General features: G+C 41.6%; 3 protein-coding genes, 1 long non-coding RNA gene and 10 other non-coding genes across 14 annotated transcripts; 7 read left to right on the top strand and 7 right to left on the bottom strand.

Moving 5' to 3' along the window:
• The first annotated feature begins 1,432 nt into the window (after nucleotides 1-1,432).
• Nucleotides 1,433-1,515, top strand: TRNAL-AAG (transfer RNA leucine (anticodon AAG)). The gene has a single exon. It is a non-coding gene; the product is annotated as a tRNA-Leu (tRNA).
• Nucleotides 1,516-28,849: 27,334 nt separating this feature from the next.
• On the bottom strand, nucleotides 28,850-32,303 carry LOC130456956 (uncharacterized). Its single transcript, XM_056814749.1, is given in 6 exon segments — nucleotides 28,850-30,110; nucleotides 30,113-30,194; nucleotides 30,196-30,331; nucleotides 30,333-31,135; nucleotides 31,205-31,688; nucleotides 31,960-32,303. Coding segments are annotated over 6 exon segments (1,968 nt in total). The 3' UTR covers nucleotides 28,850-29,991.
• On the top strand, nucleotides 31,702-31,772 carry TRNAG-GCC (transfer RNA glycine (anticodon GCC)). The gene has a single exon. It is a non-coding gene; the product is annotated as a tRNA-Gly (tRNA).
• On the bottom strand, nucleotides 32,147-32,218 carry TRNAE-CUC (transfer RNA glutamic acid (anticodon CUC)). Its single transcript has one exon. It is a non-coding gene; the product is annotated as a tRNA-Glu (tRNA).
• A 447-nt stretch (nucleotides 32,304-32,750) lies between the features above and the next one.
• Nucleotides 32,751-32,822, bottom strand: TRNAD-GUC (transfer RNA aspartic acid (anticodon GUC)). Its single transcript has one exon. It is a non-coding gene; the product is annotated as a tRNA-Asp (tRNA).
• Nucleotides 32,823-35,620: 2,798 nt separating this feature from the next.
• Nucleotides 35,621-35,691, bottom strand: TRNAG-GCC (transfer RNA glycine (anticodon GCC)). Its single transcript has one exon. It is a non-coding gene; the product is annotated as a tRNA-Gly (tRNA).
• Nucleotides 35,692-36,178: 487 nt separating this feature from the next.
• On the top strand, nucleotides 36,179-36,250 carry TRNAD-GUC (transfer RNA aspartic acid (anticodon GUC)). Its single transcript has one exon. It is a non-coding gene; the product is annotated as a tRNA-Asp (tRNA).
• A 438-nt stretch (nucleotides 36,251-36,688) lies between these two features.
• LOC100032797 (uncharacterized) lies at nucleotides 36,689-40,147 on the top strand. Its single transcript, XM_056814748.1, is given in 4 exon segments — nucleotides 36,689-37,032; nucleotides 37,304-37,787; nucleotides 37,857-38,659; nucleotides 38,661-40,147. Coding segments are annotated over 4 exon segments (1,971 nt in total). The 3' UTR covers nucleotides 39,001-40,147.
• Nucleotides 36,774-36,845, top strand: TRNAE-CUC (transfer RNA glutamic acid (anticodon CUC)). Its single transcript has one exon. It is a non-coding gene; the product is annotated as a tRNA-Glu (tRNA).
• TRNAG-GCC (transfer RNA glycine (anticodon GCC)) lies at nucleotides 37,220-37,290 on the bottom strand. Its single transcript has one exon. It is a non-coding gene; the product is annotated as a tRNA-Gly (tRNA).
• Nucleotides 40,148-46,541: 6,394 nt separating the features above from the next.
• Nucleotides 46,542-46,613, top strand: TRNAE-UUC (transfer RNA glutamic acid (anticodon UUC)). The gene has a single exon. It is a non-coding gene; the product is annotated as a tRNA-Glu (tRNA).
• Nucleotides 46,614-47,512: 899 nt separating this feature from the next.
• On the top strand, nucleotides 47,513-47,584 carry TRNAE-UUC (transfer RNA glutamic acid (anticodon UUC)). Its single transcript has one exon. It is a non-coding gene; the product is annotated as a tRNA-Glu (tRNA).
• Nucleotides 47,585-47,705: 121 nt separating this feature from the next.
• Nucleotides 47,706-49,048, bottom strand: LOC103096293 (uncharacterized). Its single transcript, XR_463215.3, has 2 exons — nucleotides 48,756-49,048; nucleotides 47,706-48,061 (listed from the first exon to the last, which is right to left on the bottom strand). It is a non-coding gene; the product is annotated as an uncharacterized LOC103096293 (long non-coding RNA).
• Nucleotides 49,049-60,537: 11,489 nt separating this feature from the next.
• LOC100032791 (vasculin-like) lies at nucleotides 60,538-66,978 on the bottom strand. Its single transcript, XM_056814747.1, is given in 3 exon segments — nucleotides 60,538-60,991; nucleotides 60,993-61,531; nucleotides 66,844-66,978. Coding segments are annotated over 3 exon segments (1,071 nt in total). The 3' UTR covers nucleotides 60,538-60,594.
• Nucleotides 66,979-71,042: the final 4,064 nt, after the last annotated feature.

Below are 71,042 nucleotides of genomic sequence, written 5' to 3'. Positions count from 1 at the left end.
GGACAATGCTCTTCAGAGATCCCAGGGATGCTTGGGGAAATGGACACCCATAGTCTAATCCACCAGTCAACCAAAAAGTATTTATTAAATACTACAATGTTCCAGTCTCTGTGCTAGGCACTGGGGGCACAAAAATAGTCAAAAGATGGTCCCTGCCCTCAAGGAGCTTACAATCTAATGGGAGACCATACTCAAATGCACAAAATAATTTATATACTGCATAAAAAGAAAATAATTAAAAGAGGAAAGATGCTGGAATTAATTGTTGGGTAGGCTTCCTGTAGAAGGTGAGACTTTAGATGGGACTTGAAGTCAGGGAGATCAGTGGTCAGAGAGGAGGAGGAAAGCTTTCTAGGCATGGGGGACAAACAGAGAAAATATCCAGAGTTAGAAGATGAAGTGTCTTTTTTGTAGAGCCACCAAGAGGCCAGTGTCACTGGTTTGAAGAGTATTATGTTGGAAAGTAAAGGTGTAAGAAAACTGGAAAGATAGGCTTTAAATACCAGACCATTTTGTATTTGACATAATGGGACCCACACTTCAGGAAAATGACTTTAATTGTCTGAATGGAGGATGAATGGAAGTGATAAAGACTAGGTAGGCAGACCCACAGCAGGCTATTGCAGTAATCAAGGCAGTAGGTGATCGGTCTGCACCAGAGCAGTAGCCGAATCAGAGGAGAGAAAGTAGCATGTTAGAGGAGTTGCAAAAGTAACATCTATGGTTTGGATATGGGAGGTGAGACACAGAAAGGAATCTAGGATAATTCTTGGGTTTGGAGCCTGAGAGACTGGGAGGATAGAGTTGCCCTCTACAGTTAGTTATAAAGACTGGAGTGGGGAAGGGTTTGGGGAAAGGTAATGAATTCCATTTTGGACATATTGAGTTTAAGATGTCTTCTGGACATTCACGCAGACACCTCCTCTGAAGGCAGGAGAGGTTATATGGAAGGACCACCTTTTGGGCTTGAGTTTCCTCTTTGCTGGCCCCCACGGGAGGTTGCAAGACTGAACTGAAGGGACTGGTCCTGTGGATGGATAAGTCGACTAGAGTATGTTGTCCTTTGGGGAGGCAACTTAAAACGAAGAGACGAGTGAAAGGGGTATGGTCTCAGCGAGGGGAAGAAGCTACTGTAGTCTTTTTTTGGATGTTTTTTAAATATTTACTTTCCTCTTGGGATCAATCCTAAGTATCTGTTCAAAGCAGAAGATCAGAAAGTGCTAGGCAATTGGGGTTAAGTAACTCGCCCGGGGTGACACATCTAGGAAGTGTCTGAAGCCATAGTTGAATTCAAGACCTATTATCTCGTGATCTGGTTCAATGGATACATTGATCTACAGAACTGCCCCCTCCCATGGTCTTCTAAAAATTAGAGGGCATGTTGGTTTGAGGTGAGGGTGATGTGAACAGGGTGAGAGAGCTGACTACAGTAGTCAGGATGGCCGAGCGGTCTAAGGCGCTGCGTTAAGGTCGCAGTCTCCCCTGGAGGCGTGGGTTCGAATCCCACTTCTGACAAGGCTCTTTTCCTTCCTGCTCACTTGGGAGCACTGATCCCTTTCAGTAAAAAGTAAAAATACACAAAGCTAAAAGCAAGTTACTCACGCCACAGACTCCTTGCTAGCACCCTGGGGTCCTCCCAGATTTCAGGCCTCCAGCGTATTCCTTACTTTGAATACTCCTCAGGCTCTCCTGGACTAAATCTGTTACCAGTTTATTATTCTCATTTCTTATTCAGCCTTTTAACTGAGAATACAGACTCACACTTTCTTATAAGGCATAGTCTTAGCATCCTTTCCAGTCATCACCCTACCACGCACAGGAGCCTTAGTTCTTTTTTAGTTCTCCAACAGAGGAGTTTGGGGAGTGCGACAAATCCAGAGCTTTTTTAGCTATATAGGCTGGAGGACTAAGGGGAAAAGATGGAGAGGCCAGAGTCAACAGGCAATCAAAAGAATAACCACAGTACCTAGGCAGAAGTCAAGAAGGATGAAGAATTTCTCCAAGTAGAGAAAAGAAGGTTAGAATAACTTCAATGATACTTATTGGAGTCAAGTAGGGAATCAGTCAAGGAAGAATAAATGTTTTGCTATGTCACATTGATGGCAACAATAAGATTAAATAACATGAATTTGTGGTGGACCCAGTTAGCAAGGTGTTATTATTTCTTTCCGCAACCCCCTTCCTTTACAGACAAGGAAAGGGAAGGCTAAAGAAATACATAGCCCAAGGTCACCCAGTTTTTAAGTAGCAGAGTTGGAATTCAAACATTCATCCTTTATAATTATTTTTTAAATTATTTTTCCAATTACATATGGGAACAATTTTTAACAATTATTTCCTGACATTTTGCAATTCAGATTCTGTCACTATCTTTCTTCCCCCTTCCCAGGTGGTAAAATAGTTGGATATAGGCCATACCAGTGTTTTCATGCAATGCATATTTCCATATTCCCCATGTAGTGACTGAAGACAGATATCACATATATATAATTAAAAAAAAACTCATGAAGGAAATAAAGTGAAGAATGGCCTGCTTTGATCTGCAATCGGCTTTGAAGAGTTCCTACTTTGGCTTTGGATTGAGGGTTTTTTGTTTGCTTTTTATCATGAGTTCCTTGGGGTTATTGTGGAACCTTGTTTCGCTGATAATATTTTAGTCTTTCACAGTTAATCATCATATTATAGTTCTCTTACTCTAGGCACTGTTTTCATGGTTCAGTATCTGAATTCAGACTCTATCAATTCTTTGGAAGTAGATGGATTTTTTAAAGGATTTTTTTTCTCTCAAAGAAAATTCTGAAAAGAAAGTCAACTAATTGTAGGAAGAAATCCCAAAAGTTGCTGAAAAAATAATTTTTTAAAAATTAGAATTGGGCAAGAGGAAACTAAAGATTCCATAAGACATCAAGAAATAATAAAATAGGAGTAGTTAGATGGCTCAGTAGATAGAGAGCTAGGCCTGGAAATTGGAGGTCTTGAGTTCAAATATGATCTCAGACACTTTTTAGTTGTGTGACCCTAGGGAAGTCATTTAACCACAATTGCCTAGCCTTGCCACTCTTCTGCCTTGGAACCAATATGTAGTATTGATTCTAAGACAGAATATCAGTTTTTAAAATGAAATAATAAAACAAAGTCAAAAGAAGGGGAAAATAGAAAAGAACATAAAATATCTCATTAGAAAAACAACTGATCTAGAAAATAGATTGAGGAGAGATGATATAAGAATTATTGGACTACCTGAAAGGCATAATAAAAAGAAGTCTAGACTCTAGACTTCAAGAATTTATTCCACATAAGAAAAACAACTGCTTGATCACATGGATCGTTGGAGATAAGATTGGGGATATAGACTCTAAATGATTACCCTAGTGCAAACATCAATAATATGGAAATGGGTTTTGATCAAGGACACATGTTAAACCCAGTGGAATTGAGTGTTGGCTATGGGAGGGGTTAGGGGAGGGGAGGGAAAGAACACGATTCTTGTAACCAAGGAAAAATGTTTTAAATTGGCTAATTAAATAAATTTTTAAAAAAGAATTTATTAAGAAAAATTGTCCTGGAACATTGTACACAGAGACTGATACACTGTGGCACAATCAAACATAATGGACTTTTCTACTAGCATCAATACAATGATCCAGGACAATTCTGAGGGACTCATGAAAAAGAATGCTATTCACATCCAGTGGAATTGCTTGTCAGCTAAGTGAGGGGGGATGGAGGAGAGGAGAGAAAGAACATAAATCATGTAACCATGGGACAATATTCCAAATTAATTAAAAATGGGGGAGGGGGGAATTGTCCTGAAGTTTTAGAACTAGAGAGTAAAATAGAAATGGAAAAAATTCCACTGACCATTGCCTGAAATATCTCAAAATAAAAGCTCACAGAAACAATATAGTTAAGTTTCAAAGCTCCCAGGTCAAGGAGAAAATATTATAAATAACTAGAAACAATTTTAATATCATAGAGCTACAATCAGGATAACATAAGATTTAGCAGTTTCTACATTAAAAGACTGTGGAACATGATATTATGATGAGCACAGGAACCAGGTTTGCAGCCAAGAATAATCTACCCAACAAAGTTGAATGTAATCACACAAGGGAAAAAAAAATATATATATATATATATATATTTATTTATTTAATGGATTAAAAAACTTTCAGGTATTCTTGAGGAAGAGACTAGTATTGAACAGAAAATTTAATTTACAAATAAGAGAATCAGGAAAAACAAGAAGGTAAACATGAAAGACTAATCATAAAATATTTAATAAGATTAAACTGTTTACTTCTTATATGAGAAAATTATATTTATAACTCTTTAGAATATTATTGTTTCTGTGGTAGTTAGAAAAAGTATACATAGAAGGTTTGGAGTTGAGCTGATTATGATGGGATGCTTGTAAAAGAGAGAATCTGCAGTGCATGCAAAGGACATCATCTGTCAATCAAAAATAACAATCCATTGGAATGTCCCCAGGAAAAGCAGTTGGAGCCAAGCCAGCAACTGAACTGAGAGACTTACTTCTGAGCTAGGCTGAGAGGCTTCTGACTGGACCCCTCTTAGCTTCTGACCTAAGCTGAGAGACCCTTGTGACTTCTGGAGCTGGGGGAGAGGCTTTTGAACTAACTTTTGGCTAGTGTGGCTGATGGTGGTGGCTGAACCTGAAGAACTAATTGTATATCTAAGATTTGAGTTTGAAAAAAAAGAAAGAAGAAAATATTTGTCCTCATCTCTCTCTGACTGTCCTTGATTGCTATACTCCCAATACCCTCCTAACTCCTTGTATAGATTAGGGAAACCCCCATCCCTCTTACCTTATCTGCTATCCTTATCCTGTCTTCCTCAATAAGCCCCTTCCTTAAGAAAAGAAAGAAAAGAGTATCTTCTCTAAACCTCATAGTTCACCTTGAGCTACTTAGAAGGTGGCTGACTAAGAGGGGGAAGGGGAAGGGAGGCAGGAGGGAGAGGGTGGAAACCAGGAGGTATTGAGGGAGAAGGGTAGGAAAATCTTGATCAATTAGCCATCTAGTATTGATCAATAAGGCACCTTCAGGTAGTATCTCTTCTATTACAAATATCTCAGGAAGTATCTCCTTTATTACAACTAGTATCTCTCTATTACAATAGTATCCCTCAGAAGTATTTCTCTTGTCTCACGGTATATCTCTATCTCTAGTATCCTTTTAATAACATGCTCAAAAATAAAACTAGATAGGGAGAGATAAAATGGAGCAAATTATCTTATCTGGAGGAAGCATGGATGGAAGAAATGTTACAATGGAGAAGATTCTTATTCTCATCAGAGCTGAGTTAAAGAGGAAATAACATATACATTGGGTATAAACAATCTTTTTAAAATACAGAGGAATAGGAGGGCAGAGGGATAGGGAAAGGGATGGACTCTTAGAAAGGTGTTCAGATTAGGGAAGCAGTGGTCAAAAGCAAATTAGACTTCTGAAAAATGGGTGGGGAGAAGTAGGGAGGGGGAAGAGAGAAAGAGATAGAGAAGAAGGGGAAGGAAGGAGGCAGGGAGGGAAAGATAAATAGTGAGGAAAATAGAATGAAGTAAAATACACAAATAGGCATCAAAACTCTGAAAGTGAATGGAATGAACTCACTCATAAAATGGAAACAAGTAGAAAATGGATAAAAAATAACATGACAATATGTTGTTTACACAAAACACATTTCAAAGTGAGAGATACACATAGAGAAAAAATAAAGAGGGCTGGATTAGAATTTCTTAGCTGTAGCTAATGAAAAAAAAAAAGCAGAAGGTAATTGCTAGGTCTATTTCCCAAGTAGATAAGAGAAAAAGGGAAAGAAGGTACATGTTCCAAAATATTTAATGCAGCTCTCTTTGTGGTGGCAAAGAACTGTGAATTGAGGGAATACCACCAAACTGGGAATGGCTAAACAAATTGTGGCATATGATTGTGATGGAATACTACTGCACTGTAAGAAAAAAATGAGCAGATTCATTTTCTAAAAACTTGGAAAGAACTACATGAAATAATGACAAGTGAAACAAGTAGAGCCAAGATAACATTATATACAGTTATAGATTTAATATTGAAGAATAACATGTGAATGTTCACCTCCAGAGAATGAACTGAGAAGTAGAAACTTAAAAGATGTAATAATCTCTATATACAAATATGTTTGCCAGATGATGTCTTATATGATATGGGGAGGGGAGGGATGACTTGAGATACCTGGAAATGAATTCTATTAAAAAAAATTGAAAGCAGGGGTAGCAATCAATCTTAGACAAAACTAAAGTTGGAATAGATTTAGTTAAAAGAGATAATTAGGGAAACTATTATGTTAAGAGGTACCATAGATAATGAAACACTAAAATATAAATGCACCAAATGGTTTAACATCCAAACTTATAAAGGAAAAAATGAATTGCAGATGGAAATAGCAAAACTATAATAGTAAAGGACTTTGACTTCCCCCTTTCAGAACTAGATAAGTCCAACCCAAAAATTAATTTAAAAAATAATTCAAGGAGTTGAACAGAATCTTAAATAAACCAGATATGAAAGGCATCTGGAAATAATTGAATGGGAGTAGAAAGGAATATACCTTTTCTCAGCAGTACATGTCACAGTTACAAAAAATGACCATATGTTAGAACATAAAAACTTTATAGTCAAATACAAAGAAGTAGAAATATTAAATGCATCCTTTTCTGATCACAATGATATAAAATTACATTTAATAAAGGATCATGGAAACACAGATTAAAATTAAATGGAGACTAAATAACATAATCTTAAAGAATGAGTGGGTCAAAAAACAAATAGAAATGATAAATAATTTTACTAAAGAGAATGATGATGAGACAACATACAAAACAAATGGGATGCAGTAAAGGCAATAATCAGAACAATATGTATATCTCTAAATGCTTGTAAGAATAAAATAGAGAAAGAGCAAATCAATGACTTGGGTATTCAATTTTTAAAAAATAGAAAAATGAACAAATAAAAAATTTACAATTAAACATGAAGCTGAAAATCCTGAAAAATAAAGGTAAGATTAATAAATTTTAATGGGAGAAAACTACCAAATTAATAAACACATGAGTTAATTTTCTGAAGAAAAAAAACAACCTCTAGTTAATATGATTTTTGAAAATAGAGAAGAAAACCAAATCACTAATATGAAAATGAAAAGGGCAAATACAACGCTAATGAAGATGAAATTAAAGTAATTGTTAGGAGTTATTTTGCCAAATTATATGCCAATAAATTTAACAATTTAAGTGAAATAGAAAAATACAAACTGTCCAGATTAACAGAAGGGAAAATGGAATACCTAAATAAACCTGTTTTAATAAAATTAATTGATCAGATCATAAATGAGCTTTCTAAGAAAAAAGCATCAGAACCAGAAGGATTTACAAGTGAATTCTACCAAACATTTAAAAATAAGTTAATTTCAATATTAAATGAATTATTTGGAATAATAGAAAAAGAAAGTGCCTACCAAACACCTTTTTATGAAACAGATATGATGCTGATACTTAAACCAGGAAGAGCAAAAACAGAGAAAGAAAATTAGAGACCAATTTCACTAATGAACATTGATGCAAAAATTCTAAATAAATTACTAGATAGGAAATGACAATAATATATCACAAAGATTATACATTGTGACCAAATGAGATTTATACCAGGAATGCAGGACTGATTCAGTATAAGGAAATGTATTAACATAATTGAGTATATCAATAACAAAAGCAACAAAAATCATATGAGTATATCAATAGGTACAGAAAAAGCTTTTGACAAAATATATTCCTCATTTCTATTAAAAAAATACTTGAAAGCATAGGTATAAATTGATTTTTCTTAAAATGATAAAAAGCATCTACCTAAAACCAATAACAAACATTATGTTTAATGGGGATAAACTAGAAGACTTCTGAATAAGATAAAGAGTGAAACAAGGATGCTCATTATCACTGTGAGTCAATAGTGTAATATTCGGTATTCAGTGTTGTACCAACTACCAATTGGTACCAAAATTCCAATATTGTACTATTGCTACATAGCTATAAGAAAAAAAAATAATGGATTTAATCAGAATGGGCAATGAGCAAATAAAATCATCTCTTTTTGCTAAAGATATGATAGTATACTTGGAAAACCCTAGAGATTAAATTAAAAAGTCAGTTGGGGTGGCTCAATGGATTGATAGCCAGCCCTAAAGAAGGGAAGTCCTGGGTTCAAATGTGACCTCAGACATTTCCTAGCTGTGTCACCCAAGGCAAGTCACTTAACTCCCATTTCCTAGTCTTTACTGTTCTTCTGCCTTGGAACCAACACATAGTATTGATTCTAAAACAAAAGATAAGGGTTTAAAAAAAGTTACTTGAAGCAATTAATAATTTTAGCAAAATAACAGAATATAAAATAAACTCACACAAGTCATCAACATTCCAAAAAATCACCAAGAAATCCCTGCAAAAATAGATAATAAGAAAAATTTCATTTCAAATTACTGTATAGGGGTCAGTTGGGTGGCTCAGTGGATTGAGAGCCAGGCCTAGAGATGAGAGGTCCTAGGTTCAAATCTGACCTCAGACACTTCCCAGCTGTGTGACCCTGGGCAAGTCACTTAACCCCCATTGCCTAGCCCTTACCACTCTTCTGCCTTGGAGCCAATATTGACTCCAAGAGAGAAGGGAAGTTTTTTAAATAAATAAAACAAAACAAAACAAAATAAAATAACCATATAAATGTAATCCATATATATAACTATAATATAAAATACCTGAGAGTATACCTGCTGAGTCAGACCCAGAAAGTATATGAACATACTTTACAAAACATTTTTTATACAAATTGAGTCAGATATAAATAATTGAAGAAATATAAATTGTTCATGGGTAGGCCAAGTCAATATAATAAAAATGTCAAATCTACCTAAGCTAATCTACTTATTCAGTGCCTTCCCAATTAAACCATGGAAATTTTATTTTATTGAGATAGAAAAAAACAACAAAATTCATTTTGAAGAACAAAAATGTAAAAAAAAATCAAAGGAATTAATGAAAAGAATAAAGGAAGATTTTTTTAGCAATATCAGACCTTAAACTGTATCATAAGGCAATAATTATAAAAACTATCTGGTATTGTTTGAGAAACAGAATGGTGAATCAGTAGAATAGACTAGGTATACAATACATATTAGTAAATTCTTATAGTACCTTATGTTTGATAAACATAAAGAGGTAAGCTTTGGTGATAAGAATTTGCTAATTTGGTAAAAATTGTTGGGAAGACTCAAGAGCAGTCTGGCAGAAACTGGCCAATACCATATCCCATTTACCAAGAAAAGGTCAAAAGGGATATATATGACTTAGACATAAAGGAAAATATAAGTAAATTAGAAGAACATGGAACATACTACCTTTTGGATTTGTGGATAGAAGATTTATGAATAAACAAGAGATTGACAGCATTGTGGGATATAAAATGAATCATTTTTATTACACTAAATTGTAAAAGGTTCCATACAAATAAATTGAATGTAGTCAAGATTAGAAGGAAATAAGAAAATCAGAGAAAAAATTTTTCATAGGGTTTCTTGGATAAAGGATTCATATCTCAAATATATAGAGAACTAAGTCAAATTCACAAGAACATGAACTATTTGAACAAGAACAATTCCCTAATTGATAAATGATCAGAGGATATGACCAGCAATTTTTAGAAGAAATCAAAGCTATATAAAATCATATGAAAAATTCTCTAAATTATTATTGACAAGATAAATAGAAATGAAAACAACTTTGAAGTATTATTTTACACCTATCAGATTGGCTAAAATTATAGACGGGCAAAATGACTAATGTTGGAGGGGATGTGTGGAAATAGGGGCACTAATTACACTGTTGGTAGAATTGTGAACTAATCCAGCCATTTTGGAGAATAAGCTGGAATTGTGCCCAAAGAGTTATAAAACTGTGTGAACCCTTTGATTTTAGCAATACCATTACTGGGTCTGTTTCCTAAAGTAATTGGGGGAAAAGGAAAAGAATTTATATGTTCTAAAATATTTATAGCACCTCTTTTTGTGTTGACAAAGAACTGGAAACGGAGGGCATGTCCATCAACTGGGGAATGGCTGAATATGCTGTGGTATATGATTTTGATGGAATGCTACTGAGCTGTAAGAAATGACAAATAGGTTGATTTTAGAGGAAAAAAACATGGAAAGACTTTCATTTAATAAAGAGTGAAACAAACAATCAAAAGAATGCTGAATTCAGTAAGAGCAATATTGTTTGAAGAGTAAACTATAAATGAATAAGCTGTTCTGAATAATATTAATATTCAAATCATCTACAAAAGACTTATGAAAGAAGATGCCATCCACACCCAAAGAACTGCTATATAGTGTAATGATTAAAAGAGTGTTTGCCTTAAATTGTAACAATTAAAATAGTGGTTGCTTAAATTGTGACCACAGAAATATGGTTTCAAGATAGTGTCTTGATTTTATATTAAATTAAAGTGGTCGCCAGGGAAAAATTCCCAAATGTGAAATGTACCCAAGTCAGCTGGGCTTTATAGAGATTTTAATTAATACAAATGAGGAATTAAAGAAAGAGAGAGAGAAAAAAGGAAACAATGAGAAAAAGGCTAGACCAGCCTAGGCCAGCCTAGGCTGAAGTCCTAAGAGAGAAATCAGTCAGTCTTTTATCCACTCACCACAAGATTTGTCCCAAGCAAGATTCTTAGAGAGACCCAGCTACTCCAACTAGTCCAAGCTCCAATTCAGCTTTGACAAAATGAATTTTCAGCCAGCCACCCAGTTCTTTCAGAGAGAGTTCCTTTTTAAAGTGAATTTTTTCCTATGTCACCTCCCCTAAATTCTTACATCTACCAATCACAGTAGATGTTTTCCAAAGGACAGACCATTCTTAATTCACACCTTCTTTAGTTCTCAACTTCTCTGGGTAAACTAAAACTTCTGAGTGAGTTCTATGGTTTTACATATATATTATTATCAAATATTGACCTTCTCTAGTGTAGGACTGGGCAGAAAGGAAACAGCTCACAGCTCAAAATATAAGAAAAAATAAAATTAAAATATTTTTAAAATAATGTTCACATGATCATGAGCAGCTTGCTTTGCCAGCTTCCTTCTCTTCTGCTTGTCTGATTGAGATACTTGGAAATTGTAGGGCAGATTGAGATTGTACTTTTCCCAGATCTAGAGACATCTGAAGACTAATCAGGAATTGTGGTTTCCAATGAAGATCATCAGAGAACCAACAGTCGACAATCTTATGTATACAAAGAGGTTGTGGGTATTGTATCAAGGGCCATAAATGGGAGAGAGGATACTTTAAAATACATGTAAAAATTATTGAATTGAAAACTACCATTGATATAAAGAAAAATAGCAAGAGATGGATTAAGGGGGAAAGCAGGGAATAGAATGCTTTGAGGAATCCAGCAATTTCAGAAATTAGTGTAATCCAAGCCTCAAATCCCATCTATATGGGACTTTCTCTTTGGTAAAGATTGACTAATCAGTGCTTTTCAGTTTCATGAAGGATGGAGTTGGGGAAAGCTTGAGAACAAGAGAGACTAGACTTCTGACAGATAACATCTTCAAGAGAGATGTAAATCAACCTGAAAAGATAAGGTCTTTAGGTATGTAGAGGAGCTAGTAATCTTGATCATGATCCTATTCCTAGCTTACTACACTAGATACTTCAAGCAATTTCTCATTGGGTGAGATCTCAGACTCTTTTTTGGGTTGAGCTAAGTTATCTAATTCCAAATGGGATCCTTCATTAACACTATTGCATAGTATATAATTTTCATATGTGTATTTTTCTCTGGTTTCTGTTTGCTATGTTAAGGTAAAAAAAAAACTCATTTGCTATTTGTAATGTGTTCATTGTGAAACTGGTATTTTGTGAGAAGTTGTGGGGTTTTCCTTAATGGACTTCCCTGACCAGCAGGGTCCCACAAGGGAAGGGGCTCACCTTTGTGATGGGACCCGAGGAGAGGTAGGAACCGAGAACCAGGGTGGAAATGAAAGACACGGACAAGTCAGTGTTGGATAGGGCAGGCAACCCCTATGATACTCCCTTTGATAGGAAAGTATGAGTACAAAGGAACAGGAGGTGGAGGAGGAGATTAAGGTAGGGAATGCAGGCAGAGATGGTTACAGCCTGGGGGAAGGAGAAGGTTAAGAGGAGAGAGAGACATAGTCATTGAGGAGCCCAGTGGAGCTCCATGGAAGGGGAGAAAGGCCAAGAGGAAGTTCATGGGATTGCCTCTGAATTTATTCCTGTCCTGCTTGGGCGGTACTCCCAAGGACTAGTAACCACATCACAAAGTATAGACAATTAAGATTGGGTGGCAAGGTAGAGGGAACACCTTTGGGCGTGTAGATTGCAAACCGAGCTTTCCCGGGGAATTGAGTCCGAGCATGTTAATGAGTTTGTCTTAGCCAAGGGCCGCATGGCCAGTTCAAGGTTACATTCACAAGCCTCATTGGTATAACCTTATGCTTGGAGACACAGTAATCATACAGTCATTTATATTTCATAGATGTGAATATGCTTGGGATGCTACATATCCCCCCCCCCCTTTTTTTTATAAAATGAAAGGTGATAGATATAGAAATGTGACTAAAATTAAAAATATAAAAATCATGTAGCATCATCAATTGATGCTTGAGGTGATTAAAAATAGATATTCAAAATATATTGCCAAAGCCTTGGCTGAAAAAAGTAATTGTGATTATCAACAATAATAACATCTTCCCACGTGCTTGTTATTCAATCAGCTGGCATGGTAGATGGACGGTCTGCTTCTCTTCCTGGTCCCGTGCCACATGGCATGACGTGCTTGGTGGGTGACCAGGTGTTTTCATTCTCTGTAAACATACAAACAAAACCTCGACCCAAAATTATCATCCTGTTGGGTCCCTGACAGTCTTAATCTCCTGGCAATATTCAGCCCAATCCATATACAACATACAATGCAACGTTTGTCATTTCATGAGAATTGTGATTTAATAATATTAGCTTATATTCCTTCTGGGGTGTAGGAGAGATAGATGGTTAGTAATACCATTTCCACCCCGTTTTTCTTTTTAAAAGCTTCAATGCTTTTCCAAAAACTTATTGAATAAGATTGATTCTAATGGAGAGCTAATTCGTTCTTACAAATTTAAAATGAACCCTATAAGATAAATATTATACATACATTTTGAATGATAGCAACAATTTGTGTTACAATTGGACAGTATTCACTGTATTGTTTCAGCATTTCAATAGTATGATTTTCAGTTGATCAAATTTGGGTAACATGGAACAATTCCACTAAAATAATTGCAGGTTACATATTGTAAAAATACCCTTTGAAGTTTTCAGGTACATGATGAACTTAGATCTTACAACAAATACCCATATACTGGCATAATAGAATGCTAGTGAGTAACAATGTTATTTTTCTCTAGGTAGATTTGTCTTTCATACAAGTACATTTGTGTGGATATTGCATTAGACCTGCCTATAGGGCAGTGATGGTTTTTCCCAGTTCATTGGCTGCTTTTCCTGTTGTCTGGCCATGTTGTGGATGGTGCCAGGCACATCTGCATTGACTTTCTGGGCCGACTGTCTTTCAGCTGGATCATTTCAGTTTTCTTCCATGGACTTCTGGTATCTGAGAAAATAAACAGAAATCTCGACCCCAAAAGAAAGCCTTATTGGGTCTTGTTAAATTAGAAAGTGGCTGAAAATATCTCCTTCTTGTGTTTGGAGTTTGGGGCTTATCAATTCCTTTGAGCCCTTTTGAAACTGCTTGCATTTAGGCCATGGATTATCCCATTCAGCCCATGTATTGCTGTTACAAGCACTGTTACTCCACAATTGTTTTGGAATAGTTAGATATGCCCAATTATTTAAAAGATCTGTAAAAACTTTGCATACTTTATCATTTTGAGCTTAATCCTAAAAATCAGGAGAGTGATTATCTCCCATCACATGTTAGCTTTAAAATTTTTATACCACAGGAGCATGTTGTAATGCCTCCCTTAGTCCACAATGTTTAGTTCGGACACCTGTTTGAAGTGCATGAGTGACATGATAATATCTCACAAGATTTTGCACTAGTAGGCAATTTCACTTGTGTGCATAAAATATGGAGGAATACTGGACTTGGCACTCTGATGTGTCAGAGAGTGCAAGTGATCTGTATCTGCCCAAAGCAGTGTCCTCAAGGCCATTTGCCTTTGAAAATGATTTCACCTTGGCTTTGCAATGAGGTGTACGTAGATGTTTAATATTCACATTTTGAACCAATACTCATAAAAGCCTTATACCATAAATCACATTTGATTTTACCAGCTTGTGCTGTGATCTTAAGCAGTAGCCTATCTGCATGTAACTTTTGCTTTTGTATAAACTTATACTGTGCATTTAACAATATCTGCTGTACCCTAAATAGATGCAGTAAATGTAAGCATAGCAATTGCCATGATATTTTTATTTTTAAATTGTCAAATTTAAATTTATGACTGAGAAGATTTTGATAATATGAATGGAATTATCAATTTTACCTAAGAGTTTTACAAGATTCTGTTGCCAAAATGGACCACTTAGTGCAAGTAATATTTGAGCTTGTACACTAGTAATTGGTTTTAGACTGCAGTAATGATTAGGATTGATATATGCAATTTGAATAAGTGGTAGTGTTGCCCATTCTAAACCACACATAGGTCACTGTTACTGGTTAACAAATTAATTAATAACCTTAATAATTTATTACTGATTAACAATTTGAATCCTTCTAGCACTGTATTTACTCTGATGTCTTGCAATGCTGAGAATGTCTCATATTTAGAATTGATGCTATATTATTTTGATATTGAGTAATTCTAATTAATTTTCTTTTTGTATAAAGTAGCAGTAATGTGCTTTACATGCAATTTTTTAACTTTATACAGGTTTTCAAATAATGGCTGCTAATTTTTATCCTTGTTGACCTTATGTCCCGTTGAAAATTTTTAATGATTTCTACATCTTTAAAATTTGAATATATATGAAAGTTTTCTAAAGCATATGCCAATTGATGCTAGTCAATTAAAAATTTGCACTGATTATTAATTTTTCTTTTGATAATATTCAATACTTGCCATAAAAACTTATAACCTGAGGTGTAGATGCATTGCCTTCTATATGGCAGGATCAATTTATGAAACTGCTGAATTAAGTTTCCTTTCCAGATCCAAATAATTTTGGTAGTGAGTCACATGGTTGCAAGAGTCCATGAGGATTTACCTCTGAAAACCTTGATAAATTTGTGTTTATACCTTGGTTTTTGGCCTACAGTTATACAATAATTCATTTTAAAAATATTATTACAGATAAAATATCTCCTGTAGCATATGACAAAAGTCTTTCTCTGACTTTTTAACTTTAAAACTTTGCCTTATAAGAAATACAATTAGACCTTCTTATGTAATTTTGCCATGTCCAATCCAAATTAAGACAATTTAATTTTTAAATTTTGCTTCATAATAATACCATCTCTTGGCAAAGATCTGTTTGAAAGACATAGCAGGTTTATACCTTTACATTTAAATCATAGTCCTCCTGCATTCTCTGGTGCTGCTTCAAAAGGCCTGTTCCTTTTAGAAATGCTAAACTGGTGGAGAGGTTTGCTGATAAGAAAGTCTTTTTGCTCCGTTTGTCCTCATGAGAGCAAAATGTCTGTTTGCTTCCTAGTTAGGACAAACACGTGCTCTGCTTTTTTTTTTTTTTAACTGGTCTTCCTTTAGGTGCTTAAGGAATAGTTTTCATGCTTTGATACGATCTTATAGTCCTTATGGGAGGGATCGTCTCCTCACAGCACTTTAACCTTACGCTAGTAGCCCAAAGTGATGAAAGGTTTGCTCTAAGTTTAAGCGTTGCTCATTAAGCTTTCACCATTTACCTGTGCCAGGTAACTTCTGGTAGACAACAGTGTTATGGCACAGAGTTATGATTTTTGGCTTTTTTCTTGCCTCACTTTTGCAATAAGCAATGTTTAAGTAAAGAAATTTCTTGCCATGAACTTATATTTAATTGATAAGAATGGTTTGGTTCTAGGACTTGTCTGTTTTGGTCTTATCTAGCCCCGTATGCTTTAGATAGAAGCTTGATACTCTGCTTTGGATTTCTAGAAGAGTCGGGATTTCAATGGCCAGAGGCTGAATTAAACTTCCGTCTGTACTTTTGGAATCATTTCTAAGTTTTGTAGGAGAAACATTTCTACCTGCTTATTTCTATACATTTTAAATGGTCATAATACTACATTAAGCATGGGTGGAGGCAGAGGTTGACATTGAATATTTCTGTCTGTTTCTGCAGCAACAGACAGGGGAGAGATAGCAAGGATAGATCAGTCAGTTGAAGAAAGTGAGTTAAGTATATAGTTAGTATCTTTAGTGAAAGGAAGGGCAAAAGACTGAAAGAAAAGTCAATCCTCCTTGTTTAATGTAGCACTTTAATCAGAATCCATGTGCTCTTAGCAGGTAATATTTGTCTTAATTTCCAATCATCTGGTGTAAAGTTTGTTGCTAAAGAGTTTTGATCAGCTCTGTAATGCTGCGAGCTTCCCATATTTTTGCATGCTATGGCACAATCTAGAAATCCTGCTTCTCCTTTGCAGGGGGCTATCTGTAGCCTCCTTATTGCCCTTTTGGCTTGCAGAGTTCTGCGGGGGAGGGGGCGGGCTGCACAAGACAAGAAGCCTTAAAGGATGAAGGTGACTGGAGAAAGCTGAAAGCTTCCAAGTTAGGGACTTCCTCTTGCATTTGGAAAGATTCTTCTACCTTATGATCGGGATGCTGAAATGGCTTTGCGTTTAACGCCATTTGCCTAATTTCCCGTTTTAAAAGGTAGAGGAGTGAGCAGTGAGCCAAACGCATTGAACTATGGCTTCTGCGCTTTTTAGAATGGAATCCTCCATAGTGAAAAGATTAGGAGAAAGTGTTAGACTTGCCCATGGCACTCTCTCGGCCATCTGCCCTAAGAGATTGGTTAGAGCAGAGGCTTTTTCCTCCACAGGTGGAGGGACCTTCGGCGTTCTGAGAATTCGAGTTAGACTGAGGCTTGGCTTTCTAGCACCTGTGATGCCTAAAGTCTGCACAGGTTGTGCCCTCAAGGCCATCCTTGTAGTGTCCCAAGTGTTCCAACTGACTTGCGATATTTTCTGTCTTTCTTTCTGACACGGCCTCGTATTTTCTTTTACCAATCAGATCTCATAGCTGCACTTTGGGAACTCCCCTTGCTGGGAATTCAGGCTTTGCTTCAGTGCCCACTTAAGCAGTGCTTCAGAGATCTCAATACCTTTCTGTTCAATCAGAGACATTAACTGTCTGAGGTGACTAGTATATGATGAGGCTTATAGACCCGGTTCTAGATAATTTCTAAAATGAGAAATTGAAATAAAAGACGTTTCTCACCTTCAGAGGCCACCTGCAAGGTCACGCCTTTGTGATTCCTCGATGATTGCTCCTCAAGTTGCACGTGCTTGAATGCCTGTGACAAAGGAATTTCGCTCCCAAATCCGGGGTGCCACGTATGGGGTTTTCCTTAATGGACTTCCCTGACCAGCAGGGTCCCACAAGGGAAGGGGCTCACCTTTGTGATGGGACCCGAGGAGAGGTAGGAACCGAGAACCAGGGTGGAAATGAAAGACAAGGACAAGTTAGTGTTGGATGGGGCAGGCAACCCCTATGATACTCCCTTTGATAGGAGAGTCTGAGTACAAAGGAACTGGGGCGGAGGAGGAGATTAAGGTAGGAAATGCAGGCAGAGATGGTTACAGCCTCGGGGAAGGAGAAGGTCAAGAGGAGAGAGAGAGATAGTCATTGAGGAGCCCAGTGGAGCTCCATGGAAGGGGAGAGAAAAGCCAAGAGGAAGTTCATGGGATTGCCTCTGAATTTTATTCCTGTCCTGCCTCCCAAGCACGCAGTACCCACATCACAAAGTGTAGACAATTAAGATTGGGTGGCAAGGTAGAGGGAACACCTTTGGGCGTGTAGATTGCAAACCGAAGCTTTCCCTGGGAATTGAGTCCGAGCATGTTAATGAGTTTGTCTTAGCCAAGGGCCGTGGCCAGTTCAAGGTTACATTCACAAGCCTCATTGGTATAACCTTATGCTTGGAGACACAGTAGCCATACAGTCATTTATATTTCATAGATGTGAATATTCTTGGGATGCTACAGAAGTTATGTCAAGCCTTGAATATATAGCTTGGGATACTTCTTCCTCATTAAGGAATAACAACCAGGGGGAAATGATACAAATATTTTAAGCATTACTTTATTATGTTGATTTTTCCTTTTCCCCCCCTTTTTGTTTTTAAACATACTATTTGTTATATAGAATTGTTCACTGAAAGGGGAAGGACAGATTCTGGGGGAAACTATGATGATGACAAACACAAAAATATCAATAGAAACTTATTTTGATATTTTAAAAAATGATACAAACATTTCATGAAACAGTACAAAATATAACTAACATCGTATACATATAACAACAGTGATTGGAGGGCTTAGACAATCTCCAAATAGGGCCAATCTTCATCCAATCAATGGCCTTCTGGCTTTCTAAAGCTCCTTCCCACATTAGAAATCTATAATGGGCTTAAGAGCCAGGATATATTTTTAAAATTAAAAATTGTTTTTTTCCATTACAGGTAAGAACAATTTTTAACATTTGTTCTTTAAAACCCCAAGTTCAAAGTTCTTTCCTTTCCTTCTCTCCCCCCTCACTGAGAAGGCAAGCAATTTTATATGGGTTCTACATATGTAGTCATGCAAAACATCTTTCCATATTAATCATATTGAGAGAAAATAGCTCTTCATGAAAAAATAAAGTAAAAGGTAGTATACTTCAATCAGCATTCAGATGCCATAATTTCTTTCTCTGGAGGTAGATAGCATTTTTTCCTCATAAGTCCTTTGGAGTAGTCTTGGATTTTTGTATTGCTGAGAATAGCTGAGTCATTCACAATTGATGATATTACAATATTGATCTTACTGTATACAGCATTCTCCTGTTTTTGCTCACTTCACTTTGTATCAATTCATGTGTCCTTTTAGGTTTTTCTCTAAGCCTCTTTCTCATCATTTCTTATACCACAATGCTATTCCATCAAGTCATATACCACAGCTTCTCTCTCCATTTTCCAATTGATAGGCATCCCCTCAATTTCAAATTCTTTGCCACTACAAAAAGAGGTGCTATAAATCTTTTTTTGTACATATACAAAACCTTTCCCTCTTTTTTAAAAGTCTCTTTGGGATCAGACCTAGTAATGGTATTGCTGTGGGGGGAGGGTATATACAGTTTTATAGCCTTTTGAGAATAGTTCCAAATTGCCCTTATTAAATTTATATGGTTGGATTGAATAGTAAATTGGTGGTCACCAGGGATTTAATTTCTGAACCCCAAAATAAATTACTAAAGTAAAATGGAATTTATGGTAGTTTATTTTTGCAATAGAGGGAATACATTGAGGGATAAAAGGAAAGAGAGAGAGAGAAACCCCAGCTTCTTCTGAACCAGGTAGAAATGCTAAGGTCCCAATAAGGGGAAGGAGTCTCAAGATGATGAGCCTTCTCGGAGGTTCATACCTCCAGAAAGGACAAGGAATTAAGTCAGCCTTTACCCTCACCACAGTGACCATCTAAAAGGAAAGCAGTCTGAGGTCTCCTGCACAAGCTCCTACAGGGGTCCAGTTCCACAGCCAACTGTCTTCACTCTGAGCCTGAGTGACTGTTCCTCTAGCCCAACTTCCAGTGACTGACTAATTTATTGAATTGCTCCTGTGTGTCTCTGTTTCCTCTATTTAAAGACCTTTTTCTCTTCTGTCACTTCCCCTAAATTTTAGGTCTATCAATCACAGCAGACACTCCTTTCCAGAACTGCCCACTCAAAAAAAAAAAACAACTTTTTTGGTTAGTTAACACCTTTTTGTAGTTAAAATGTGTAGATCTACTTTAACATACTGAGTTAATACTTTGGGGACTACAATCTAAAAATAGACAGGTGATTACAATTCAATCTTCCCAATAAAGGAAGAGCTAAGTGCCTTCATTGTTACAATCAGGAGATAGCTAATTCCAATCTTCACATCTAGAATGGTTGGATCAGTTCACAACTCCACTAATAACCATAGAGGCCAGGACACATTTCTGACCTCACTTCTATAGAGAGACTCCTGCAAGGAAGAAGGGAAGGGGTTGCTAGAGCCTCATTCTCAGTTCTCTTCTGATAAATCTGATTATTTATTAAGAATTATTATTGATTATTAAGTTGAACTGATTGTTGATTGATTTATTAATTATTTATTGATTAATATAATTCTACAATTAGAAATAGCCCCACATATTAGCAAAGTGAATAGCTGAGTAAGTGATTTGATTTAAGTAATTAGTTTACCATTAAGAAATATTTAGAATTAATAATGGGCTAATAAATTTAATCTAGTCATCTGAGCACATATATAATGATTTAATAATAATATATAATCACTTTAATATACAATTATATAAGAAATTAATTATGTGAATCCTGTAGGTATAAGAATGTATATCAGAGTGTTTATCTTCCTCTGTAGCCAGCTACAAGAAGACAACCACAATCCAAAGAGACCTAAACACAGCAGCAAAAGATTACAGTAATCTTATATTTGACAAAATCATAGATCCAGATTTTTAGGATAAGAAATCACTGTTTGATAAAAATTGCTTAGATGACTGGAAACTAATTTGGCAGAACTAGTTGTATAGACCAATATCTTACACCATTCACTAAGACATGATAAAAAATAAGATCATAGATACATGATCTAGACATGAGATTAGATACTATAAATTAAATAAATTAGAAGTACAGAGAACACTTATCAGATTTATGAATAGGAGAGGAATTTGTGAATCAACAAGAGATGGAGAGAATTGTGAAATGTAAAAATGGACAATTTAAAATTCTTTTCTTTATTTTATTTTAATAACAAGTTTCCGTATAAGTTTTCTAAAGTTATATAATTCATATTGTCTCCCTCCCTTTTCCCCTCCCTGCTGCTAGTCCAGGTTATACATGTATTATCTAGTAAAACACATTTTTATATTATTTATTTTTATAAGTGAATAATTTTATAAAACCAAAACTCCAAGTCATATACCCAAATAGTCAAGTGATAAATTATATGCTATAATCTGCATTTATACTCCAACAGTTCTTTCTCTAGAGGTGAATAGCATTCTTTTTTATAAGTCTCTCAAAACTGTCCTGGATCACTATATTGCTGTTAGTAGCAAAGTCTATCACATTTCATCATTCCACAATATTTCATTTACTCTGAGTGTCTGCTGGTTATGCTAATTTCACTCTGCATTAGATTGTGTAGATTTTTCCAGTTCTTTTTGAAAAAACCATCCTGCTCATCATTCCTTATAGCACAATAGTATTCCATCACCATCATATACCACATTTCATTCAGTCCATTCCCCAATTGAGGGACATCCCTTTAGTTTCCAAAAAAGTTTTCAAAAAGCGAAGCTATAAATATTTTTGTACAAACAGATCATTTCCAATTTTTTTAAATCTCTTTGGGATACAGATCTAGTAGTGGTATTGATGGATCAAAAGTATTCTTTTATAGCTTTTGGAACATAATTTCAAATTGCCCTTCAGAATGGTTAAATCAATTCACAACTCCACCCACAATGCATTAGTTTCACAATTTTGCCAAATTCCCTCCAACATTTATAATTTTTCTTTACTGTCATGTTGGCCAAAGGTGTAAGGTGGTACCTCAGAATTGTTTTAATTTTAATTTCTCTAATCAAGAGAGATTGGAACACTTTTTCATATGATTATTGATAGCTTTGATTTCTTCATTTGAAAACTGTAGTTGAGGCAGAGCCGTAATGGCTGAAGCCCTCCTCTTCTTCCTGCTTGGGCTGCATAGTCAAGGTCGTAGGTTGAACTGTGTACGACCTGCCCAGCTGCATTTTCAAGGTTAGAATAGTAAGCAGAGGGAGGTTTGATAATGACTGTGAGAAACTGTGAGAAACTTGTTTTTCTGCCCGTTTTTGGAATCCTCTTGGTTCCTCCTGGTGCCTGGCAGGGAACGTCATGAATTCCTATGAAGTTGCCCAATTATTGGTTCCTGCTGTTGCTGGGCTGTAACGTCATATCTTCCTGTGGTTTTAACCTATATATGCTTTGTCTGAATCCAATAAACTTTGTCGCTATGCATTTCATATAGCGTCCATTCGTTACTCTTCATTTTCGTTACCCCAAGTAAGGGCACACAGGGCTGGCCGACAATGGAGATGAGCCTTACAAAATGGTGTCCAGAACTGGGACATATGCCGTTGTAACCCCGATTCCTTTGCTGGTCAGAGGATGACGAAGAGTTAACGGCTTCTGCCCCGAGACTGCAGCTCAGATGGGCAGAAGAATCGAACAGAGAGAGTGCAGTATTTGTGGGCCTCCTCTGTTCCCCAACTTTGTCTCTCTCTCTTTCTTTTGCTTTTTAGTTTATCTTTTAGCAGTAATGGGTAATTCAATTCCTGTCTTTTTAAAAGACAAAGATTGGCAAGCTCAACACCGTATACATGCTGCCTTAATGGTACATGGAGCTAAAGTACAGAAAAAGGTGCTAAAGAAATTCGTGTTTTTGCAGTCATTTATAATGTAATCTTAGTTCAAGGCTACATGAACAGTTCCAAGATCTCCTAGGAACCGGTTAACTCCCCTGTTAACACTTTGGGGAGGATAGGTTGTGTCTCTCGAGAAGAGCTTTAAATCTGGTGTTCTGCTTACTATAAACCTTCATTATCCCTCTTTGATAATGTTCCAATCTTTCTTTCTTGCGACTTCTCGGACAGCTTTAAGCTGTCCCCCAATAGTTCTAAACTGTCCCCTATTAGGGACCCCCTTCCCCCGGTTCTTTTATTGGAACCCTCCCTTTGGTTCTCTTTGGAGAACCCCCAATGCAGTGTGCTGGTCATGCAAAGTTTTGATGCTATGGAAATCCCCTCAGTGGTGAGTATACGAGATACTCTAAGGGTGAGAGGGAAATTATAATTTTTCTTTAGAATGGATCCTAAAACACTGATTTTTTTTCAAAGCATGCTTGTCACAATGTTGTGTGTTTCTGTTTATCGTTGTCTTTGTCAAAGTCTTGTATATGTATATGTATATGTATAAGTCTTCTATGTATTTTTAAATTGGACACTCACAAAAAGAAAGAAAATAAAATGGGATAGTTGCAAGATTGAACTTGCCTGTCAAAAATCCTCAGCAGAGGACAAAAGCAAATACCTGTTCAATGATTTTTACCTCTTTCTTCCTTTGGATGGGCCCCCAATGGAGCGAAAAAGAGAAAAATTCAGAGCAGAAAAAGGGAGATTTTTACTCCACAATTAGAGGCTATTTTTCATTTAAGATTAATGGTTTGATGTATGCAATTTGGGAGGATTGTTAATGATTTTGATATGATACAAATATAATTTCATGTATTATAGTAACTATTTGTCATGTTAATAATGTCATGTTAATAATGTTAACCAGATTTTATTGAGCACAACAAAACTCATGGTTAGAAGTTTATTTTGTTAAATCTTGCTATGCATAATGGTTTCAGTGAATTTGACAATTGTCTAAATGTGGTTGATAGCCAGACTGACACAGAGAGGGAATATTTTATTCTATAAGGACAAAAATTGCACTGGTTACTTTATAAATGTAAAAGTCATTCAGAAAAAGTTGTTATGTTGTTGAGAAGAACTTATTCTAGAAATTAAATTTGGGATTTTTTCAAATCAGATTTATTTTAATGCATGTGCTGTCAGGAGTAGTAACAAGAAATCATATGACACACAAGAAGTTTAAGTGATCAATCTGTTTATGGAATTTAATAATATTAGTACTAAGAATTTGGTATTTTGCAAGAGAAAATTTCTAAACGTTGTTGTCTTTGACTAAGGTTATATGAATTGCTTTTAAAAATGTGTACAAAGTATAGAAAGGAATTTAAGGGTATATGATATGCAAACTACAGCCTTGAAATAAAAAAGGGCTTGTCATAAGGATTAAATACAATTCAGGATAGTATCTGTCCTCTATTTACAATAATGGTAAAGAGGAGAAGCCAGAAGAAATAAGAGTAAGGGATAGAGATACTAGTTGATACTGTGAATTCTAGTGTAAAATATATACAACAAATTATAAATTGGAATTTAATCAGGTATATAGCAATATTTTGAGCTAATAGAAAACTAAACTGTAGGTTTTATTCTACTTTAGACAGAAATTTGAGAGGAGTGCACGTAAAATGCTTTGTACTTCAGTTTGGTTAAACACTGAAACATCGCTAAAGGACTTAATAAAAGTTATTTGGGAGTTGTGGAATTCAAACTAAAATCCACTGAGAGTAAATTATTATGAAAGAGGTTTGATAAATTCAATATTTTAAATTATAGTAAGCTCACTTGTTAAAGAAGGATGGGACAAGGCTGTTAAGTAATAAATCTAAACTGAGCCAAGCAGCCTTATGATAAATTGCTCAGAAGCTATTAACCCCTTCCTTGCACACAGGAAGGAGAAAGAAGTGCTTATAATCCACACTGATACTTAGGAACTGAAATGGGGACTTCAAAGAGTTAACAACCACTGTGTGATATAAAGTAAGATGAGTATATTTTAATTGTAGAAATGGAGGTTTTAAGACGCTCAAACAAACAAACTTTGTCAGCCCTGTCTGACCAAGTAGCTTGTTTGAAGCTGTGGAATTTTAATGCAAATATTCCATGTCCAGAATGATAAGATTATTCAGCCAACAATATGTAGCTTCAGCCCTTCATTCTGTAAGACTACACTTTCCTGCTCTGTACATCGTCCATTATATGGATTATATTTGTAGCATCCCAAGCACTTATTGAGGCTGAAGATGAATCCCAAATAAGCAAGTGCTATAGTCAGTTGGAAATTACCTTGCAAAAATACCAGTTAGTCATTGCTCAAGAAAAGATTAAAAAAACAAGTTCCGTACTCTATTCAGGGGCTCAGTTATATGCAACATCTGTTATGCCTCAAAAATATAATTAAGAAAGGACTGCCTTAACACCTTAAATGATAATCAGAAATTGTTAGGTAATATCAACTGGGTTAAGCAATATTCATTTCTTACTACAACTGAATTACAACCGTTATTCAAAATACTGGAAGGGAGTTCTGATTTGAATTTCCCTGGAACTTTGACACCTGAGGCCTCTCTTGCTTTAGAGATAGTAGAAGACAAATTGAATCAGGCTCCACTCAACCACTAACAGCCTCAATTAGCCGTGGAAGTGACTATTTTTGCAACTTTAATGTTACCAACAGGTGCCTTAACTGAGAAACAAAGAGTCATTGAATGGTTAAATCTAAAAAGCAAAATGGGAAGGGCTTTACAAAGTTATAATTGTCTTGTGGTTCAATTAATATGGAAAGGCATAGAACATGTGATCTCAGGTTTAGGATAGTATCCTCATGATATCCGGGTACCCATTGCTAAAGATATAATACAGAAATATTTACAAAGTCATGACGAATGGTCTTTACTATTAGTGTACCCCATTGCTATTACCACCTACACTCCACAAGGCTTATTTTCTTTTTTGTCACAACATCCTATTGTTTTTCCTCATATTCTAAGAGATCATCCGGTATCAGGACCTAATGTTTTTGTTGATGCAAATGCTAATTACAAGGCAGGAGTATACAAGAAAAGTAGCTCACCTATCATTTTTACCCTCCCTAAAACAGATATTGGACCTGCTTATACTTCCAAACAATTTTTTCTTTTTTGCCAACAAGGACAAACTATTGTGGAGCACAGTAATCAGATCTTAAAAAACGTTTCTTTTAAAACAAAAAGGGGGAGACAGCAACCCACATCGATGATTGGCAATAGCTGTATATACTATAAATAATTTGATCTTTACTTCTAATAATATATCCAGAGCTGAAAATTTTTTCTCTGCATTTTCTTATGAACGAAATTCAGGTACCACTCCTGTGCTCCCTGACCCAGAACAAAAATGTGGCATGTGGAAAGATGATAATCAAACTTGGCAAGGACCACCCAGTGGTCCTGCAAGTCCGAGGTTCTGTTTGTGTCTCCACAGGTAAAGACAGAGTATGGCTCCCTCCCCGCTGAGTTCAAGAAATTGACCATAAAGAGAAGAACGAGGAGAGGGTGCAAGAAGCCTCGCAAGGAGACTTGACAACGTCTCCATAAGATACTGACTCTTCTGCTTCTATTCCAGAATTTAAGTGCAGCTACTGGAATAGAGATGGGTGCAGGCCTTTCCCTTCCTACCCTACTTCCCCTTACTCAAGACAGGAGAGGAGAGGGAGAAAGCATTCCCAATGGCCTGCTGGGTGGAGGGGTGGATGAAATGAGGGATATCCTCAGGTACATGGAGAGGGGTAGGGAACAGCTCCACCCTGAATCCCTCTGGCTTTCTAGTAACGAATTCTGGTGGATAACTGCAGCCATACCCAAAGAGAAGGCTCTGTATACCCTTTTGGGCACATGAGTCATAGGTTCATCATTACTGCCTTAGGACCATTGCTATATCTGTAAAAGAATCCATATGTTCCAAAAGATTTATAGCAGCTCTCTGTGCTGGCAAAGAACTAGAGACTGAGAGGTTTGACAAAATAAATTGTGGTTTATGATTGTGATGGAATACTACTTCACTATAAGAAGTGATGAACAGACTGAATTTTTTAAAACCTGGAAAGAACTACACAAGACAATAAATAGTGAAATGAGTAGAGAACAATATACATAACCACAGAATTAATGCTAGAAGAATAAACAATGAAAGTTGCCTCCAGAAAGTGAACAGAAAGGTGAAATGTTTGGCTGACTTGATATCTTTTGGGTTAAGGGAAGGGTGAAGAGAGGCTGGAAAAATAGTGCATAATATTTATCACATAGGTAGAAAAATGAACTAAATATTTATTTTTTATCTTTTTTGTTTACTAGCTCCTTTTTCTTTCTATATGGAAACCCTTGTTTGGTTTTTGTAAAATTTAGAATAATAAAAAAACTATACAAACTAGAGTGACAAAATTTTTTTGAGTTTTCCTCAGTTTCTTGCAGTTTGATCCTGTTAATCATTCAATATATTCTTCTTTTTGCCTGTAAAAATCATGTGGATACAGATGCTCAGGCTCTCAAATCAAACTGGGAATATGTGCAGACCCATTGACTTTTTACACCTTGCAAACATATTAAAGCCAATGACTTCAAAAGATCCATTGCCAGTCTTTCTTGTTTCCCTTCCTAAACCCATTCCTTAAGTTCCTAGGAAGGTAAAAAGAATGTCTGACCAATAAACCATGACTTCATATGCTAAGAAAAAAGGTTACATTGTCCCTCTCTTAGGCCAGCCAGGAGAGCAGAGTTAGAGAGTAGCAGCAATGATGGCTGATGAGATATGATGGAAACTCAAGAAAGAAAGGTGTTTCCCAATACCAATCAATGACCTAACACTTCCTGTACCCAACCTAGGCATGAGTTGTCCCTAGATCCACTCCAGTCCTCTTGTTGAGATGGTGGTGGTATAATGTGCCCGGCATTTGTACTTCCTACTTGATAGATGGTTTTGTTGCATATCCTTGTATATGTATTACCACCAAAAGGTCACACTTGGGTGCTTTGATCATCTGTTGGGGGATGGGATAAGATAGACTCTTGCTAAATTCATTCTCTGCTACTAGGATGACTATTCCGACAGGGCCAGAGAACAGATACTGCCTTTTGGTAAGTTGCCTCTGTGAACATAGACCCATTCTAGTTGGAATTCCTGGGAAAGAGGAGTCACAGTTTCTTATCCCTGGAGACTGCACACCTCTCTCCTTGGGGAAACCGCCAGAGAGTCCATCCAGAGAAGACTTTTAGGAGAACACAAAAGCCTTTCCCCAGGCTGATCCCTCGGGCCTGCCTCACTTGCCTTCACCTCTTAAAGGCCCTAGCTCAAATGCCACCCCCCCACAAGCAGCCTTCCCTGATCCCCTCAGTCTCTCCCTGCACCAGAGAATTATGTATTTTGAAGCATCCTGGTAGACATTTACTAGTGTACCTGCTGTCTTCCCTCACCCCCACCCCCACCCCCCAGCAACACGTTCTCTTTAGGGTAGGGGCCATTCCATTTTCCCCTTTGTACCCAGAAGACCCAGCACAGTGCCTGGCACATTCAATGAAGGGTTGCTGATGAAGTGATTCATCAGCAACCCTGGATGGCCCAGGACCACAGGGACCACAGGTCCAGGGCCCCTGGCTAACCAAGGTCAGCAGGCAGCTTTTTGTGACTTCTCAATGAGATCAAAGACAGTCATTCAATCTCAGGTTGGTCCACTTGCTTTTCCAAAGCAGGGAATGTGCAAGCAAGCACTCTTTGTTCCAGTTTCTGCTTTTGCTCATTGCTTTCTGTCTGGCTTTGCCCAGCATCCCCTACCCCTAACTCTGCCAATCCCCAAGCCCCTCAGTTTGCCAGGGGACTCACTCATGGGACAGTAGGACAGCTGACAGATCCTTTACTCTGTTTTCTACAGGCAGCTAAGCTCTTTGTCCAAAGGAGGTGTTTTAGCAAACCTCCTCTTGGTCTCTAGTCTAGAAAAAGAACTTTGCAGATGAGGGGACACCCCAAGGGCTCCGTCCCCCAGGTCCCAATCCCCCCTTTGACGGATGTGATGGCAAGCAGAGACAAACTTGGGAGTTGCAGTTAAATTTTGCACCATTTATTCCAAGACCCTCTTTCTTTTACAGAAACAATATCAATATAAATATTTCACAGAAGAAGTCCTAGAAAACACAGCTAACATAAGAGATCTATGAAACCAGTGGCAGGAAAGCCTGTCCAGACACTGTGTGGCTTGTCTGGGCTGGAAAGGGAAGATGGAGGGAGGAAAGTCAGAGGAGGAAGACTCATTTCCAGGATCCACTGAGGACAGGGATGCCTATGAAAGCACTTGGGGCAAAGGCCTGAGACCCTGGAGGAGGAGCAACATTCAGAGAAGAGACCTCCAGCCAGGAGGGTCCCCCGTGGGAGTATGGTGGGTCCAGGGCTGGGGTCTGCCTGCCTGGCCTGGGTCCCACAGCTGCTCCCTGCAGCAGGTGCCCAGGGTTCCTGGCAGAGCTGGGCCAGGATGGGGTGACACAGGTGCTCCCACGTCTGCTGTTCATACTCCTTTTCAGCCAGCTGGCTGCCCTCCTGGCTGGACTTCTGGGCTTCCCGCACCAGCCTCTCCACCTCCTCCAGGCCGAGCAGCCGGCCCTTGTCATTGGCCATAGCGATCCTGTCGGCCCTTGTCCGTGCTCTTGACGGTGGCTGGCGCATTCAAGATGTCACCAGCATCACTTCAAAGGTCTTCTCCACCTGGGGGAATCGTAGCCCTGGGTGTGTGTGTGTGTGTGTGTGTGTGTGTGTGTGTGTGTGTGTGTGTGTGTGTGTGTGTGCTTGCCGGCGGTGGCCGGGGGTGGGGGAAGTGGGGGTGGGGGTGGGGGTGGAGGGGATGGGAGTCTGCCAGCTCAAAGCCACCCAGCAAGCTGCTGTCGAGGATGTCTGCGTCTGCTTGCCGGGATGGTGGAGTCACGCTCAGTCAGGGTCGTCAACAGAGCGCCTGCTGTCTCCAGGCACAGGGACGGGGGGGGGGGGTGGGGGGGGTGTTGGAGCGGGGGCGGGGGGGAGGACCACATCGTGCAATGATTCAATACGATCGCCTGCACCCGCTGCATCGTAGACCACGGCTTCGTCGGGATTGAGGCTCTTGTTGAGCTCCTCGACCTGGAAGTAATCCCGCAGCAGCTTCTGCACCCGGGGGATGAGGATGGACCCTTCCCTACCCCCATCCCCACCCCCACTACTACCACCAGCAGCACGACCCTGTGGATCTGGCCCTTGTGCATCTGGGCGTCCCACAGGCCTTCTCCACCCGCTCCAGGGTGCCCGGGTAAAGGTCAGAGCACAGCTCCTCAAAGCGGCCCGGGTGATGGCCCTGAACAGGCGCACCCCCTCGTCCAGGCAGCCGATCTCCAGGTTGGCCCGCGCGCTGGACTACAGCGTGCCTTCGGCTCGCTCGCTCCACAGCGCTCCTCATCTCCCGCAGGGGCCTCTGGTTCTGACTCGGGTCCTTCCGGGGTTGGCGCCTGAACTCTCCCACGAGGTGGTTCATTAGCGGGTTGTCAAAGTCCTCTCCGTCCAGGCGTGTCCCTGGTTGTGGCCTGTACCTCAAAGATGCCGTCGTGGACGGTGAGAACGGACAGGTCGCAGATGCCGCGGTCCAGGTCGAAGAGGAGCAAATGCGCTCCCCGCCTGTCCCTGTCCGACCTGTCCAGCCCGTGGGCCACGGCCTCAGTCACGGGCTCGTTGATGATCCTCAGCACCTGGAGCCCCGCCATGGTCCCCGCATCCTTAGTGCCCTGGCGCCTCGGGTCGCTGAAGTAGGCTGGCACCGTGATGGCGGTGCTGCTCACTCGCTGCCCCAGGTAGGCCGCTGCGGTCTCCTTCATCTTGTTCCGCACCAAGGGAGAGATCTCCTCCAGGCGGATGGCCTCGCTCTCTCGCCTTTGTTGTACCAACGGCTCGGGAACAGACCTCCGGCCGCCCCACCCCCGCCTCGCTGCACTCGGACAAGCTGCCTCTTTGGGGTTCCGGGCTACTTCTGGCAGCCTACGGCCTGCGGACACCGAAAAAGCAGGCAGCCGGGCTCCAGAGGCAGATGCGGGGGTGCTGGCCTCACACAGGGCAGGCGGGTTCCTCCCACTCTGGTCGGCTAGGCACAGGAACTGACAGACGGACGGACCGGCGCTGCTGCCCGTACTCCCGTAACTGCCAGTGCTGTTAAAGCTCGTGCTGCTGGTGCTGGTGGCATTGGCTAGTACTTCTGGCGCTGCTGGCCCTGTGGGAGCACTCCGTGTGGGAACCTGGGTCCCGGGAGGGTCTCGGCTCCTGCTGCTCTTCGGTGTCTTTTCTCTGCTGCGATGGCGGTGCCGGGTTCTGCTTCCCGGCTAGCCTCTTTATCTGGAGGCCCGGGACCCGTTCGGGCACTCCTCCTGGGTCCGCGAACGTTCGGGCACCTTTTCTGGGAGCACGGAAGAAAGGGTCTGGAGGAGCCCGCCCCTCCCTCCGACAGACCATTGAATGGGATCCGAGGGCTCGGCTCCTCCAGAACCTTGGCGGGGGTAGGAGGCCGTGGCCTTCCAAAGCCGGGGGGACAGGGGAGGGGCCCGGGCGGAGAGCGGCTTCCCCGGATCCCAGCAGACTCTGAATGACTTTCTGGGGTCTGCGTCTGCTGGGTTCGGGAGCTGACGGTTCGGGGGCTGTCCTTGCTCGGGAACCCTGTGCTCCCAGCTGGCCCCGGGAGTGTCCCGGCCCGGCTGGCTGGCGGTGGAGAGCAGGAAGGGATAAGGACAGAGCTGGAGCTGGAACCCAGCACGGTGGTTGGAGCTCTCGGGGTGGAAGTTGGGCCTCAGACAGGCGGTCGAATGGGCGAACCTGGTGTAAACACTGGATTCCCGGGGTCTGGGAGAGCCTTTCCCCAGAGAAGGTGGCCCCGGGACCCTTCAGAGCAGTCGCATTGGTGGTTCAGTGGTAGAATTCTCGCCTGCCACGCGGGAGGCCCGGGTTCGATTCCCGGCCAATGCAACCACGTTTTTCCTCTTGCTTTTTACTCTCGACTCCCCCTCAGCCTCATCTCGAGACCCTCAAAAGCCATTCTCACGCTTCTGCCTACACTAGCCCACTGGACAGCCTTCTTGGGGGTTGGGTGGGGGAAGTAGGAGTGAGGGTGCGAGGAAGGCTTCTCGCTTGCACACAGAAGACTATTTCTCACCTCGGCTTCCTCACTCCCTTGGCACACAGCCATCTGCAAACACTCTCCGAGAGACCCACTTGGCACTCGACCAAGCAGTGGACCACCGGGTGAACGGGTGACCAGGGTCCTCCGAGGCTCAGTCCTGACCCCTGGGGGGAAGCTTGGACCGTGGGGAGGTGAGAGGCAAGGCAGCAACAAAACACCTTTCCCTGACCGGGAATCGAACCCGGGCCGCGGCGGTGAGAGCGCCGAATCCTAACCACTAGACCACCAGGGAACCCGTGCCTGTCCTCACACTCAGCACCCACACAGATGAAATGCAACAGCCCGCGCCTCCAAAACGCCTCCTGCAGGAACCCCATACACTCAATCAGGATGCAGGTCCTTGCAGCCGCCACACTCCTCTGTCCTTGCTGCCTCCCTCTTCCTCCTCCTGCTCCTTCTGCTCCTCCTGCTCTCGCGCCGCCTCCTCCTCCTCCTCCTCCTCCTCCTCCTCCTCCTCCTCCTCCTCCACCTACACTTCAATCGCTCCCCGCATCACCGCGACGCTTGCCTTCCCAACAGCCCTCACCTCGCTCCCTAAGACACCAGAGCAGACGGAGGAAGAAACGCAAGGCGAGAACCACGATAGCAACCGTTTTGCCCACCACGGAGCCAGGCAAACGCAATCGAGCGGAGAAACAGAGCGATTTCCCGCTGCCGCCACCTGGCCACCTGGCGGCCTCGCAGAAAACCCACAGCAGCGCACCCGCACACAATGACAACCCACTGGCCGCCAACAGAAAGAAAAAAGGAAAAGAGACAAGCACCTCCCCGTCGGGGAATCGAACCCCGGTCTCCCGCGTGACAGGCGGGGATACTCACCACTATACTAACGAGGACAGTGACGAGGGATCGTCTTTCGGCCACCGACCCATACAGTCACTAGGAGATTCGCTCTTTTCACTTTCCTATGCTTCCCGCCCTCTCCCGCCAGTCTCACTCTCCACTACGCCCCAAGGTGTACAACCGCCGCCATCGCTTCCCCCGTCCGCTCCCCGCCTGGCTCCAGTTACCGCTTTCCCCAGAAACGCGCTTGGCCCCCCGCGCACACTACATACGGGAACTACGTGCACGTACACACAAACGCAGCCATGACTGGTGCTTAGCAAGGTGGCGGAGAGACACTAGAGGTATACTTTAAGAAAACTGAAATTGTATTGATATTCTCGTATCTCTCATCTGACTTGGTTCAGTTACCCAACAGAACAATCTTTGCCTAACCCTTAGGCGGAGAGTAGCAACCTTGTGATGGTTCGCGTGAAACTCAGTTCTTTTTTCTAATCCCTTGATTAGTCGCCGTCTGGGCGACTACACTCCCGGATGTCAAATGACTTTGGTAGTATTCATTGGGTCACATTTAAACCGCATGCGCTGTTAGATCAGAGACATCAACCGAAAATAGGAACTACTCAATTCCCTCTTCATTTTATAATTCTGGAGGGACACAGACCACCCTACTGATTCCCTCCTGTCCTGTGACAGTAAGGTACCTAACTTCTTCACAGGGATCTTCTTGTGTAGTCGAGTAAGGTTCTTATATTAATTTTTTTTAATTTAATTTTTTGAGTAATGAATTTAGAATATTTTCTCATGGTTACATGATTCATATTTTCCTTCCCCCCTCCCGTAGCCAATGAGCAATTCCACTGAGTTTTACATGTATTATTGTTCAAAATTTATTTTCATATTATTGATATTTGCAATAGAATATCATTTGGGGTCTACATCCCCAATCATATCCCCATAGAACCATGTGATCAGTCATGCTTGTCTTCTGCGTTTCTACTCCCACAGTTCTTTCTCTGGATGTGGATAGAGTTCTTTCTACTAAGTCCCTCGGCATTGTCCTGGATCACTGCATTGCTACTAGTAGAGAAGTCAATTGTGCCACAGTGTATCAGTCTCTGGGTGCAACGTTCTCCTTGTTCTGCTCCTTTCACTCTGCATCAGTTCCTGGAGGTCGTTCTAGTTTACACGAAATTCCTCCAGTTCATTATTCCTTTCAGCATAATAATATTCCATCACCAACAGATACCACAATTTGTTCAGCCATTCCCCAATCGATGGACTACCACCCCCCCCATTTTCGATTTTTTTTTTTGCCACCACAAAGAGAGAGTCTATGAATATTCTTGTTCAAGTCTTTTTCCTTATTATCTCTTTGGGATATAAACTCAGCAGTGCTATGGCTGGATCAAAGGGCAGGCAGTCTTTTAAAGCAATTTGGGCATAGTTCCAAATTGTCCTCCAGAATGGTTGGATCAATTCACAACTCCACCAGCAATGCATTAATATCCCAATTTTGCACCATCCCCTCCAACATGTAAGGTTCTTATATTAAGAGAAAGATATATTTTTAAGGCTTTAAATTTTTTAAAATTTATTTTAAAAGTATTTTTCCATAGTTACATGATTCATGTTCTCTCCCTCCCCTTTATCCTACCCACTCCTGGAGCTGACAAGCAATTCCACTGGGTTATACATGTATTATCACTCCCAACCCATTTCCATATTATTCATTTTTTAATAAAACCTAAACTCCAAATCATATACAATCATATACCCATTTAAACAACTGATAAATCATATGATTTTCTTCTGCATTTCCACTCTAACAGTTCTTTCTCTAGATGTGGATAGCATTTTGAGAGAAAGATATTTTTAAGGCCAGGTTGGAGCAGACGGGGACCAGATGGAAAAATGAACAATTGTAATATAGCTCTACCAAGAAACAGTGACTCAGAGCTAGGTATTTTTACCTTCAACACCTTTTTCTTCTTTATTTCCAGTAGAGGAGGAGAGTTGGAGGGGGGGGGGACTACTTATTGATAAGTATATTAAAAATAATCTGTCTGGGGGCAGGTAGGCAGCTGGCTCAATGGATTGGACCAGGCCTAGAGACCAACCAATCATGGATTCAGATATGATCTCAGATGCTTCCTAGCTGTGTGATCCTAGTAGTGGTATCCAGGAATCTGATTGCATGCAGAATTCAGTGATTGGGAGGGGCAGGGTGCATAATTCCAAATTACTTTCTAGAAAGACATCATGCAACTAAGCCAACAGTTGCTGTCAAATAAACACTTGTTGACCGATGGCTTGATTGAAATTGATAGTCCATACAATTGGAGCTCTCCTAGGGCAAAGAAGGCTGCCCTAGTGAGGCAGTGCGGTGAACTTAAAAAGGTAGGAGCGGTTAGACGACATGGGGAGTGATAGAAAGACTCCCAAATATTTTGTGCAATTTCTAATGATGTCTAAAGGAATTTACCTTTCTATTATTTTCTTCTAGACTTTGTGATTCCATTTTAGAAATGCCTCCATGGAGTGGAGTAAGGGGAGTATTTTGGAAACATGTTACTTTGCTTAAGCTACTAGTTCTCACAGTGAATTTCTTTATAAAATTTTTTTTTAATTCTATTTCAGTGAGTTTATTTAATAGTTTGTGTTTTCTGGTAAAAATTAAGTCAGCAAATAGGGACAATGTAGTTTCATTTTTAGTAATGTTTATGTCTGTATTTGAATGATCCATAAAGTACTAGTTATATGAGAAAGATACGCATGATTCAAGAAGGGGAGTTGTATTTAAAAAAAAAAATACTTGCAGACAAGCAGAAAGAGCAAAAAATTAAATATTTGCATTGGCCGGGAATCGAACCCGGGCCTCCCGCGTGGCAGGCGAGAATTCTACCACTGAACCACCAATGCAACTCCTTGTGGCTGTTGCTATACTACCTCTTCAGAGTAAAACATCATCCAGACACCCAAGTTATTCATATTGGTAGGCTACCACGCATACATTTGTAAGTACTTATTCTACACGTTTCCGCCTTACAACTCTGCATCCGATTGATTTCCTTGGTGGCCCCGGTGACCTGTCACTCTGTCTCTGTGCATCTGTCTCTCCACGGCTGGAACACCCACCTTGCTAAGCACCAGTCATGGCTGCGTTTGTGTGTACGTGCACGTAGTTCCCGTATGTAGTGTGCGCGGGGGGCCAAGCGCGTTTCTGGGGAAAGCGGTAACTGGAGCCAGGCGGGGAGCGGACGGGGGAAGCGATGGCGGCGGTTGTACACCTTGGGGCGTAGTGGAGAGTGAGACTGGCGGGAGAGGGCGGGAAGCATAGGAAAGTGAAAAGAGCGAATCTCCTAGTGACTGTATGGGTCGGTGGCCGAAAGACGATCCCTCGTCACTGTCCTCGTTAGTATAGTGGTGAGTATCCCCGCCTGTCACGCGGGAGACCGGGGTTCGATTCCCCGACGGGGAGGTGCTTGTCTCTTTTCCTTTTTTCTTTCTGTTGGCGGCCAGTGGGTTGTCATTGTGTGCGGGTGCGCTGCTGTGGGTTTTCTGCGAGGCCGCCAGGTGGCCAGGTGGCGGCAGCGGGAAATCGCTCTGTTTCTCCGCTCGATTGCGTTTGCCTGGCTCCGTGGTGGGCAAAACGGTTGCTATCGTGGTTCTCGCCTTGCGTTTCTTCCTCCGTCTGCTCTGGTGTCTTAGGGAGCGAGGTGAGGGCTGTTGGGAAGGCAAGCGTCGCGGTGATGCGGGGAGCGATTGAAGTGTAGGTGGAGGAGGAGGAGGAGGAGGAGGAGGAGGAGGAGGAGGCGGCGCGAGAGCAGGAGGAGCAGAAGGAGCAGGAGGAGGAAGAGGGAGGCAGCAAGGACAGAGGAGTGTGGCGGCTGCAAGGACCTGCATCCTGATTGAGTGTATGGGGTTCCTGCAGGAGGCGTTTTGGAGGCGCGGGCTGTTGCATTTCATCTGTGTGGGTGCTGAGTGTGAGGACAGGCACGGGTTCCCTGGTGGTCTAGTGGTTAGGATTCGGCGCTCTCACCGCCGCGGCCCGGGTTCGATTCCCGGTCAGGGAAAGGTGTTTTGTTGCTGCCTTGCCTCTCACCTCCCCACGGTCCAAGCTTCCCCCCAGGGGTCAGGACTGAGCCTCGGAGGACCCTGGTCACCCGTTCACCCGGTGGTCCACTGCTTGGTCGAGTGCCAAGTGGGTCTCTCGGAGAGTGTTTGCAGATGGCTGTGTGCCAAGGGAGTGAGGAAGCCGAGGTGAGAAATAGTCTTCTGTGTGCAAGCGAGAAGCCTTCCTCGCACCCTCACTCCTACTTCCCCCACCCAACCCCCAAGAAGGCTGTCCAGTGGGCTAGTGTAGGCAGAAGCGTGAGAATGGCTTTTGAGGGTCTCGAGATGAGGCTGAGGGGGAGTCGAGAGTAAAAAGCAAGAGGAAAAACGTGGTTGCATTGGCCGGGAATCGAACCCGGGCCTCCCGCGTGGCAGGCGAGAATTCTACCACTGAACCACCAATGCGACTGCTCTGAAGGGTCCCGGGGCCACCTTCTCTGGGGAAAGGCTCTCCCAGACCCCGGGAATCCAGTGTTTACACCAGGTTCGCCCATTCGACCGCCTGTCTGAGGCCCAACTTCCACCCCGAGAGCTCCAACCACCGTGCTGGGTTCCAGCTCCAGCTCTGTCCTTATCCCTTCCTGCTCTCCACCGCCAGCCAGCCGGGCCGGGACACTCCCGGGGCCAGCTGGGAGCACAGGGTTCCCGAGCAAGGACAGCCCCCGAACCGTCAGCTCCCGAACCCAGCAGACGCAGACCCCAGAAAGTCATTCAGAGTCTGCTGGGATCCGGGGAAGCCGCTCTCCGCCCGGGCCCCTCCCCTGTCCCCCCGGCTTTGGAAGGCCACGGCCTCCTACCCCCGCCAAGGTTCTGGAGGAGCCGAGCCCTCGGATCCCATTCAATGGTCTGTCGGAGGGAGGGGCGGGCTCCTCCAGACCCTTTCTTCCGTGCTCCCAGAAAAGGTGCCCGAACGTTCGCGGACCCAGGAGGAGTGCCCGAACGGGTCCCGGGCCTCCAGATAAAGAGGCTAGCCGGGAAGCAGAACCCGGCACCGCCATCGCAGCAGAGAAAAGACACCGAAGAGCAGCAGGAGCCGAGACCCTCCCGGGACCCAGGTTCCCACACGGAGTGCTCCCACAGGGCCAGCAGCGCCAGAAGTACTAGCCAATGCCACCAGCACCAGCAGCACGAGCTTTAACAGCACTGGCAGTTACGGGAGTACGGGCAGCAGCGCCGGTCCGTCCGTCTGTCAGTTCCTGTGCCTAGCCGACCAGAGTGGGAGGAACCCGCCTGCCCTGTGTGAGGCCAGCACCCCCGCATCTGCCTCTGGAGCCCGGCTGCCTGCTTTTTCGGTGTCCGCAGGCCGTAGGCTGCCAGAAGTAGCCCGGAACCCCAAAGAGGCAGCTTGTCCGAGTGCAGCGAGGCGGGGGTGGGGCGGCCGGAGGTCTGTTCCCGAGCCGTTGGTACAACAAAGGCGAGAGAGCGAGGCCATCCGCCTGGAGGAGATCTCTCCCTTGGTGCGGAACAAGATGAAGGAGACCGCAGCGGCCTACCTGGGGCAGCGAGTGAGCAGCACCGCCATCACGGTGCCAGCCTACTTCAGCGACCCGAGGCGCCAGGGCACTAAGGATGCGGGGACCATGGCGGGGCTCCAGGTGCTGAGGATCATCAACGAGCCCGTGACTGAGGCCGTGGCCCACGGGCTGGACAGGTCGGACAGGGACAGGCGGGGAGCGCATTTGCTCCTCTTCGACCTGGACCGCGGCATCTGCGACCTGTCCGTTCTCACCGTCCACGACGGCATCTTTGAGGTACAGGCCACAACCAGGGACACGCCTGGACGGAGAGGACTTTGACAACCCGCTAATGAACCACCTCGTGGGAGAGTTCAGGCGCCAACCCCGGAAGGACCCGAGTCAGAACCAGAGGCCCCTGCGGGAGATGAGGAGCGCTGTGGAGCGAGCGAGCCGAAGGCACGCTGTAGTCCAGCGCGCGGGCCAACCTGGAGATCGGCTGCCTGGACGAGGGGGTGCGCCTGTTCAGGGCCATCACCCGGGCCGCTTTGAGGAGCTGTGCTCTGACCTTTACCCGGGCACCCTGGAGCGGGTGGAGAAGGCCTGTGGGACGCCCAGATGCACAAGGGCCAGATCCACAGGGTCGTGCTGCTGGTGGTAGTAGTGGGGGTGGGGATGGGGGTAGGGAAGGGTCCATCCTCATCCCCCGGGTGCAGAAGCTGCTGCGGGATTACTTCCAGGTCGAGGAGCTCAACAAGAGCCTCAATCCCGACGAAGCCGTGGTCTACGATGCAGCGGGTGCAGGCGATCGTATTGAATCATTGCACGATGTGGTCCTCCCCCCCGCCCCCGCTCCAACACCCCCCCCACCCCCCCCCCCCGTCCCTGTGCCTGGAGACAGCAGGCGCTCTGTTGACGACCCTGACTGAGCGTGACTCCACCATCCCGGCAAGCAGACGCAGACATCCTCGACAGCAGCTTGCTGGGTGGCTTTGAGCTGGCAGACTCCCATCCCCTCCACCCCCACCCCCACCCCCACTTCCCCCACCCCCGGCCACCGCCGGCAAGCACACACACACACACACACACACACACACACACACACACACACACACACACACACACACCCAGGGCTACGATTCCCCCAGGTGGAGAAGACCTTTGAAGTGATGCTGGTGACATCTTGAATGCGCCAGCCACCGTCAAGAGCACGGACAAGGGCCGACAGGATCGCTATGGCCAATGACAAGGGCCGGCTGCTCGGCCTGGAGGAGGTGGAGAGGCTGGTGCGGGAAGCCCAGAAGTCCAGCCAGGAGGGCAGCCAGCTGGCTGAAAAGGAGTATGAACAGCAGACGTGGGAGCACCTGTGTCACCCCATCCTGGCCCAGCTCTGCCAGGAACCCTGGGCACCTGCTGCAGGGAGCAGCTGTGGGACCCAGGCCAGGCAGGCAGACCCCAGCCCTGGACCCACCATACTCCCACGGGGGACCCTCCTGGCTGGAGGTCTCTTCTCTGAATGTTGCTCCTCCTCCAGGGTCTCAGGCCTTTGCCCCAAGTGCTTTCATAGGCATCCCTGTCCTCAGTGGATCCTGGAAATGAGTCTTCCTCCTCTGACTTTCCTCCCTCCATCTTCCCTTTCCAGCCCAGACAAGCCACACAGTGTCTGGACAGGCTTTCCTGCCACTGGTTTCGTAGATCTCTTATGTTAGCTGTGTTTTCTAGGACTTCTTCTGTGAAATATTTATATTGATATTGTTTCTGTAAAAGAAAGAGGGTCTTGGAATAAATGGTGCAAAATTTAACCGCAACTCCCAAGTTTGTCTCTGCTTGCCATCACATCCGTCAAAGGGGGGATTGGGACCTGGGGGACGGAGCCCTTGGGGTGTCCCCTCATCTGCAAAGTTCTTTTTCTAGACTAGAGACCAAGAGGAGGTTTGCTAAAACACCTCCTTTGGACCAAGAGCTTAGCTGCCTGTAGAAAACAGAGTAAAGGTTCTGTCAGCTGCCCTACTGTCCCATGAGTGAGTCCCCTGGCAAACTGAGGGGCTTGGGGATTGGCAGAGTTAGGGGTAGGGGATGCTGGGCAAAGCCAGACAGAAAGCAATGAGCAAAAGCAGAAACTGGAACAAAGAGTGCTTGCTTACACATTCCCTGCTTTGGAAAAGCAAGTGGACCAACCTGAGATTGAATGACTGTCTTTGATCTCATTGAGAAGTCACAAAAAGCTGCCTGCTGACTTTGGTTAGCCAGGGGCCCTGGACCTGTGGTCCTGGGCCATCCAGGGTTGCTGATGAATCACTTCATCAGCAACCCTTCATTGAATGTGCCAGGCACTGTGCTGGGTCTTCTGGATACAAAGGGGAAAATGGAATGGCCCCTACCCTAAAGAGAACGTGTTGCTGGGGGGTGGGGGTGGGGGTGAGGGAAGACAGCAGGTACACTAGTAAATGTCTACCAGGATGCTTCAAAATACATAATTCTCTGGTGCAGGGAGAGACTGAGGGGATCAGGGAAGGCTGCTTGTGGGGGGGTGGCATTTGAGCTAGGGCCTTTAAGAGGTGAAGGCAAGTGAGGCAGGCCCGAGGGATCAGCCTGGGGAAAGGCTTTTGTGTTCTCCTAAAAGTCTTCTCTGGATGGACTCTCTGGCGGTTTCCCCAAGGAGAGAGGTGTGCAGTCTCCAGGGATAAGAAACTGTGACTCCTCTTTCCCAGGAATTCCAACTAGAATGGGTCTATGTTCACAGAGGCAACTCACCAAAAGGCAGTATCTGTTCTCTGGCCCTGTCAGAATAGTCATCCTAGTAGCAGAGAGGAATCTTGGAACCATCCATCCTCCCCTACTTCCACAAATCGGGATCAAAATACCCAGGGATGTCCTAAGAAGATGAAGTGTCTGGAAACCAAATACCCTCAGCAGCTCAGTAAGGACGACGATGCAGACCTAGAAAGAACCTTTGGCCAGACCAGTAGAGGCAAATAGGCATTTGAAAGCTTATTTTGCATCTCCTTCTCTCTCAGGTACTTTAGAAGCTGTAGCAGCTCAGATCTGATAATCCTTCTCCTCCAGTCTCACTAGCCTAAGAAAGAAAACAATATAAGCCTCGTTTTTAGTGTTGCCTGTAGTTCAAATGCATTCTGTTTTCTATTTCCAGGGACCAAAGAAGTGACTCGGAAGTCCCTAGCATTTGCTGCCCCGTCCCTAGATGTCATAGGGATTTATTTAAGCTTCCATCCTTTTCTGATGCCATCTCTGTGGTGATGACCAGAAATGTTTTCTGAATCTCAAGTCTGTAGTAAAGTATCTAGTGCTTTCCCAGATAGAATGAGAAATGTATGGGGCAGCTGGGTACCTGAGTGAATTGAGAGCCAGGTGTAGAGATGGGAGCTTTCTTTCCTATTTATGTGACCCTGGGCAAGTCATTTAACCCCAATTGCCTAGCCCTTACTGCTCTTCTGCCTTAGAACCAATACACAGTATTGGAAAGTAAGGGCTTAAAAAAATAAAAAAGAATGGGAAAGGTAGCTGGACATGAATGATTGGCCCTAACTCTAAAGTGTCCATCTTGGCGCTTCTCTTTTGGTTATTATAGACACACACATGTGTTTTATATGACATGTGTATTATAGACACACACACATATAAACGTATACAAACATACTAAATGATTGTTGACTGGCTCTATTCACACACATGCACATTTAATATGGCAGATCCGTTTTGTATGCTTTCTTTCTTGAAATAAGATGCCATACGAAATCCATACCATGCCCTTTAGTTACAATGGTATTACTATGGTAATTCTGACTTTTTTTAAAAAAGGGGCCAGAATGGTTATCATTTGTTTTCCCTTTTAAAAAGGGCCCCCAATTTCTGTCATAGAACCAGGTGTGTTGGTTCCAGGGTAGAAGAGTGAAGGGCGGCTAAGTAACTCGCCCCAGGATCCCTCCGTTAAGAGGTGCCCAAAGTGAGATTTGAACCCCAAACTCCCTGTCTCTGGGTCTGGCTCCAAATCCATTGAGACAACTCACTTCCCACGCTAGCACTTGTTTTTAACCACCTCATGCCGACTCGTTGTAATCACTGTAATGGTAGCATTTTTATAGCCCTCTCTTTAGTGAGCCTTACTCGAATTTTTCTAGTAGAAGTGAAATTTCCTGGCAGTTTGCAGATCCTGATAGTGCCCCATTCAAATATACTGAAAACTGACCAAAACCAGCTGAATTGTTATTCGACCGTACTGCCACCTGGTGGTCAAAGGGTAAAATTCACTCTCCCCAACTGCCCGCCTCCTTCCTGGTTAATGACTGACTTAGATTGATTCAAGTCAACAAGCCTTTATTAAGTGCCTCGATTAGCCGGGCTGTGCTAACCATTGGGATACACAGAAAGAAAAGCAAGTCTCTGCTCTCACATTCATGGCGGAGAGTATGTGCAAACGACTAGGTATAAACAAGATAGTATTGGGTAAATTGGGAATAATCTCAGAAGGACAGCGTTAAGATTTAGGAGGAATGAGAAAAACTTCTTGCGTAGGGTGAGACTTACACAGGAAGGAAGCCAGGAGACAGAGATAAGGAAGAAGAGAGTTCCAGACACATGTGATACCAGTGGAACCACGCGTCGGCCACGGGGGGTGGGAAGGAGGAAAAGAAAATGATCTTTGTCTTTAATGAAACATGCATGGAAATGATCAAATAAAATACTATAAAATTAAAAAAAAAAAGGAAGAGAGTTCCAGGCACAAAGAGCCAGAGGAAAATGCCTAGAGTCAAGAGATGTAATTTCTGAGAGGCAGCAAGGAAGCCTATGTCACTGGATCAAAAATGGGTGAGAGGGTGTAAAGTGAAAGAAGATTGGAAAGACAGGATAGGGCCAGGTTATGAAAGGTCATCAGGAGGTGCTGTGGCTAGAATTAAACTTCAGGGATTTTTGTTGTTTTAAGGCGAGGCCGCTAGGTAATTGTGTGGATAGAAAATCAGGCTTAAAGAAAGGAGATCCTGTATTCAAATCGGACCTTAGATACTTCCTAGCTGTGGGACCCTGAGCAAGTCACTTAACCCCAATTGCCTACCCCCTTCCTGCTCTGATATCTTGGAACTTATACTTAGTATTGATTCTAAGATGTAAGGAAAAGGTTACAAAAAAAAAGAATTAAGCTTCAGAAAGGTCAGTTAAATAGCTAAATGAGGGATGAACTGGAGAGACTGAGCAGAATGGCCCATCAGCAACCTATTGCAATATTACAGGGAATGGGGTGGGGGAGGGGATAAGAGCCTGTATCAGGATCAGGGTAATATGACCAGGGAGAGAAGAGGGACTGTATATAAGAGAAGTCAGAAAACTGGAATGAACAGAGCTTGGTAACTTATTCGATATGGGGGTGAAGAGAGTGAGCAGTAGAGGATGACACTTGGGTTAGGATCCTTGATGGCAGAGACTGTGGTACCCTCCACAGTAAAAGATTAGGAATGGGAAGGCTTTGAGGTGAAAGATAAGTTTAATTTTGGACATTCTAAGTTTGGGTTGTCCACAGGACATCCAATAGTCAGTTGGAGTCTGAACTGGAAGTCTAGAAAGAAGTTAGGGCTATTTAAGTAGATTTGAGAACCATCATCACAGAAATGATAATTGTACCTATGGAAAATGGTGACCTCATCAAGTAAAATAATATAGAAAAAGGAGAGAAGAGGTCCTAGAACAGAGCCTTTGAGGAACACTCAGGGTTAATGGATGTGATCTGGATAAAGATTTAGCCCAGAAGGAATGTTCAGTAAAATAGAAGCAGGAGAGAGCAATGTCCTCCAAACCTAGAGAAAAGAGAGTATCAAAGAGAAAATGGTAATCAGAGGTAATAAAACAGCAAAGATAAAGGAGTGTGAAAGGGAATTCTTTATTCTCTATTTTGAGTTGACACTTTGTTAGCTATCAAGTAAGAATTTACAAGTCGATTACTTGAAGAAGAGAATTTGCAAGTCACTTGCAAAAATGAGTGATAACTCTAGAACTCAAAGCACCCCTACTTAACACTAAGTGTTTACAAGTCATTTACTAAAGTGGGTGATAACTCAATCAGTCAGAAACTTGTGAATCTTACGATAAAAAGTTGATACCTTCCAAAGCCTATGATAAGAGGTTGACACCTTCAGAGGCCTTTTTGAAAATAAAAACTATTAAAAGTCATTTTTTTAAATCAGTGACCATCATATTATTTTAGAATGACCACATTATTTAGTCAAACCCTTAATTTTAATTCCTTACAGGAGAATAGAGACTACAGAAAGGCCATTATTTTTTGTCTGGCCCAATCAAATTTTTAGGGCATTCAGTCTTTGGGTAAGATTTCCCAGTGTCTGCTTGAAAGTCTCACCTCTCTAACACAGATCAAATTGCTTACCATATCCAAGAGGGGGGAGGGAAGAGAGGGAGAGAGAGACAATCTAGATCCTATAATTTCTGGAAACATATGGTAAAATTTGTTATTATTGGGAAAATAAATTATTTTTGACTAAAAAAATAAGAAAAAAAATTTAAATAATAAAAAATAAAAAGAAAGTCTCACTTGTTGCCATTCTTTTCTCCTAACTATTCTGTTTTGTATGTTTGGCTTCATTTCTTCTAGGTACTCCTATAATCCTTGTGTTTAAGACATTTCCTTCCTGAAGCCCTATTTAAGGGATTACTCTCTTCCAATTTACCTCTTGGGTGTTCCTTATTTCAGATATTTTTTTCATAGTATTTGGTAGTTTTTAGGTCTATTCATAATAGCAACCTCAAAGTCTGAGACCTGGGAGAGGGGCTAAGTCTCACCAGGGTGAGTGAGTCTATGGTCTAGCATTCCTGGATGGAGTGGGTGGACCTGATTGCTCCGGAGTGTGAAAGCCAAGACCAAATCCCATCCTCCACAGGAATTTTCTTGCTCTGCCTCTTGAGATTTAGGCTCAAGTTGCTTGGATGCTGGACTGAACTGTGTTACCTGCAGAATCCAAGTCTCTGGGAGGTCTCTCTGCTGAAGAATCGATGCTGTATATTGGGTCCAAGGTAGGAGGGGGAGAGAGAGAGAGAGAGAGAGAGAGAGAGAGAGAGAGAGAGAGAGAGAGAGAGAGAGAGAGAGAGAGAGAGAGAGAGAGAGAGAGAGAGAGAGAGAGAGAGAGAGAGAGAGAGAGAGAGAGAGAGAGAGAGAGAGAGAGAGAGAGAGAGAGAGAGAGAGAGAGAGAGAGAGAGATTCTGATAAATGGGTACATACAGCTTTAGGTGTGGCATGGGTGGAAGAGAGATGTATTCAAGGTGGGGCGCTGTCTAGGAGTTAGATTGACATTGAATCACCACACCTCTAAGAGAATGGAACTCGACCAAGGATTTAAAAGCCAATTCAACCATAACATCCCATCGGAGCAAATTTTCAAGACAGCTTTACCCTTTTGTCCTAGAGTTGTTACTGGAACAGAAAACAAGGGTTTGTTAAAAAACAAAACAAAACAAAACTATAGTCCTAAACCCAGAAAGACAGCGTGTCCCAAAAGTCTTAGTGCGGTTGTAAGTTGTGGACAGCCTGAACATCAAAATACGAGGTAAAGACTAATTCAGTTTATCCTGAATTTATATCCTGGACAAATTCTATCTGAGAGGACTACTTACTCCTGGGGGTCAAGGAAAGAGAACTCCTTCATTCCAAGTGGCCCCAGTGTTGGACAGCCACAGCCACAGCCCACAGATCTGGCTAGTGGGAGCTGCCTAAGGCTGCCTGGTTCCTTTCTCTGAGGACTTCGGAACCCCTAGGATGAAGAAGAAGCAGTTCTTGGGCCATTCAACAGGTGCGGAGGCAGAGAGAAAAAGCCAAGGCAAGGGAGGGGACAGCGGCGGTCTGGGGAACCGGCCATTGACCAGCTGGGAGGCCTCACGGTTAGCATTCAGTAGCCTTGTAAATCCGAGCTCAGGTTGGGCCCCTCCTCCCCGGGGCCCCCCGGGAGCCTAAGCAGCCTGTGGTTCATATCCGCAGGCTTGATAAACCTGCGTCTACAGGCTCCGACCGCGCGGAGTCTCCACCTGCTTGCATTTTCCTGGGGTTTAGTAATCCCCGAGAGCTGGGGAGACAGAGAGAGTGTAGAGTATTCTTGAATTTAGGGATGATAGAAGGCAATAGACAGTGTGAAAGTGTTAGACTTAGAGAGCCGTGATAGCTCATACGAGACGGTACTAACGTGTTCCCTGGTGGTCTAGTGGTTAGGATTCGGCGCTTTCACCGCCGCGGCCCGGGTTCGATTCCCGGTCAGGGAAGAGTTATTTTAGCTGCAATTTCCTGAAAGCCAAACAAAAATTCATCCTTCCTTTTTACGTTTTCTGCTTTTCTTGGGCCACTCACGCAAGTGGCAATTCCAGCAATCATGGAAACACGCTCCAGATGAACCATCAGAAGAGAAAAGCATTTTCAAATAGACTGACCTAGGGTGGCACCGGGCTTCCAGGAAACTGGCCAGGGCAGAAAAGCGTCCCACGTCCGAGGATCTTTCTGCTTTACCCTGTTGCTGTAGCGGAGGATTGGTCCTACCTTTTTGGAAAAGCCTCTGGATTTTCGAAAGAAAACTTCTAAGCCAGAGATGTTGCCCCGGAGGGGCATTTACATGCCCTCAAGAAGATCAAGGACACCAAAAAAGTCCTGTAGGCAGAGGGATCAAGATATCCCAAGTCGGTTCTGGGAGGAGGTGAAAGGAGGTAAATTCAACAAAGGGGGAGTCCCTGGATGGTCGGACAGATGATACTGTAGTTGTTTTCAATGGAATGCCATGATGGCCTTTTAAGAAATGACCAGCATTCTGAGAAATAAGGGAAGAGTTGTATGAACCGATTCAGAGTGCCGAACCAGGATAATCAGTATCGATGCAGGGACAACAAAAAAAGTCAACAGAAAGCCCAGAAGGAAGCGAATGTTATATTTTCGTGATGAGGCATCTTTGGCCCTTGAAGAGCCCAGGAAATGCTCATCTGTTTTTTTCTTAGTTGAAGTGGAGGTCCATTAGGGCCGAGTAGTGTGTAATCTTATTTTGCTCGGTCCTTCGGTTTGACTCAGAAAACTTTCTTGATTGAGATAAATGAGTAAAACTGGTGGGATTAACAGTTAACCAAAAAGGAAAATAGTAAATAAAATGAATTGAATTAAGATAGAGAAAGCGGCAGGTTCCCTGGTGGTCTAGTGGCTAGGATTCGGCGCTTTCACCGCCGCGGCCCGGGTTCGATTCCCGGTCAGGGAAGAATGAGTATTTTTTTTTCTGTGTCTGTTAGCGTAGTAATTGAAGAAGCAGTCCCGACCCGTATTCCCGCATTTACGCGAAAAGAAAAAAACAAAACAAAAAAAAACGCAAGACCAAATAGTTAAAGGAAGAAAGGTACATTTAATAAGGAAACCAGTGGGAGCTGAGCACCAAGCGGTCTGTAGGTAGCTGACTACCCTAGCGTTACCAAGAAGGATGAGATTTTGGGGAGAGGAATTTAAGCTCGTTTAAAGGCTCTGGGCAGGAACTTTTCTTCTCAGACTTTGCCTCAGTCCCCAAAGCGCCTTTGGCGATGGTCTTGGGGGTAAACGACCGCTGGAGGACGCGGGGAAGGTTCCCGAACTCTAGACGGTGGGATCTGAAAGAACTTGGCCAGCAAATGCAAGGTTGAGAAGAGATGGTGGTAGTAGTCAAGCCCAGTATGGGAGGTGTTCATTTCAGGTCAAGACCGGAAGGCTAGACTCGCGGTGGCAAGAGGAGGAAAATGGCTGTTATTAGAAACGGAATTGAAACCTGCCTTTCTGGGGGAAGACTCCAGGCATTTATAAAGTGGGGTGGGGTAGAGCAGGAAAGCAACACAGACTGAGATGTTGAAGACAGAATCTGTAGTGCTTGCTTGCATTTTTATCCTTAGCACTTAGCAGTTCCTGACACATAGTAGTCGCTTAATAAACATTTTTCATTTATTCATTCAGGGGATTATTCTATGTGTATGCCCATTTTAAAAGTACTGGCAGAGAGAAGTGATTTTTAGCGACTGCTCTGACTTTGCCTTTGCTTTGAGCTAATTGTGCTTAATGACTATTAAAGATACCCTCATCTGCCACATAATGAGGCAGAGTTTTAGGAGGGGGAACACACAAAGTCTCCCTCCACTTAATCAGCAAATCTGTGAGTGTTACAACAAAAAAGGTTCTTTTCTTAAAATTTAATTTAAAAATGGGGGGCGGGGCATGAGTTCTTTTCACTCGGATTTCCTTCGGTTTAGGTCTATTTGCACTCTCTCTCGGTCAAAGGATTCGGAGTTTAGTGACTTTGATGTCCTCGTTCCACAGTGCTTCCCGAAACAGCTCTGCGGCGATGCCTGGGTCGAAGACCTTGGGGGGGAGGGGGAGGGGGACACGGTAGGGACCTTGCACAGCCTCCTTACCTCAGGCTAACGGTTGTGCTCTCCTCCCACGCATTGCCAATGCCCCTCCGAGGCTTCTCACCCCCACCCTCCGGGCGCCTGCACCTTTTCTGATGTAATTATCTTGAGGGACATGGTTTTCAGAAGAAGCAGAAAACCTCCGATCTCAGTCTGTAGGGTCTCTCTTTGATGAGTCCCTGATTAGGGAGGGCCAAGGATGGCTGGCTCGAAGGGCAAGGACCTTTACAGATGTCGATCAATTTGATTGAAAAGAATAACGATTAAGCCACATAACGAATAGCTCCCAGTCCAAAGGCCGGGGTGTTTTCTGATACAACTCATTCTAAAGTAGCATTAATCTAGGTGGGAACCAGTGCTTATGATGTCGTGTTTTTTTCAATATTTTAGTTAGTTGTCCTGAACTGTTTAGGGTTTTTTTTTTCCCTATTTTAATCTTTCTTCTAAGAAATTAATCTGTGGGGAGGATGAGGAGAAAATATGGAAAATAGAGATGATTTTAGAGACCTGACATTAAAAATAGCACTCAGTGTTGTGGTCTGAGAGATCTAGAGTTAAAAAGAACAGTTAAAAAAAAGCTGTAGCTGTTTCATAGGCCAAGTAGAGAAGGAAATTAAGGGTGGAACCTTGGTAATTTGATTCAATTCTGCAAATATTTGTTAGGAATCTACTATGCTGTAAGGCACTGAGTTAGATGTTATTCAGGCAGGTGACCCCTTTGGGGATTTTCTTGGCAACTATACTGGAGTCTGCTATTTCCTTCTTCAGCTCATTTTACAGATCTGGTTAACTTAGAACATAGAGTTCTAGGCCAATCCAGAAGAGGTTAAAGGGGTTAACTCTGGGTTTATTAGCTTTGGCATATTTTAGTCCTATTGACATACTGGCCAAATTGGTTTTTACTGATCAACAGAATGTGAGCTCCCTAAGGGCAAAGACCATTGTTCTTGCCTTTGTGTACCTAGTATGTAACACAGTGCCTGGAATATATTTAATGCTTAATAAATTCTCATGGACTAACTGAGTTTGGGTTTGGACTGAAGAAGTTGCTAAGTACTTTTGAGATCTCCATTGTGGTGACCAATTTCCCCTGGCCAATCTCCTTTAATCAGAGTTGATATATTTACTTTTATCCATTTTTCAGAGTCAAAAGCTGGTTTAAAAATCAAATACAATCACATATTTAACAGTGGTAGGATTGGAGAGATCCTGTGATCATGGTTGTCCAACCACTCACTCCTGTGTGCTCCCTTTACTCTATTCCTGACTCATTGGCTAAGTAAACTTTGTTCTTCTCTGGGAAATGTATCAAAGATCTGTATGTAACACACTCTTTTAAAACTCTGATTCTCCCAGTCAAACATAGCACCTGGCAAAATACCTCAAGCTTAAATAAATCTATCTGTCCATTTTCTCTGAGGATGCTTCCCTATTTTTAAAAATTAGTTTAAAAAAGTTTAATAAGTACACACAGATTAGCAAAGTCATGTGGTTAACACTTTATAAAAAACAAAGCAAACAAAAATAAAGGCAAACACTTTCCCTAGGTATAAGGCAAGGTTTGGAACCTTTAAGAGAGAAAGGAAATCCAAGATTCCTAGCTTGAATTTTGTAGCCTTTGAGCTTCCCTAGCACAATGAGAAACTTCTGCCCACTCCAGGCCAGGCTCTCTATCTGCTGAGCTCCCTAGCATATGTTTCTATTGTCCCAAATTCTGGAAAGCTACAAATCTAAATCACACTCAGGACATATTACAGGCACAAAAGATTATCCTGATCTTATTTATTTCTGGCTGTGACATGGCCAGTGGATGGTTCTCTCCTGAGATCTGGCATAAAACAAACAAACAAACAAAAAAAATAAATAAAACAACCCTTGTCGTCTGTCTTAGAATCAATACAGGTATCAGGTCTTAGAATAGATACAAATATCCGTTTTAGTGCAGAAGAGCAGTAATGACTAGGCAGTCTGGCAGTTGGGGTTAAGTGACTTGCCCAGAGTCACAGCTAGAAAGTGTCTGAGGTCAGATTTGAATCCAGGTCCTCCCTATTCCAGGCCTGGTGCTCTAGGGCCACTGAGCCACCTAGTTGCCCTTAGAACTAGTTCTTCACCAGGTTTGGCTGAAGGTAGCCATTGGCAGCCTCGGTTACACTTTTCAGTTTCTGAACCTCTGGTGGCTTTTCCTATATTTCAAAGCTTGGGACTTTGTAATCCAGGCTCTTCTTTCTTCAGTACCCATTCAACAAAATTAATAAAATATAAACACAAGACAGAAAGAAATAGCACTGCTATGATTCATAGTCACATGGCAACTGGGTAGGGAGATAATACAAGTTATCTGGTGCCATCCTGCTGCCACCACCTAGTGGTAGAAGAAGTAATCTTCTCTCTCACCTGGAAGCTTAATAATAATAATAATAACAATAGCAAACATTTATATAGTGCTTACTAGGCATTAAGTGCTTTACAATTATTATGATATTTTGATCCTCAAAATAGAGTTGGGAGGCAGATGCTATTATTATCTCCATTTTACAGATGGGCAAAGTGAGGCAAACAGAAATTAGGTGGTTAGTACATGTTAGAGGCCATTTGAATTCAGAACCAGCACCCTATTCATTGCCCCTAACACAAAGTTCTTGCCTCACTTGTCAATTAGAAAGAGAGAGGGAGCTTGTCTGTTCCTTCCTTCTGTCTTCACACACTTTTCTGGATCAGCAATAGGTAAAAAGGCTTTCCATCACTACAAAATAGACAGGAAACAGCTGTGGGATTTTTGCACACTCTCAGTGGAGGGACACAGACTAGGGCTCAGAAGCAGCCTCTTTAAGACTTCACATGGTAGTGTCTGTTGGCCAGTGCTCCATTATCCCTTCTCCCCTCTTTTAAACATTCATCATCCTTGGCAAACTGACTAGGATGCTTTTATTTTTTAAACCTTCTATGTTAGAATCAACACTATGTATTGGCTCCAAAGCAGAAGAGTGGCAAGGGTTAAGTGACTTGCCCAGGGTCACATAGCTAGGAAGTGTCTGAGGTCAGATTTGAACCTAGGACCTCCCATCTCCACACCTGGCTCTCTATCTATTGAGTCACCTGGCTACCCCTTGGGGGGCTTTTTATTTTTATTTTTTTGAAATTTTTATTTAATTAGTCAATTTAGAATATTTTTCCTTGGTTACAAGAGTCATGTTCTTTCCCTCCCTTCCCATGAGGGGCCTTTTAAATACAATATCTATATCACCAAACTAGAACAGGCTCTTGAGGTCCCGAAGAGGCATAACCATGGATTGTCCTTTTACTTGTTTCCCCAGTTTGATATAGGAGAACCTCAAAACTGTCATTAATATAGTTCCATGTGTATAAGTGAAAATCAAAACTTGTCCCCCATGTCATTTCTCTTCTCATGGTGACCTCACACTGCTCCCTACCTACTTGAAATGTACCTTGGCTGCCTCAACTGACCTCAGCACTGATAGACTGGGTTTTTCTATGCTAGCTGGGGCAAGACCAATCTTTATCCAGCCAATGGCCAACTGCTTTTCTATCAGAGAAAACTCATTCATACTTAATAAAAGAGAACAGGCAGGAAAGCCAGGACCTTCCTTCTTCAGAGAGATTCCAGCAGCAAAGTTAAAGATGTCTAAATAAGCCTTTCTGATGGCTAAGGATAAGGCAGAAGTTGCTAGGGACTCGGACCAAGTTCTCTTGAAAATTCCACTCCCTACTCCCTGGAAAAAGAAAGAGTTCATTTTTGCCCACACACCATGGCCTCAAGTCTTTAAAAAGAAGCCCCACAGAAGGCCAGAGTCAAAAGAAGCATTAAAGGTAATTTATTCCAACTGTCTCATTTTGAAAATAGGGAAACTGAGGCTCAACTCAATCTGACAAGTACTTATCAAATGCTTACTATATGCAAGACGGAGGACTATGTACTGGTGATGAAAAGATAAAAAAGCTAAAAAAAAAAAGGGATTAGGTTAGTTCCCTCTACCCTACAGGGCTTAGTGCTAGTCTATTGTGTATTCAGATATAATTGCAGGGTATACATAAGTGGCATCTTTTCTATGAATTGATATAAACTCAATAAATAAATAAATAAATAAATAAAAAGAAGCCCATCCTGGACAACAGTATTGACTTCCTTTAGCTGGCGTCATCAGATCTGAGCATCTGTCTAAACCCTCTTTTCCCCACCTTGGCTAAAGATTGTCCCTAAGTTTGCACAGATGCCCTTATTGAGCTGGAGAGAGTATATGTTCTCCAGACACTTTCCCTCATCTCCCAGTTGAAAATACAAGTTTTTTGTGGGGTAGGAAAGTAAAATGACTGTTTCCCAGGACCTCTTTCTGCTAAGCAGCCTACAGCTCTCACAGGGTCAGGGAGCTGATATAGTTGTACTTAACTGCCTTTTGGTAGGTTACCTCTGCATATATAGACCCATTGCTAATGGGTCAGACTCTATTTTACACTCACTAACCCATTCAGATTGGAATACGTAGGGAAAGAGGCTCCCAGTTCCTTTATCTCTATTTACTCTATATCTCTAGCTGTGAGGAAGCTAGGAGAGATTCCATCCAGAGCCAGCATTCCTTCTTTCTTGACTTACCTCTACCTCTTCAAGGCCCTAGATTCCTCCAGAGCTCAGCTCATATACCTGCTTTTTCTCATCCCTTCAGCTTTTAGGACCCCATTGTACCAGAAAATTACTATATAGGCATTAAAATATTTTTTTACCCTTTTAACATGTCGATATAATTTTAATACTCATTTTCTGACAGTTTGCAATTCATGTTCTCTCTCTATTTCCTTCCCCAAGATGGCAGGTAATACCATGTCGGTTGTACATGCATTATCATACAATACATATCTCCATATTCATCATGTTGTGAAAGAAGACACATATTGCTTACATGAGAGAAAAATTCATAGAGTAGGAAATACAATAAAGAATGGTATGCTTCAATCTGCATTCAGACTCTATCAGCTCCTTCTATAGCAATGGGTAGCCTTCTTTGTGGTGAGTTCCTTGGAATTGTCCTAGATCCTTGCATTGCTAATAATAGCAAAGTCATTCACAGTTGATCATCATACATTATTGCTTTTACTGCATACAATGTTTCCTGGTTCTGCTCACTTCACTTTGTATCGCCTTATGGGCATTTTATCATTACTTTTTTATTTGGTCAATTTCAAACATTAATCCTTGGTTACAAAAATAATTTTCTATTCCTTCCTCCCCTCCCCCCACTCCTCCCATAGCCTACGAGCAATTCCACTAGGTATTACATGTGTTCTTGATCAGAACCTATTTCCATATTGTTGGTGTTTGCATTAGGATGTTCATTTACAGTCTACATCCCCAACCATATCCCTTTGACCCATGTATTCAAGCAGTTGTTTTTCTTCTGTATTTCTACTTCCACAGCTTTTCCTCTGAATGTGGATAATGTTTTTTTTTTTTTCATAGATCCCTCCAAGTTGTTCAGGATCACTGCATTGCCATTAATGGAGAAGTCCATTACATGTCCCAACTTTGCCACATCCCCTCCAGCTTTCATTGCTTCCCATTGCTGTCATGTTAGCCAACCTGCTAGGTGTGAGGTGATACCTCAGAGTTGTTTTGATTTGCATCTCTCTCATTATAAAGAGATTTAGAACACTTTTTCATGTGCTTATTAATGGTTTTGATTTCTTCAACTGAAAATTGCCTATTCATGTCCCCAGCCCATTTATCAATTGGAGAATGGCTTGTTTTTTTGTACAAGTGGTTTAGGTCTTTATAAATTTGAGTAATCAGACCTTTGTCAGAGGTTTTTCTTATGAAGATTGTTTCCCAATTAGAAGTCTTCCCTTCTAATTTTGGTTGCATTCGTTTTGTTTGTACAAAAACTTTTTTAATTTGATGTCATCAAAATGATTGGTTTTACATTTTGTGATTTTTTTCTAGCTCTTCCTTGGTTTTAAAGTCTTTCCTTTCCCAAAGATTTGGCATGTATACTGTGTTCACCTAATTTGCTTGTAGTTTCCTTCTTTCTATTCAAGTCATTCACCCTTTCTGAGTTTATCTTGGTGCAGGGTGTGAGATGTTGATCCAAACCTAATCTCTCCCATACTGTCTTCCAATTTTCCCAGCAGTTTTTTTTTAATCAAATAGTGGGTTTTGGTTCCAAAAGCTGGGATCTTTGGGCTTGTCATAAACTGTCTTGCTGAGGTCTCTTACCCCAAGTCTGTTCCACTGATCCTCCTCTCTGTCTCTTAGCCAGTACCAAATTGTTTTGATGACCACTGCTTTATAGTATACTTTGAGATCTGGGACTGCAAGTCCTCCTTCCTTCCCATTTTTTTCATGATTTCCCTGGATGTCCTTGATCTTTTGTTCTTCCAAATGAACTTTGTTATGGTTTTTTCTAATTCAGTCAAAACGGTTTTTGGTAGTTCAATGAGTATGGCACTAAATAAGTAAATTAATTGGGGTAGGATGGTCATTTTTTATTACGTTAGCTTGTCCTACCCATGAGCAGTCAATGTTTTTCCAATTGTTTAGATCTAGTTTTAATTGTGTGGAGAGTGTTTTGTAATTGTGTTCATATAGTTCCTGTGTTTGCCTTGGCAGATAGATTCCTAAGTATTTTATATTGTCTAGGGTGATTTTAAATGGGATTTCTCTTTCTAATTCTTGCTGCTGAGATGTGTTGGAGATATATAGAAATGCTGATAGAGTGTGGCATTTCTCACCAAAAAACTGAAAGCAGAAGAAAAAAGGAGAAAAGACATTCTCCCCTTGCTAGACCCTTTGCCCAGAGAGAACTTAGCTCACCAAAGCCCAGGGAATGAGGCCATGGATACCATACACTTATGCCTCTACACACACACACACACACACACACACACACACACACACACACACACTCACTCACTCACACAGAGCTTAAAGTAGAAATACCTCAACTTCTCCAGAGGAACAGTTATATGAGCAGGATAGCTTTCTGAAAGGAATCATATGTAATTTGGAGAAAATTATATATGATCAAAAATTTGAATCTTTCAATGAGCATGTGAAGATGTTATTTTATTTTAATTGATGTTCTATTAAAGCAAGGAACAAATGACAATATTATGAACATTGGGTAAAAAGTGGGATGAAATCTGTGATAAAGGTTTGGAACGCTGCAAAAGGAATTTCTAAATTTCTAAACAGCTGTTGTACTTGATCAGGATATATGATTTATTATCCAAGTATGTATTCTGGATAATGTAATTATTAAAATAGTTGGTTGTCATAAGCTGTAGTGAGTTAAAATAGTGGAAGACTTAAATTGTAGTAGATATAAGAGTGGATGAGTAAATTGTGACCACAGAAAATATATTTTCACTACAGTGTCTTGTTTCAAATCAAATATAAGGTGGTCGCCAGGGATATATTCCCAATTATGAAATATATCCAAGTTAACTGGGTTTTATAGAGATTTTAATTAATACAAATGTGGAATTAAGAAAAAGAGAGAGAAAAAGGAAATAATCAGAAAAGGATAGGCCAATCCAGGCCAGCCCTGGCCAACCCAGGCCTAAGCCTTAAGAAAAAGATAGTCAGTCCTTAATCTTAATCACTCACCACAAGATCTGTCCAAGCAAGGGATTCTAGTAACACCAGGCCAGCTTCATCTCAGCTGCCTCCACCAGCTCAATCCTCAATCTGAATGTATCTGAGCTCCTGTTTAAAGGGAATTTTCTCCTATGTCACCTCCCCTAAGTCCTTATATCTACCAATCACAGTAGATGTTTTTCAAAGGACAGACCATTCTTAGTTCACACCTAAGATGTGAATTTTTGAGTAATTCACACCAGGAAAGCTCTGAGTAAGTTTCTCAGCTCTTTGTTCCTTGTAAATTCACAAGTTGCTTGACCTTTATAGGTACTTATCTTAAGAACTTTTTGCCTTATTATAAGTATGGGTTTAAGTACTTTTCATTGTTCAGAAAAGAGTTTACAACTTTATCTTCCCCTGGGGCAGACTTAAGTAGGTGAAGTAGAATTCTCACATTCCTGATCTAAGTAGAGTTCACTGCCCAAATGGGGAATGGTCTTAATCCAATCTTATGAAGTAGGATCTGGGAATTTTTAAGGTTCACAATCCCCCCTGATGATCATTGGGAGACTAGTCTCCCCATTGATCATTTAACATAATCATCTTGTAGTCCTAAATGCACTTCTAACTATACATATATACAATATTCAATTTTCTAAGAGGAAATTAGAGTAGTGAGGGAGGAATAGAAACGAACGAAAGAAAAACCAATGTTTTGCTAGGCGCATTGACAGAAAGCTAAATTAGGGGCAGTCCCTTTTGGCATAAATGTGTACATTTACAATAAATGTTCAATCAACCATATCCAAAGTTCATTCTTGATCTTCTTGACGTAGTGTGGGTTTCTCCAGCGTCTTTCTACAACAATTCATTCTCTGGGTTTAGGAGTTATCAAGCTTCTTCCTTGAAGATCTTTTTCTCGAACAAAAATCAAAATCTTGGATTTTATGTAAAAATACAATCTTAAACAAAAATCAAAATTCTTGGATATTAAATTAAAATACAATCCCCCCTGAAGTAGGTGTTAAAAAACATCCAGTTTAGCTCAGAATGCAATGTTGAGTTATGGGGGTATATGAGTCAATTATCAAAAGAAGAGAAAAATAATAAAAAATATAAGGAAAAAATTCAAAATAGGACCTTGTATAGGTCCAATTTAAAGTAATTTCTATTCCACAAGTCTATAGGACAGAATGCAGTAATATTTCACTTATCCATTTGTAGCCAAGACTACAGTAGGAAGTTGCCATACTATAAGAAGAAAAAAATTAGAATTCTATTTTGAAAGGGAAGCTTCATTCCCTTATCTGATTTTTGACATTCTCAGGGATATAGGGAGCTAGCATGATAGTCCAATTTTGTACTTGTATAAGTACTTTGCAAAGAGTGTAGATACAAGGAAGTCCTATGACTTAACATATGTCAAGCGTTGCAACCTCGAGTCTCACATTAGTATTTCCTGTGTGCTCTTTTTGGCACTTTTCAGGTTAAGTCTGTGCTTCTTGTTTTTAATCCCATTTTCTGGAATCAGATTCAAACATTAATCATAGTCCTATAATATTTTATCAATAAATGGCAGGTTCCCATAGTTTAAAGCTTTTGGATATGCATTGATATTATAGCAAGTATATATATGTTAAACTTCTATTACTGCAGAAAAATATTAATATTAATTATGTGTACCTTTAGTTCAGAAATAAGAAAAATCAAATATTCTGATCAAAGATAAAGAAAAGCAATAATAAAAATAAGGAAAATATCAATAATTCAATGTGTTCCCAAAAAACAGCATCCATTTGTCAATGGATTATTATCTTCAATGCATATGATAGGATACAGTCAGTCAGTCTCAGCAGAAGATGCTTTCTTCACATGTGAGCAATGAATCCAAGAGTCCTCTTCTCCAACCTTTATAGATGTTGGAATAGTTAACAATATTTGGAATGGTCCTTTCCATGAAGGCTGAGTTGCTCCAGTACACTTGAAATTCTTAATATACACTTTATCTCCTGGGTTCAGGTCATGCAGAGAAAAATCTAGTGGTCCTGCTTGTACTGCAGCTCCAGATTCATGAAGTTCACGTAGTTTGTGCTGTAACTCCTGTATATAGGAAGCAATAGTAGTATCTCCTCCTAATAGTGAGGTATATGCAGGGGGAAAAGGTTTAGGCTGTATAGGTGGATGTCTGAAAAGCATCTCAAATGGTGAGATGTGTAGGTCTCCTCTAGGCCTGCTTCTAAGATAAAATAGGTCCAGAGGGAGAATTTCAGGCCATTTTAAATGGGTCTCAGTGCATAATTTGCCAATCATAGTTTTAAATTCTTTGTTCATCCTCTCCACTTGGCCTGAGCTCTGGGAATGATATGGAACATGGAATTTTGGAGTTATCCCCAAGCAAGAATATATCTGATTTAGAACAGAATCAGTAAAATGACTTCCTTTATCTGAATCAATACATGCTGGTAGTCCAAAGTGAGGAATAATTTCCTTTCAAAGTATTTTAGCAACAAAATCCGCTGTGGCTCAGGTCGCAGGAAATGCTTCCGGCCATCTGGTTAGTTGATCTACAATGACTAGACAAAATTTATAATGTCCAGCCCTTGGCATTGTTATGAAATCTATCTGAAACTGTTCAAAAGGTGTATAAGCCAGAGGATGTCCACCAAAGGCTTTTCCACAAAATACATGTTGGTTATATGCCTGGCAGATAGGGCAGGCTGAACATACTTTAGAGGCTATAGTAGTTATACCAGGGGCTATCCATACTCTCTTGACAGAGTCCATGATGCCCTGGGTGCCAAAGTGACCATTTTTATGAATAGATTGGCAAATTTGGTGATAGAAACTTCTAGGAAGCAGGGGTTTTCCTTTAGATGATACCCATACTCCATTCATCTGTTTTGCTTTAAATTTTTGTTTCCATTTTCCCACTTCCTTTTCATTATACAAAAGTGATAAATTTAAATCATTGGTGGTTGTTAATGTTAAAATTAATTCAGGTCCTTCTGTGGCTGCTAGCTTTGCAGCAGCATCTGCTCGATCATTTCCTCTAGAGACACAGGGTCAGTGCCACCTGTATGGGCAGAGCAATGAACTACAGTACAGCTAGGGTTTTAGGAAGCTGGAGAGCAGAAAGAACTTCATTAATAATTTCTGCATTAGCTATAGATTTTCCAGCTGACATTAAAAATCCTCTCTGGAGCCATAACATTCCAACTGAGTGACAAATGCCAAAAGCAATCTAGAATCCATATAAATTGTTGCCTTTTTATCCTTGGCAATTATACAAGCATGCTTCAGAGCTATGAGTTCTGTTCCTTGAGCACTAATGTTAGAAGGTAGTGAAGCTGACTATTCAGTGGCAAATTCTGAGACTACAGCAGCTCCAGTGTAGCGTATGCCATCTCTCATAAAAGAGGAACCATCGGTAAATAAAATCAGATCTTCATTGTCTAAGGGAGTGTCCAATAGATTATCTCGAGGCTTTTCTGCCATAGATACTAATGTTTCACAATTGTGTAATGGTTCTCCTGAAGTTGGTAAATCTGGAAGCAAGGTGGCAGGGTTAAGAGTAGTACAACGTTTTAAGGTAATGTTTTCACTATTTAATAACGTTATTTCATACCTTGTAATTCTCTAATCCGAGAAAGCCTGTGTTCTATGTTTTATCAACAATGCTTCTACCTCATGTGGGCACATAATTATTAATGGACATCCCAATACTAGATCAACAGTTTTTGTCACTAGTAAGGCTGTAGCAGCTACTCTTCTAAGACATGGTGGTGCTCCAGATGCTACTGGGTCCAGTTGAGCAGAATAATAAGCAATTGGGCGCTGAGAAGGTCCCAAAGTCTGAGTTAAAATGCCAGAAGCTACTCCTCTTCGCTCATGTACATACAAAGTAAATGGCTTGTTGTAATCTGGGATGCCTAGAGCAGGGGCAATCATGATAGCCTTTTTTAGATCTGATAGAGCTGACAAGTGTTCAGGCTCTAATTTGAGGGGTTCAGGAACCGAATCCTTTGTTAATGCTATAAGGGGTTTAGTAATTTCCACATAGCAAGGAATCCATTGTCTGCAAAACCCTGTTGCTCCTAAAATTGCTCTCAACTGTTTCTTAGTAGTAGGAGCACATAAATTTTGAATATTTTCAATTTGTTTTGGAGAAATTTAACGAGCACCCACAGTCAGAATGAACCCCAAACTGTATGAGATGTATCACACTAAAAATTCTAAAGCTGTTAAGAGAATCCTTCACACATAATCATCATCTGATGTGTCACTGCTGCTTGTCTCTGTGTCATCATTCTCAAAAGTGGGTTTGAAAGTGCTGTTTTTCCAGGGTCCAAATTTGAAGTCACAGATGAGGCTATTTTTCAAAATACCATTTTTTCTAAGGCCATTCTTCTGTAACTGTTCACAAATACCTTGGAATTCCCTCAGCTCATCCTCTGTTAAGGGAGCACATGTTTCGTCATTTTCTCTGTCTTCCTGACAACCCATCTCCTTTAATAACTTATGCTCTGCCTCAACTGAACTTGAAAAGACAGCAGCTAGTGGAAAGGTAGAAGGCTGAATGGTCTGTTGGGAAATCATAGAGGTCAATTTTCCATTCTCCTGTGAAATTTCATTGTCATCAGAATTTTGGTTTGTCACTTTCATGGTAAGTGTTGTTGCTATTATGCAAATTAAATGAATCATCATCCTTCTCTGGCCCCATGTGACTTCCAACTTTGTGCTCCTTATTCACTCTGTCCCTTTTCAATGCTTTTAAGCATTCTCTCTTCTTAACAGTACTTATCCGAGTGAGTTTGGTTAGATGAGGCTGATTAAATTTGTCCAGAAGAGAAGAGGAATTTGAGCAATTACACTCCTTAACTGAATTTGTTGATACACTAAAATTCTTGGCAGTTGATTTTAAGGCATTATATTTGCCAAGGCCATATATAGGCTCACGAGGGAAGGGAGTTCCAATTTTATTTTCTTTAGTTTGGCTTTTCCATTGTGTAGGCTTTCTAGGTGGAACAGCAAGTTTAGGGATTAATCCTTTATAAACACTAGTGCCAGTTCCATTTTTAACTGGCTGAGAATTAAGATTTCCTACTTCAGGGAATCCAGATATCTGTAAATCTTTTGCACTCCCTTTTTTAATGGCTGGTATTCTTGGAGCTCTAGATTTATTTGTGAATTCCTGCAAAGGGGCTATAGTCTCTCTCTTATTTTTCAATTGTCTCTTTAACATTTCAATTTCTTTCTTTAAGTCTTCCACTAATGTATTGTGTTCCTCAGGTCTTTTTACACGACCCTTATAAACATATGTTGCTACCCTCCTCAATTCTTCGAGGTCCATAGAGTCCCAATTAGGACAGCTAGTTTTAAAGTAGTCTTTTACCAATGAACAACAATTTTCAACGAATTGCCTACGTATTTGTCTAATGTCTCTTTCTCTGGATAAATCAAGGTCCATATATGTATTCCCTACATCAATAAGTCTGTCCATAAACTGGGAGGGTGTTTCATCAATATCTTGTCAGGTTCTTTCAAATTTTGACCATTTTTCAGGTCTATCAGAGCAAGCTCTCATGGCTGTCAATAATGCTTCTCTGGCCTGGTTTAGTTTTGTGTGATCTAGTTCAACATTGGGGTTCCAATGTGGATCTTCAGTTGACCAATAACTTCCTCTTTTACCTTGTTTTTGATTAGCCAGAGACGATATTATTTTTCTCTCTCTTTGTTAATAATGCTTCTAATAAATTCTCAACATCCATCCAAGTGGAGTCAAAAGTTCTGAATATGTTCTCTAATTTTTTTATAATTAATATTGGTTCATCCTCAAATGATGGCATATCTTCCTTTAATTTATTTAAATCCTCAGGACTAAAAGGTGTATGATGTCTCACAGATACCAAGTTTCCATTTTTATTAAAAGTGGGTACTTCCCTTAAAGGAAATAAGTTATCTGAATTATTTGGTACTCCTGTTTCTAGGCTGCTTGCTCCATTCTCAGTTGGGTAAGGAGGAGAAATAGAAGAGTTGGGCTCACTAAGGGAAAGGATTTGTTGTTGTCCCATAGTGCTAGAAAGATAAGAAGTAGGAAAGGTCTGAGAATTGAATTGAGCAGGGTGGGAAGGAGGAGCCAAGGAAGAAGTGTGAAAGGATATAGAGGTGTTAGGATTGGAGGAATCAGTAAGGTGTGAAGTGGAGGCATTTGGATCAGAAGTATGGATAGGGTGTGAACTTAGAGTGGATTGTATAGGGTCAGAAGCATGTGTGTGGTGTGTACTTAGAGTTGAGGGTGTGGGGTTGGAAGCATGGGCAGGCTGTGAACTTAGAGTTGAGGTTGTAGGATTTTCTGAGGCTGATGGGGCAGGGGGAGGGGTGTGTTGGCTAGGAGGGTTAGTGTTTTTCATAAAAGCTATGAGCTCCCCCAAACATTCCTCTATAAGTTCAAGCCGAGTATTTTGTTCTGCATTTTGTTGAGTAGTAGAAGGAACAATTGGTTGTTTTGACTGAGAAATGAGTTCTTCAAGGAGATCCAATATTATAATGACAACAATCAAAAACTCAGGGGAAAGTAGTATGTCAATTAGATTTTGCCATAAGTTCCATGGGATGAGCCCTTTCAAGGAGACAAGGAATTCTGTATTTATAAGATTGGTCATGGAGCTGATGAGCCAGCTGTTAAGTAAGTTGTAGACCAATGCTTATACTAAGAAAAGAACAAAGTATTTACTGAAACGCCAGTTGTTAACTAAGTTCTGAACTGGCTGTAACTCCATATTTCTAAAGTAAACATGTGGAAAGCAGGATTTTCTAGTCCTAATTTAGGCAGTTGCTAGCCAGGACCTTAGGGCCCTGTTGCTAAGATCTAGAACAGCTTAATTTAAGGAGAATCAAAAAGGTTTTTTACTCACCCTTTCTTGCAGCTGTAATTTTTGAAGCCCAGTTTAAAAAAGAAAACAAAACTGACTGATAGAGCAAGTAATAAAGCAAAGAGAGAAAGGAAAGAGATTTCACAGGAACTTTTTGAGGGTTTTCTCACCAACCTTGTGGTCAGCCATAAACTGTAATAATTAAAATAGTTGGTTGTCATAAACTATAGTGAGTTAAAATAGTGGAAGACTTAAATTGTAGTAGATATAAGAGTGGATGAATAAATTGTGACCGCAGAAAATATATTTTCACTATAGTATCATGTTTCAAATCAAATATAAGGTGGTCGCCAGGGATATATTCCCAATTATGAAATATATCCAAGTTAACTGGGTTTTATAGAGATTTTAATTAATACAAATGTGGAATTAAGAAAAAGAGAGAGAAAAAGGAAATAATCAGAAAAGGATAGGCCAGCCCAGGCCAGCCCTGGCCAACCCAGACCTAAGCCTTAAGAAAAAGATAGTCAGTCCTTAATCTTAATCACTCACCACAAGATCTGTCCAAGCAAGGGATTCTAGTAACACCAGGCCAGCTTCATCTCAGCTGCCTCCACCAGCTCAATCCTCAATCTGAATGTATCTGAGCTCCTATTTAAAGGGAATTTTCTCCTATGTCACCTCCCCTAAGTCCTTATATCTACCAATCACAGTAGATGTTTTTCAAAGGACAGACCATTCTTAGTTCACACCTAAGAAGGTGTGAATTTTTGAGTAATTCACACCAGGAAAGCTCTGAGTAAGTTTCTCAGCTCTTTGTTCCTTGTAAATTCACAAGTTGCTTGACCTTTATAGGTACTTATCTTAAGAACTTTTTGCCTTATTATAAGTATGGGTTTAAGTACTTTTCATTGTTCAGAAAAGAGTTTACAACTTTATCTTCCCCTGGGGCAGACTTAAGTAGGTGAAGTAGAATTCTCACATTCCTGATCTAAGTAGAGTTCACTGCCCAAATGGGGAATGGTCTTAATCCAATCTTATGAAGTAGGATCTGGGATTTTTTTTAAATTTTATAGTATTTTATTTGATCATTTCCATGCATTATTCATTAAAGACAAAGATCATTTCCTTTTTCTCCCCCCCACCCCCCCCCCCGTATCACATGTGTTCTTGATTCGAACCCATTGCCATGTTGTTAATATTTGCATTAGAGTGTTCATTTAGAGTCTCTCCTCTGTCATGTCCCCTCAACCGCTGTAGTCAGGCAGTTGCTTTTCCTCAGTGTTTCTACTCCCACAGTTTGTCCTTTGCTAATGGATAGTGTTTTTTCTCCTAGATCCCTGCAGATTGTTCAGAGACATTACACCGCCACTAATGGAGAAGTCCATTACGTTCGATTATACCACAGTGTATTAGTCTCTGTGTACAATGTTCTCCTGGTTCTGCTCCTCTCGCTCTGCATCACTTCCTGGAGGTTGTTCCAGTCTCCATGGAATTCCTCCACTTTATTATTCCTTTTTGCACAATAATATTCCATCACCAACATATACCACAATTTGTTCAGCCATTCCCCAATTGATGGGCATCCCCTTGTTTTCCAATTTTTGGCCACCACAAAGAGCGCAGCTATGAATATTTTTGTACAAGTCTTTTTGTCCATTATCTCTTTGGGGTACAGCCCCAGAAGTGCCATGGCTGGATCAAAGGGTAGACATTCTTTTGTGGCCCTTAGGGCATAGTTCCAAATTGCCCTCCTGAATGGCTGGATCAGTTCACAACTCCACCAGCAATGAATTAATGTAGGATCTGGGAATTTTTAAGGTTCACAATAAGAAGTATTTCATGAAAACATGTGCTTGATCACATGGTTCAATGGGTATATGATAGGGGATGGTGATATTAAATGATCACTCTATTATGAATATTAATATCATGGAAATAAGTTTTGAACAATGATACATGTCAAACCCAGTGGAATTACTTGTCAGCCCTGGGAAGGGGTGAGGGAGGAGGCATGGGAAAAACATGAATCATGTGACCAAGGGGGGAAAATTAAAAATCTGTAACTAAAAAATAGTATGATTTCATGGGTTAGGGGTAAACACGTATTTAAAGACCATTTGTTAGAACGTCAATTGGGGTAAACACAAATGGTTTCTGAATTTGTACTGTGAAGAAAATCAATTCTCAAGTTGAATGGGAGGAGACGAGGAGTCAACATATGATATGTCAATGAGGTTGCAGATGATCAAGGGATTGATAATATAGCAGGTGACAGAACACCTGGTGGAACTTAAGGGATGGCAAAAGCAAGTCAAAGAACGGGAAAGACTTGTAGGATGAGCACATGAAAGATATCATGTATCCGAGACTTGAATGAAGTATGGGGCCTCTTTATGAGAGCAAAAAGACAGACATTACATGAAAATTGTAGGCAGGTATGTGGAGGTGTCAGAAGGAAAAAATAGAGAGCATGATTTTGTCTGGGGCAGAGATGTGAAGAAGAAAAGGGAAAGATTTTGAGATTAAAATTTAAAAGCAGGTAAATTTCAGTGAAAGAATGTCGCATCGAAAAATCAAGGAAACAGACTGTCTACAGACTTTATGAAAGAGTCCCATTTTAAGTAAGTCCTCGGGTAAACAGCAGTTCCTGGAGAGCAGGCTTCCAGGCCAGGCACAGGAAAGCAAGTAGGGCCAAGTCCCCAAGAATTCCACAGGTGATAGGAATGTTCACTCTGCTTTGGATCATGGGAAAGGAAATTCCTTGAATTTTTTGTCTATTTGGAGTTCATACTTGTCAAAGGGAATCCTTTCTCCCCTTTGCCTAGTTGGAGTTCACATTTTGCTTAACAATAGCTTAAGTGCCCCTACTTAGCACCTCACCAGGTAATGAAGACAGGGTGAACTCTCCTTTGTCTAGCTTTTGATTGAATCAACACAAGCTTGAACTAGGTGGAGGAGCTTGCCAACCATCTAGAGAGTTCACACCCTGGGAAACTCAACCAGCCAGGAAACTGTGACCTTTCTGAATGAGAGTTCACACCTCCAGGAGGTGAGAAGGGGATCCTCCCCACTGGGCAGTGCTGGGCAATTTGGAAGCTGTGATTGGCCCCTGTGGAGAGGGGAAGGGATAGGAAGCCACTATAAAAGGCCCTGAATTTCTGGGCCTGGGCAGTTCAGCTTCAAGAGCAGTTTGGCCTCCAGAAGAGAGTCTTCCTCAGGAGTCACCTTCAGCTTGAGTCATCCTCTTGACCTGCCTCTTCTTGGAGGGGACTTGGGTCAGAGGATAGCTGGCTTTCCTTCCCTGTCTTCTGCAGAGAGATCAGAGGTAGGGCATTTTTAAGGGAGAGAGAAGGACATCTCTGAGGAACCAGAAGTGTCTTGACCTTGGCAGAAAAGGAAGCTCTGGAAGAGAGCACTTGTCTCAAAAGGCATCGCAAAATATTGGACACAAAGCCTAACTTCTGTCTAAAGTGCTGGGAGTTTTCCTCACTGGGGGGCTCGAGGCACAATTGATTGAACTCGGGACCTTCCTTCAAAAATAAGCTTGCAAAGCTGAAGAAGAGGGAACCAAGTGGGCATTGGGAGCCATTCTATTGCCCATCGACAACTACTGGCTGGAACTATATACTGGTTGCTCCAAGAGAGGGCTACAAGTTGGCAATCTCCTTGGGGTGGCAGGTCTCCAGCAAGCAGCAGACCTTGGAGAAGCCGTTTCCAGGGTGAGGAGCAGGCCAGGCGGCAGCACCAGGAGCAAGCCACCCATTCTCCCATCCTGAAGAGGAGCTCTCAGGCCCCGGAGCAGAAGTGGCCACCAAGACAATGATGTCCAGCAAGCACGACACACTGATAGAAAAACAGAAACAGGACATCTACCTACGAGAGAGGAAGAAGTGTCGCTTCCAAATTCTTCCTGATGGCAACTGCCTTTACCGAGCCTTCAGCCAGGCACTCTATGGGCACCAGAACATGTACCAGGACCTTCGCCACAGGGCTGTCTCACACATGAGAGGCAACCTTGACCTCTTCAGATTCCTCATTGAGGGAGACGCAGAGACCTTTCTCTCCAAAGCAGCACAGGATAAAACGTGGGCTGGATACCCAGAAATGATGGCCCTCGGGGACAGTCTGGATGTCAACATTCACTTAACCTTGGGCGGCAGCCTGGCGAATCCCACCATATCTACAAGCCTGCATTCTCTGGGAGAAGACTACTCGGGCAGGAAAAGTATTTGGCTCAGCTGGCTCAGCTGTGGGCACTACGACACAGTCCTGGATTACTCTCCTCCCCGAGCCGACTATGACATTCCTTACCGAAAAAAGGAAAGCAGAAGCAAAAAGAAGAAAAGACATGCTCCCCCTGCCAGACACTTTGCCCAGAAGGAACTGAGCTCACCAAAGCCCAAACAATGAGGCCATGGCTACCAGACACTGATGCCTACACACACTCACACGCAGCTTCAAGTAGATAGACCTCAAATTCTTCACAGGAACAATTAGGACAGCGGGATAGCTTTCTGCAGGGAATCACGGTGTACTCTGGAGAAAACTCTGCAGGATCAACACGGGGAATCTTTCAAGGAGCACGTGAAGACCTTCTTTTCATTGACGTGCCATTAGAGCAAGCAACAAATGACCACATTGGGAACATTGGGTAAAAGGTGCCATGAACTCTGGGATGAGGGTTTGGAACACTGCAAAAGGGATTTCTACATTTCTAAACAGTTGTTGAACTTGATTGGGATACAGGATTTCTTATCAAAGTATGGATTCTGGAGAAGAATCATAGCAAGAAAACTCATGCTTGACCACATGGTTCAGTGGGTATATGATCAGGGAGACGGATTTTCATTGATCACTCTGTTGTAAATATTACTAACATGGAAATGGGTTTGGAACAATGAGACATGTCAAAGCCCAAGGGATTGGCTCTGGGGAGGGCTGAGGGAAGAGGGGTGGGAAAGAATGTGAATCATGGGAACAAGGGGGAAAAAATTAAAAAACTTAACCAAAAAAAGAAAAAACCCAAAAAAACTAAAAAGAAAAAAAAAGATTTCATGGTTTTGAGGTAAACATATATTTAAAGACCATTTGTTAAAATGTAAATATTGGGGTAAACACAAATGGTTTCTGAATTTGTACTGTGAAGAAAATCAATTCTCAAGTTGAATGGAAGGAGACAAGGAGTCAACATATTATATGTCAATGAGGTTGCAGATGATCAAGGGATTGATAATAACAGCTGACAGAACTCCTGGTGGAGCGCAAGTCATGGCAAAAACAAGTCAACCAACGGGAAAGAGTTGTAGGATGAGCACATGAAAGGTATGATGTATCAGAGACTTGAATGAAGTATGGGGCCTCTTTATGAGAGCAAAAAGACAGACATCGTGTGTGAAAATTGTAGGCAGCTATGTGGAGGTGTCAGAAGGAAAAAATAGAGAACATGATTCTGTCTGGGGCAGATGTTTGAAGGGGAAAAGGGGAAAGATTTTGAGATTAAAATTTAGAAGCAGGTAAATTTCAGTGAGAGAATGTTGCAACGAAAAATCAAGGAAACAGACTGTCTACAGACTTTATGAAAGTACATCTGAAAGTTGTGGATTTTCTGATGAAAATTCATTGGGGGACAAAGAGATCATAAGGACAAAGACTTCTACCAAAATATTCATAGCTGCCCTCTCTGGGGTGGCAAACATTTGGAAAATGAGGGGATGTCCTTAGATTGGGGGAAGTCTGAACAAATTGTGGCACATGTTGGTAATGGAATACTATTGTGCTCATAGGAATAATGAACTGGAGGAATTCCATGGGAACTGGAACAACCTCCAGGAACTGATGAAGAGTGAAGGGAGCAGAACCAGGAGAACATTATACACAGAGACTGATACACTGTGCTACAGTCAAATGTAATAGACTTCTCTACTAGCAGCAATGCAATGATACAGGACATTCGGAGAGATCTATGAGAACGAACACCATCCACCTGCAGAGGAAGAATTGTGGGAATAGAAAAACAGAAGAAAAATGAACTCCTTGATCACATGGGGGTTGATGGAGCTGTAGACTAAATGATCATGCTAGTGCAAACATCAATCATATGGAAATAGTTCTGGATCAACAACACGTGTCAAACCCAGTGGAATTCTGCATCGGTTATGGGAGGGAGGTGGGGGTAAGGGAGGGAAAGAACAAGAATCTTGTAACCATGGAACAGTGTTCAAATTAATGAATAAATAAAGTTTTCCAAAACCTAAAAAAAGAGAGAGAAATTCATTGGGAGAAATGCAAGATGAAGGTTTTAAACATGTAAGTTTTATAAGTGAAGAGGCAAAAATTCCCCCTCAGACACTTCTCTCCCTCCCCTTTCACAGCACTAGCAAAAGAGATAAGGGGAGAGTCCAGCTCTGGCAGAAAGTCTCTAAAGTAAAAAAGGAAAAGGATTTTCTGACCACAAATCTATCTAATTAGTTATTGGGAAAGGATTCCTCTATTGGCCTTAATGTATGAGGATTCCCATGAATTTAGAAACGGAATCTCAAGGATTTTATGCAAGTGAGTCTGGCTATGAAAAGTTTCTCAGGAGAATGAAACAGTTTCATCTCTTTGTAATACAATGTACAAGGTAAGATGAAACCAATTTTAGTCGGGATTTAAGACAGGAAGAGAAAGTTTTTTGACCACCACTGGCAAGGCAAATAAGTAATTCAGTAAGGCCTAGGAAGAATCTACAGAAGTGGTATTTATTGTATAGAGAATTTTAAGGAGAAGTATATTCATTTCTAGAAATACTTGGAATCAAATTTTTAGAAACCCTGAGAAGAAATAATCGAGTAAACAGGAGGTCTGTTTAGAATTGTGGGAGAAGAATGAAATTGGGATATTATCGATAACGTGTAGAAGTTTATTTTTTTGTCATTTAAGGAAAAAGTTTGATGGGAATCACAACTAATGTTACTATGAGCCTGGAACTCAAGTATGGCTGTCTGATGATTGATCTACCACTGAAAAGAGAGAATGATGAGATACTCAGAGGATAAGTGAAAGTCAGTCTGGGACTCCCCTCAGATGGGTCCTTTGTGACTGGCTAGTAATGGTCCCTGAGTCATAACTCTCACCTGCACATGAAATCACACAGTAGTAACCCAGTCAGTGGTGATCATTTCAACCCAGGAACATCGATAGATTGTGGCCAGCCCAGAGATGAACATGTGGGAAGTGTATGAGTAGGTCACTAAGATTCAGGATCTGAGGAAAACCTGTCCTGTGGTTAGGAAGGGCTGGGACAGTAGAGTTGTTTGTTAAACAGAATGTGGATTCAGTGTTGCTCCAACTTCTCTCCTTGCCCTGTACCTTAAAAGAACTACAAGAGCCAAACTAATCACAGCACAATGTCTCTGGCTTTGAGGTCTGCCAGCGTCACTATCCCCCAAGATACTCCTGCCATCTTTTCAACCTTTTTCCATCTTTTTCTACTCCCTCTTCTCCCCGCACCCCCCAAGAATCACTTGACCTTTCCATTGCCCATGAACTGAATGAATAGAACGACCCCGTTTTGGCTCTGGTGTCTTGACTAGTAGAGTCCATTTGGGGATTGAAGGACACAGCCTGAGCAGGGACCTTGAGTCCAGTTTTAAGTAAGTCCTGGGGCAAAGAGCAGTTCCTGGAGAGCAGGCTTCCAGGCCAGGCACAGGAAAGCAAGCAGGGCCCAGTCCCCAAGAATTCCACAGGTGGTAGGAATGTTCACTCTGCTTTGGATCATGGGAAAGGAAATTCCTTGAATTTTTTGTCTATTTGGAGTTCATACTTGTCAAAGGGAATCCTTTCTCC

The sequence above is a fragment of the Monodelphis domestica genome, chromosome 2 (assembly GCF_027887165.1).
Source record: "Monodelphis domestica isolate mMonDom1 chromosome 2, mMonDom1.pri, whole genome shotgun sequence".
Classification (NCBI taxonomy): domain Eukaryota; kingdom Metazoa; phylum Chordata; class Mammalia; order Didelphimorphia; family Didelphidae; genus Monodelphis; species Monodelphis domestica.
Note: the sequence above shows the minus strand (reverse complement) of the source record. Positions and strands in the feature narration are given on the sequence as shown.